Source organism: Olea europaea, chromosome 6, assembly GCF_002742605.1.
Source record: "Olea europaea var. sylvestris chromosome 6, O_europaea_v1, whole genome shotgun sequence".
Classification (NCBI taxonomy): domain Eukaryota; kingdom Viridiplantae; phylum Streptophyta; class Magnoliopsida; order Lamiales; family Oleaceae; genus Olea; species Olea europaea.
In genome coordinates this window covers 11,860,711-11,929,506 of record NC_036242.1, presented here as the reverse complement: position 1 = coordinate 11,929,506, position 68,796 = coordinate 11,860,711, and the positions used below count along the sequence as shown (strand labels likewise).

At 30.5% G+C, this 68,796-nt stretch overlaps 1 protein-coding gene and 2 pseudogenes across 5 annotated transcripts; 2 read left to right on the top strand and 1 right to left on the bottom strand.

Annotated features, from left to right (window-relative positions):
- The first annotated feature begins 8,301 nt into the window (after nucleotides 1–8,301).
- Nucleotides 8,302–16,228, top strand: LOC111395851 (cold-responsive protein kinase 1-like). 5 transcript variants are annotated; one of them, XM_023022047.1, is made up of 7 exons: nucleotides 8,302–8,541; nucleotides 12,757–12,903; nucleotides 13,084–13,199; nucleotides 13,318–13,528; nucleotides 14,068–14,305; nucleotides 14,746–14,896; nucleotides 15,687–16,228. In XM_023022047.1, the coding sequence occupies exons 2-7, from the start codon at nucleotides 12,831–12,833 to the stop codon at nucleotides 16,077–16,079; spliced, it is 1,182 nt and encodes a 393-aa protein (XP_022877815.1). In that variant the 5' UTR covers nucleotides 8,302–8,541; nucleotides 12,757–12,830; the 3' UTR covers nucleotides 16,080–16,228. The 5 variants fall into 5 exon arrangements, with proteins under 5 accessions (XP_022877815.1, XP_022877813.1, XP_022877812.1 ...); XM_023022045.1 differs by lacking the exon at nucleotides 8,302–8,541 and adding an exon at nucleotides 11,587–11,829; XM_023022044.1 differs by lacking the exon at nucleotides 8,302–8,541 and adding an exon at nucleotides 11,587–11,962.
- Nucleotides 16,229–24,216: 7,988 nt separating this feature from the next.
- Nucleotides 24,217–25,586, bottom strand: LOC111395161 (annotated as a pseudogene).
- A 14,936-nt stretch (nucleotides 25,587–40,522) lies between these two features.
- Nucleotides 40,523–63,895, top strand: LOC111395160 (annotated as a pseudogene).
- Nucleotides 63,896–68,796: the final 4,901 nt, after the last annotated feature.

Genomic DNA, 68,796 nt, shown 5'->3' with positions numbered 1-68,796 from the left:
AAAATCGACACCTAGAATCTGACCGTAGCCTTTTGCTACAAATTTAACCCTATTCTTTGCATCTTCAATCTCTTATCTCCCTTCCGTCCTTTTGAACACGCACTTGTAGTGAACAACTTTTTTATTATTAGGCAATTTTACCAAGTTCCAAGTACTATATGTATTCAATGACTCCATTTCCTCATGCATAACAATCAACCATATACTAGAATCACTTCAACTAACTGCCTCTAAATATGTAGCAGGTTCCTCAATGGAATCAATAATATTAGCCATACTTAATGCATAAGCTATAAAATATGCCTCGCTCATACTTCTGTGGAGATTTAATCTGTATACAAAGTTTATTCTTTGCAATCAAATATTGTGGTATTGCCAGTGGTGTAGGCAAAGTGTTACTGTCTATCAGCTTTGAACTACTTATTGTTATCGTGAAGCAATTTCCAACTCCGCATGAGTTAGATGATTCTGTTCCTCAATTTTACCTGAATCCCCATGAGGCGAACATTGAATTATAACAAGTTTATCAAATACTACATGTTTACTAATCACCACATTTTCTATCTCAAAACAGCACAATTTATACCGTTCGCACCTAATTTATACCAAGAAATATGCACTTTTTAGACCTATACTCCATCTTTCCATTATCCACATGAGCATAAATAGGACCTCTTATGGTTTCTTTTTCCTAATGACAACAAAGGGTGAGCGATTAATCAATAAAATTTGTAGCAGCAGTTTCAGTTCAAAAAGTCTTAGGCAACCCAAAGTTTGAGAGCGAACAACGACCATTTTTCATCAAAATTTTATTCATTCGTTTGCCACACCACTTTGTTGTGGAGTTTCAAGCACTATCAAGTATTTCAAAATATTTTCAGTCTTGCAGAAGCTATTGAATTCATTTGAAATAAACTCCAACCCATTATCTGTGCATAACCGTTTCACCTGTTTTCTTATATGCTTTTCTATTATTATTTTTCACTCCTTAAAAGTTCCAAAAACATCACTCTTATGTTTTAAGAAGATTATCTAAACTTTTCTGGAGAAATTATCAATTACTGTCAACAAATAATAAGCACTTCTTCAAGTAGGCACTCTTGTCGGTCCCCGAATATCTAAATGGATATATTCGTGTGTGTTTTTGTTTATATTGTGTCTTCTTGTAATGAATCTAACTCTTATCTATTTCACAAAAACACGATGCTTACAAAACTTCATCTTGTTGATCTTCTGGCCATCAAAAAGTCCCCTCGTACTCAATTTTGTCATACCATTTTCACTCATATGCCTAAGCTGTATATGCTAAAGTTTTGTAATTTCCTCATCTATTAAAGAAGAAGTAGAAACTACTGCATCCCCCATAACTATGGAACTGTACAAAATGTACAGCTATATAAAGCTTTTATGTTCCTTCATGACAACAAAACCATCTTCAAAACTCCACCTTTAATAGTGTATCTATAAACTTTTGCATCAAATGTGCTCAAAGATATGAGATTCTGTTTTAATTCTGGAACATGCCTTACATCTATAAGAGTTCTAATAACCTCATCGAACATTCTGATTCTAATTGTATCAACTTCAAAAATTTTGCAAAGTGCATTATTTCTCATAATCACTATAACTCGCAAAACTTCTTCATCTGCTATAAACCAGTCCTTGTTAGGGCATATTTGAAAATTATAAGTAGAGTAAAGAATCTATTCTTCACAAAAGTTTGGGACCCATGTCAGAAATTATGAGAAGCTCTTCTTTTACTATGCCCATCTTCCACCAATAGCCTAGTCTTTATTTTTTCTATGCATATCAATCAGCTCTAATTTGCCACTTCTTCGTACAAAAGTGACATTTTCTCTGCATGTCTGGATTTCGATATACTCCTCGTATTTCTACCAAGATTCGTATCTTGATTTCTTCCACAAAGAACTAGACCTTCAGCTTGACTCTCCAATTCACTTGCAAGATGTCTCATCTTCTCCTTAAATAGTAAAGCATCATAGATCTCATCCACAATTAGATTATCCCGACTATAGAGAATAGTATCTCTAAAAATCACATATGATGGAAACAATGAACACAACAATATCAACACCAATTTCTTCGAATATAGTTAAGTGCTAATCTGATGGCTTACTTTCTGACATTCGGTGAGAATACAAGCACTGCTTCAAGTGTAATTTACTGGTTAACCTCTTTGTCATACAAAGCTACTCAAATTTCAATCACAGCGCATCATCATTTTTCTCCTTTAGAACATGTTGGTGAATTTGATTTGCTAGATATAAATGAATTTTAGAATGGGCTTTCCAATCCTTGTGTTGCTTTTCATCATGTGTCTAAGTTGAAGGCATCTTATCAAAGAAAAGCAAAGCTTCCTCCAAATCCATCAGTGCGAGAACTACTCATATCTTCACTTGCCATAAAATAAATCTCGTGTTTCGATTCAATAACAAAATATCGTATTTCATCATTGTTAGGTGTAATAATCAATTTTGCTCTGATACCACTTGTTATGAACTAATCGCAAGATAATGAAAATAATGAAATAAACAAGAATAAAACAATAACACCAAGATTCATATGGAAACCCAAGATAGAAAAGAATCGCAAGACGAGAAGAAAAATTTTACTATAATCTATAGTGAATGTGTTTACAATAAAAAGATCTCAATATTTTTAATTGAAAATCTAAGTTTTCAAGCTCTTAAGATGTTGCTGAATGTAATGTAGAGATAAAATCATGTGAAATATATATAGGAGCCCTCTTTCGAAGTTCAATTTGAAAAAGAAATCACAAAATGAACAGAACCTAGAAAAATTCTGTCCAAGCGGAGCCTTGACACCTCTACCACACCTCCTCGGCGCCTCATCACGGGTCATCAAAAGGAGTGGCTTGCACCATGGCAACCCCTATTGTTATCTCTTCCACGGGTTCCTTGGCATCGTGACCATGGCGCCGCGGTGCCCACTCTTGGCTTTGATTCTTCCAATGATGTTATTACCATTCCAAAATCCTTTTCCAAGTCAAACTTCTAATTCTTGCTAAAATTTGATCTTTATCAATTAGGAATTCTTTAGATTTCCTTTATCCAACCAAACACCTAATTACAAGGAATTTGGGTCGCACCACAAAAATTCCCTTGACGGTGCAAGCTTTTTCTTTTCCTTCGACGGCGATTCTAGTTTTCTCTTCAAATTTATTTTTAATTATACACTCTCTTAATTAAATAAATTTACATGTAAACATATAAATTTTTCCTTATTTCATAATTATACTTTTTAAGAAATCTATTTTCTCAAAATTTATATCAAAAAGGGCCTAAAATTGTTGTTTTGCCTCCTCAATGAAAGGAGTGCAGATTTTAATTTTTCCCTTGGCTTTGTGGTGCAGATTCCTTGGTTATATGATTATTAATTCATTAAGTCGTGTCAAGAAGAATAAGAATTTTTTTGATGGAAATGATTATTATTTGTTGAATCCGGTCAATGAACCCCATCCTAATCCGTTATTCTCACATGTTTGGACTAAATCAGATAGTACAATTCATGCCTAACTTTATATTTGATTTAGATAAAAAAAATTGATAAAATTTAAGTCAAAATGTAAACAATTAATTTTAACAATGCATTTCACAAAATTCACAAATTTTCAACCATGCATTCTATCGACTTTTATTAAAATCTATTAAAATTTTGATTTTTATATAAACTCTAGCTTAGCTCTTGTTTGAGCCCCATTCTTCTAAAAATTCATTTTTTTCAAAATTTATTTTCAACCACACATTCTTTAATAAAATAATATTATATGCAAACCCAATTTTTTTTTATTAATTTGTAACAATACGTTATTGATCAATCACTATTTAAAAATACATCTTTTCCCTTCAAAATGGGGCTCAAACAAGGGCTAAGCTGTGAATATAGTCCGTTGATTNAATGAAGCATTCAATCATTTATTTTTGGAAAGAAGTTGTAATGATGTGGTTGTTGTAGTTTAGAATTTATTATAACCATTAATGTTTCCAACAAGATACCAAACACGTCTGAAACTTCTCGACAGTTTCAACAGTTGAACTGTCGAACTCGACATTTAGAAACGTCGAGATAAATAATTTAACTGTTTGGATTCAACATTCATTTAACCTTTTGTCATTGAATGGATTTAAATATTCAAAAGTGTCACTTTCATGCTATTAAATGTCGACATATTGATTGTGCAAAGTTCTTATCATTGCAATATCAACTTTTCAGGTATTAATAATCGTTTGAGATTTATCGTGCGCATGGACAAAAGTTTGTTTATGTGGATGATGAATGGAAGTGGAGAGTGGGCAAAACCACTTTCATTTTAGTTCCGACAAGTATTACCTATGCACTCGTTATGGTAGAGTTGACCATAACCGGACCAAGTGTTCCAACCCCATTCTAACACAACTAATGTAAATAGGCTTGATATCTAAAAGAAGTTAAAGTTGTATTTTGAATATTCCCCTGATAGCGTTGTACATTCTAAAATTATATTATCATTTTATTATTGTTTGCAGTTATTAGTCGTGTTTAAGTTCACAAGCAAAATAATAAAGACAAAAATTGCATATCATCCGACAGAAAGATTCTATCATTCTCGATAAATGGTTGCGAAGTAGAAAATTTGACTACACAAAAGTAAATAAGGGACATGTTGTTCTCAAACACATTCTCAACTTACATCATTATTAGCATTTTATTATCATTTGCAAACATTGCATAACATCCTGACAGTTAAACTATCGGTCCTGACAGGAGGTTTCTGTCATTCTCGATAGTTGGTTGTGAGCAGAAAATGTAACTACAAATAAGATGCACAAGGGTAAGATGTTGCATAACATTTGGTAAAGACGTTACTATATTTATTCCTGACAAAATTATAATATATAACTTAACAAATTTTCTCATGCTAATTGAACAATCCAACGAGTATGAGAAACGAGGAATGATAAAATGTGTCACCACATGTGGATGCAACCACTAAATCATGTTTATAACCACATTCTTGGAGGGAAGCAAAATGAGGTCATTGATTACACAAATCAATTCTAATGTAGTGATAACAAATTTCGTCACACTATTTCTTTATTTTTTTTCTCCTCCCCTTGGTGTGTGGAGTCCTACTAGATGCTAGAGGAAATTGAATGTGTGTTGATCATTGCTCTTTGTGTTAACAACATCGTTACTTTTGATGGGTATGGTGGCTGCCTCCGTCACACTACAAGTTGAGGGAACTTTCTCGTTGTTCGAGCATGACACTTTGAGCTCTATGGGCATTTCATCTATTTGAAAACAACATTTGCAACACTAACCGACATGAGTTCATTATTTCTAGTTGCAAATTACAAAATGAGATGAGAGTATTTAAAATTTTGAATTCCTCATAATTAACACACATACCGTTCGCCTTTTAGTTCTTACTAGGCAATAGACCTCATGATTATCGGAGCACAGGTTGACGCATCCTCCATCTAATTGAAAACAATAATTATGATACTAATGGACATGAATTCAATATTTCTAGTTTGCATATTACGAAATGAGATGAATGTATTTAAAATTTTGAAATTTTCAGATGTTAATGTTAAACACACGTATAAGAAATCAAAAAACAAATTATAATGTTTGAGAAATACTACCTTTAACTTCGAGAATGACAGTTTATATCGAAGGATAACTCATCTGTCGAGAATAACTTAAACGAATTGTCGGGAATGACAATTTATCGCGACAGATGGGTTACATAACTGATCTTTCGAGAAGTTCTTGTGTCGAGAATTCATAACTGTCCAAACTTTCATCATGACAAATTAAACATTTCACTTAGAAGATTCGATACCCATGCCTAACATAGAAAGATATAATAAATAAGGTAGGCTGGAATGACAAGTATAATACAATAATCAGCTTTCACAAACCAAATAAATTCAGAGAAATATAAAGTAAAAATTTGATAGAATGTGAAATGTTTTTTTTAGAAAAATATAAAAAAAAAAATTTATACATAATACCCAAAAAAATTAGAAAAAATCAAAATGCCCAAAAAAATATAAACCCCAAAAAAATGGAGAAATCCAAATTACCTGTAAATGTACACTTTGAACAAAGCCGAACTCAAAACAGAGAACAATCTAACTCGCAATCTAAATGTAGGAAACTCAAAATTGATTATGCAATCTAAGAGAAAGACAAAAAATAAAAATAAAAAATGAATATTAATAAAAATCTTGAAACAAAATCTTCAATCAATCTAAAGAAACTCATATATTCGAAACCTTACCTACGATATTCTTCTTCATTTTGTATTGATATAATAAACATGATTCTAATGCAAGAACTTGTACTCCATATGATTTTCAAAGAATCGAGGGAAGAAACATAAAAAAGAAGAAAGAAAAGAGAAATTTTGCAAAGAAACGACTAGAGAGATAAAAATGAATGTGAAAAGTTAATAAATTTTGCTTTTATATATATATATATATATACAACTTTTTATGTTGTCAATTCAAGAATGTGTAGGATATTTAAATTTTTAAGAGGGGCAAAAAAGTCCAAAATTGACAATCTTGATTTTTTTTTTTTTAAAGTGACATTTTTTGCAAATGCAAAGCCAAAAGTTGACTATTTTAGTAATTTCCTCTTTAATATATTTATGTTAGCTTTAGTACGGAATAAAATGAAGACACTAAAGCTCTATTTGTCTACTATTCTTCAAAAACTTTTCAAAAAAAAAAAACAATAATAATAAAATAAAATATTTTCAACTACATATTTTCAAAATAAAATATCTTATACTTAAATTCAAAACTTTTTCCCTACTTCTAAACCATACATTCTCCGAAAAAAATCACTATTTCAAAATTTATCTTCGTCAAAAATTCGTTTTAATGAGCATCAAACATGGTCTAGATTTTCTATAATTAATCAATTTTTTCAAACGTGACGTCATCCTTTTATTCTTTTTCTCTAATTTTTCCTTATCTTCAGTCAAACAAAAATAAATGTAAAATGTGCCAATTTCAAGATTAGAATTAGGAGGATGTCATTCTAATGGCCAGCAAGCTTGAGACACGTTAATTGTTGAGGATTGACCAAGGACTTTTCTAGTGGATATTTATTTTTATTTTTATTTTTATTTTTTGTTCCCACGTCTTATATACCAATATTTAATAATTTTTATTGGCCTTGTTTGAGTGTTATTTTATTTTGTTAAAATTTTACTTTTTTAGAAATGAATAATTAATAAGTGGATCATACTTATGAATCTTATAAAATGAGTGATTAAAATAAATATTTAAAATATTTAAAAAAAGTCATAAATAGAAACTCCTAAAAGAATTTTAGGAGTTAGGACAATGTTTTGCTTCATCAATGGATCAACTTGTTCCATGATTGATTATCAAACATTCTTTAAGGTCAACGCTTGTTTCATCAAATTATTCCACACGGTTTCTTTTCATTTAATTTGAAGATAAATTATAAGTTTTCACCATCATTATTTTAATTACATAATCTATGATTTTTAAGAGTATTTTATAAACTATAACATTTTCAATTTGTAAACTTGAAATCTACTATTTTAAACCCATTTATTCTAAAATTATAGCACAACGATGATTGATGACTAGTTTAGCCGAGCTCCAAAACTGCTTGTGTAATATTTATTTTTGCACTTTTCAAAATTTGTTTAGATAAATTATACTTATAAATTACACATAATAAAAAAATTTATTTACGTGTAAAATTATTTTATAGAACAATGTGTGATTGAAAATGAGTTTTTAATTCAATAAAATAATATTAAATGCAAATTCAAAAACTTTTTTTTATTTTTTTAATCACATATTTTACATCAATTTATTATTCCAAAATGTATTTTTATTATTAAAAAGGAAAACAATAAATTTAAAAATATAAATATATATAGAAATGTGGATTAAAATTAAAATTTTAATAGATTTTTATAAAAGTTGTTAATTTTTTTTCCCTTGAAAAGTTCGGAATCTGATGAAATATTTGATTAAAGTTAATTTTAATTTCTAACGGGTACATGTCCCCACTTAGGACAAGACGAACGAGGATACAGTATTCTGTCCGCCACAAATTTCTTAACGGTGTAATCATTCCTGCGTCAAACATTTATAATTGAGGAAAACTTTGAAAGGAGGAACAGAGACCCAGTGATGGATTTTCGACGCCGTGCTAGCAAACGCGCCATTGACTTTTCTCAACTTGCCCGAAGACGGGTCAAAACTCAAAGGCTTCTCATACAAATCTTCTTCAGGAGGAGTTGTTATTATTACCTACAAATTACTTAAGAAATAAAAACCCATGACTTGTATTTGTGAAATTTCCAAGAGTTTACATTTGGTTCCGCACTTTCGAAGACTCATCTGGTCAGGGATTCAAGGATCTACGATTTTTTCGTATCTGCCGTACCCTGATTTTTACTAACTCAACAGCTGCATCTATCTCTCTCTAGAATTTTCCTTGATTTCCTGATACTTTGATGTATTTTTCTCATCCGAGGTTATTTTGATACTGTTGGTTGTATAAATGTTTAATTTTTTGATGTTATTTCGATTAGATGATTCTGGGCTTTTCTTTTAGTTCTTACTAGGCAATAGACCTCATGATTATCGGAGCACAGGTTGACGCATCCTCCATCTAATTGAAAACAATAATTACGATACTAATGGACATGAATTCAATATTTCTAGTTTGCATATTACGAAATGAGATGAGTGTATTTAAAATTTTGAAATTTTCAGATGTTAATGTTAAACACACGTATAAGAAATCAAAAAACAAACTATAATGTTTGAGAAATACTACCTTTAACTTCGAGAATGACAGTTTATATCGAAGGATAACTCATCTGTCGAGAATAACTTAAACGAATTGTCGGGAATGACAGTTTATCGCGATAGATGGGTTACATAACTGATCTTTCGAGAAGTTCTTGTGTCGAGAATTCATAACTGTCCAAACTTTCATTATGACAAATTAAACATTTCGCTTAGAAGATTCGATACCCATGCCTAACATAGAAAGATATAATAAATAAGGTAGGCTGGAATGACAAGTATAATACAATAATCAGCTTTCACAAACCAAATAAATTCAGAGAAATATAAAGTAAAAAATTGATAGAATGTGAAATGTTTTTTTTAGAAAAATATAAAAAAAAATTTATACATAATACCCAAAAAAATTAGAAAAAATCAAAATGCCCAAAAAAATATAAACCCCAAAAAAATGGAGAAATCCAAATTACCTGTAAATGTACACTCTGAACAAAGCCGAACTCAAAACAGAGAACAATCTAACTCGCAGTCTAAATGTAGGAAACTCAAAATTGATTATGCAATCTAAGAGAAAGACAAAAAATAAAAATAAAATATGAATATTAATAAAAATCTTGAAACAAAATATTCAATCAATCTAAAGAAACTCATATATTCGAAACCTTACCTACGATATTCTTCTTCATTTTGTATTGATATAATAAACATGATTCTAATGCAAGAACTTGTACTTCATATAATTTTCAAAGAATCGAGGGAAGAAACATAAAAAAGAAGAAAGAAAAGAGAAATTTTGCAAAGAAACGACTAGAGAGATAAAAATGAATGTGAAAAGTTAATAAATTTTGCTTATATATATATATATATATATATATATATATACACACAACTTTTTATGTTGTCAATTCAAGAATGTGTAGGATATTTAAATTTTTAAGAGGGGCAAAAAAGTCCAAAATTGACAATCTTGATTTTTTTTTTTTTTAAAGTGACATTTTTTGCAAATGCAAAGTTGACTATTTTAGTAATTTCCTCTTTAATATATTTATGTTAGCTTTAGTACGGAATAAAATGAAGACACTAAAGCTCTATTTGTCTACTATTCTTCAAAAACTTTTCAAAAAAACTAATAATGATAAAATAAAATATTTTCAACTACATATTTTCAAAATAAAATATCTTACACTTAAATTCAAAATTTTTTCCCTACTTCTAAACCATACATTCTCCGAAAAAAATCACTATTTCAAAATTTATTTTCGTCCAAAATTCGTTTTAATGAGCATCAAACATGGTCTAGATTGTCTATAATTAATCAATTTTTTCAAAAGTGACGTCAACCTTTTATTCTTTTTCTCTAATTTTTCCTTATCTTCAGTCAAACAAAAATAAATGTAAAATGTGTCAATTTCAAGATTAGAATTAGGAGGATGTCATTCTAATGGCCAGCAAGCTTGAGACACGTTAATTGTTGAGGATTGACCTTAGACTTTTCTAGTGGATATTTATTTTTATTTTTTGTTCCCACGTCTTATATACCAATATTTAATAATTTTTATTGGCCTTGTTTGAGTGTTATTTTATTTTGTTAAAATTTAACTTTTTTAGAAATGAATAATTAATAAGTGGATCATATTTATGAATCTTATAAAATGAGTGATTAAAATAAATATTTAAAATATGTAAAAAAATAATCATAAATAGAAACTTCTAAAAGAATTTTAGGAGTTAGGACAATGTTTTGCTTCATCAATGGATCAACTTGTTCCATGATTGATTATCAAACATACTTTAAGGTCAACTCTTGTTTCATCAAATTATTCCACACGGTTTCTTTTCATTTAATTTGAAGATAAATTATAAGTTTTCACCATCAATATTTTAATTACATAATCTATGATTTTTAAGAGTATTTTATAAACTATAACATCTTCAATTTGTAAGCTTGAAATCTACTATTTTAAACCTACTTATTCTAAAATTATAGCACGACGATGATTGATGACTAATTTAGCCGAGCTCCAAAACTGCTTGTGTAATATTTATTTTTGCACTTTTCAAAATTTGTTTAGATAAATTATACTTATAAATTACATATAATAAAAAATTTTATTTACGTGTAAAATTATTTTATATGAAAATGTGTGGTTGAAAATGAGTTTTTAATTCAATAAAATAATATTAAATGCAAATTTAAAATTTTTTCTTATTTTTTTAATCACTTAATTTACATCAATTTATTATTTCAAAATACATTCTTATTATTAAAATGGAAAACAATACATTTAAAAATATAAACATATATAGAAATGTGGATTAAAATCAAAATTTTAGTAGATTTTTATAAAAGTTGTTAATTTTATTTCTCTTGAAAAGTTCGGAATCTGATGAAATATTTGATTAAAGTTAATTTTAATTTCTAACAGGTACATGTCCCCACTTAGGACAAGACTAACGAGGATACAGTATTCTGTCCGCCACAAATTTCTTAACGGTGTAATCATTCCTGCGTCAAACATTTATAAGCCCCCGTTTGGCCCCCGTTTAATTACATTATATTATATTACATTTTTCTCTCTCCTATTTTCAACCACATAATCTTCTATAAAATAATATTACACGTAAATCGAAAAATTTTCTTTTTCTTTCAACCACTAATTTTTCAAAAAAAAATACTATTCCATCCATTTTTATTTCCCAAAAATAGGGACCAAAGGGGGGCTAATTGAGGAAAACTTTGAAAGGAGGAACAGAGACCCAGTGATGGATTTTCGACGCCGTGCTAGCAAACGCGCCATTGACTTTTCTCGACTTGCCCGGAGACGGGTCAAAACTCAAAGGCCACTGCCATTTTTCTCATACAAATCTTCTTCAGGAGGAGGTGTTATTATTACCTACAAATTACTTAAGAAATAAAAACCCATGACTTGTATTTGTGAAATTTCCAAGAGCTTACACATTTGGTTCCGCACTTTCGAAGAAGACTCATCTGGTCAGGGATTCAAGGATCTACGATTTTTTCGTATCTGCCGTACCCTGATTTTTACTAACTCAACAGTTGCATCTATCTCTGTCTAGAATTTTCCTTGATTTCCTGATACTTTGATGTATTTTTCTCATCCGAGGTTATTTTGATACTGTTGGTTGTATAAATGTTTAATTTTTTGATGTTATTTCGATTAGATGATTCTGGGGTTTAATTTTTTATTTGTTATTTTTTGTCTTATGGATCTGCTGAAATGATTAAACGAAGCATATTGGATGATGGTTATGTTCTCTCGTTTTTAATTTTTCCCTGTTAATTCTAAAATTCTGTCTTGTCTCTTTACAATTATAGTTTCCCAGCTGCGATTGTTGTCGCACGAACCTTTGCCTTCTGATCTTTGTACAAGTAATTGAGGAACGGGAAGAACTGTTGGACTAGATTAATTAAACCACTTATATGTTGAAGCTGAAGTTTTTTGCCTTTTTTTTTTTTTGCCTTCGGGGAAAGATCTTTCAATGCTTGTTTTTGTCACCTGAAAATCAGTCCCTTCTCAGAAAAGATTTATGCTTTCGTGCATTTTCCCTTTGAAACTTTGTTCTACATCATAGGTGCTGAAACCCATTTCTAGGATGTTGGCATTTTAACTGCATATATCAATCAACAGACATATAGTCATAGAAGCCCTTTGAAGGGATGTGTATCTGATATCCAGCTGACCCGACTCTAACACCGTGTTAGCAAACATGGATCTTTACCAACCTAATTGTGGTGTGATTATCCATTTACTTATGTAAACTATTGCTGAGGTTGCTTTACTCAATGAGCACAAGGTTCAATTCACAATGTTATACTAACGCATTCTTCCACAATCTTTTCTTAAATGCAGACCAAATTAAATAGGGTTTTATTAAATAAAATGATCTGATTTGGCAGGTTGCGCATTCTTTCCCATTGAAGCATTCTGCGTGTAGTTTTAGTGGCGAGAACCAGTGGTAGATTTTACAGTTATGACTTGCTTGCCTTTCTTATGTGGTAGAAAATTGGAATCTGCTACGAGTCGTTCACCTGAGCTCAATAATGGTAAACCCTAAATTTTATATCTAGATGAAAGTGGCCAAACTTTTGAAATAGACAACATTATATCTGTATATTCTTCTTGAGCATCCTCTGCAAACGCTTGAACAAGCTATGCATGAATCCTATTTCTATCAACCTATTTGTTCTACATAGACAATCCTAACAAAGTTGAATTACAAACAGAGCTCTCTGGAATACACAATGTTACTCTGTACTCCTACAAGGAACTGAGAACTGCTACTAATGATTTTAGTCAAATCAATAAAATTGGGGAAGGAGGATTTGGTTCGGTTTATAAGGTAACCAGAGTTTCTCTTCACCTTTTTCTTTTTCCTTGTACATAATCGTAGTTAGTTATTATTTTTTAATTTGAAGACTGACTTCTGTTTCTTTAAAAAAAAATTCTTATGTAAGCAGGGAAAACTTAGGACTGGGCAGATAGCAGCAATAAAGGTTCTTTCTACGGAATCAAGTCAAGGAGTAAAAGAGTTTTTGACAGAGATTCAATTGATCTCGGATGTAGAGCATGAAAATTTAGTTAAGCTCTATGGTTGTTGTGTTGAAGACAATCAAAGAATTCTTGTTTACCCTTATCTCGAGAATAACAGCCTAGCACAAACGCTTCTTGGTATTGTTACTTTCCTATTTTTTATTGGCATTGTCTTTAGTAACTGGCTGTTCTAATTTTTGTTAATATATAAAAATGTTGTTCAAATATGAGATGAAGAAAAAATTGAGAACTACTGGCATGTTTGGTTAAAACACTGCTCTGTTCCCTGCAAAAAGGAGAGATTCGCTCTCCCAAATTCAGGATGTCGGGAAAAAAGTAACTAAAGGTTCCAACATGTTTGGATAGATTGCTTCTTTTTCTGCTTATAAGTAATATAGTTACTTGTTTCAACAGTATGATATTGTATAATTTCAAAATGACTTTTTTTTTTCCAACTTTGATTAACAAAAATAATATTTATTTTAAATTATAGTTATTTACTTGTATATATGCTTTCCAAGCTTAGTGAAACAGGCACCAAGATTAGTGTTTATGTGACTCCCTGATAATAGACACCAAACTTAGGACCTCGTGTGATATATAAACTTTTTCTCACCAAAAGAGTTTGTTATGATGATTGCTTCTCACTCTGACGGTCTTTTGACATCCTGATTCAGGCAAGGGTCACAGCCGAATCCAGTTTAGCTGGCGAACACGGGTTAAAATTTGCATTGGAGTTGCAAAGGGACTCGCCTATCTTCATGAGGAATTGCAGCCACACATTGTCCACCGAGATATCAAAGCGAGCAATATTCTGCTCGACAAAGATTTGACACCTAAAATTTCAGATTTCGGTCTTGCAAGGCTCATCCCTCCTGAAATGAGTCATGTCAGTACACGTGTGGCAGGAACCATGTAAGTTGCAAATTCTTCTCTAACTGTTCGAAGCATGCATTTGCCCCTTAAATCACAACCTTGAAGTTCATTAAGGATTTGATTTGAAAACATATTGCCTTCTAGATTCAGATTTCAATCACTTTTCCTCTGTTATTTCGTATGCTTTTGATAGATTATGATTTAATGGTTTCCGTGTTGATGATGAATATTATGGTCCAATAAATTACATTTAGCCTGTTTGATTCCCATTATTCTCAAAACTCTTTTTTTTTTCAAAACTTATTTTTAACCACACATTCTCCCGTAAAATAATTTCACATAAATTCAAAACTTTTGCCTATTTTCTATCCACTATTCTAAATACTTAAAATAGGGGTCAAACTGGGGCTTAATATTTTATTCAATTGATGACATCCCAAATATAACATATTGTGGAATATCTCTGTCTGTTGTTGCAGAGGTTATTTGGCACCAGAGTATGCAATTGTAGGCAAGTTGACACGTAAGGCTGATATTTACAGTTTCGGGGTTCTTCTTATTGAAATAGTCACTGGGAGATGCAACACAAACATGCAATTACCCGTTGATGAACAGTATATTCTTGAAAGGGTGTGTATTTTTTTGAAACCAGTTTCATGGTTTATGTATTACCATTTGCATAGTTACTAGTAGGTTCTGTTGGAAAGTATTTCTTGAGTTACGATCGGAGGCAAAAGATAGAATAAGAACGATAATACTGCGGCCAAGTTTCTTCATTAGCTTTTCTGACATCCCCTCACCTCCCCCAAAAAATTAAAAAAGAACATACGGAAGTGCACAAATATCTAAAGGAATAAATTAGTAACAAATTAAGTTAATAAAACTAATAATCTATATTTGAAGGTGGAAGATATTACGAAATTAAGTCAAGGTAATTTCAGTGCACAGTATTGAATTAGATGCACCTTTGTGGTTGTGGTAGTAATAAATTTTAATTTCATGACCAGTAAACTCATAAAATGTAGTATTCTAGTTTTGGTCAAGGGTTACAAACATCAGTCACGCCAAACTGTAGAGTATACTTGGATGTTTTAACTGCTGGTTTATTTCCATGAGGCATTTGGATGCTGTTCATTTCTTTCAAAGATTCCCCCAGGCTTGCTTTAGATTCTTTGTTATAGTTTTAATGGTACCTATTCAATTTAAGTTTAGATGTCATTGAGTTTGATTAATCTTGTTTGTTCTCCATACACAAGGCTTCAAGTTTCTCCATTGGCCTAATTGAACTTTAAAAATGATTGTATCTTGAAGATGGACGGAAATAACAAAAATGTCAATGATAGTTTACTGTGTCTATTTCATATCTCAAGATCTTTTTTGATTGCCAACCTCCTAAAAGGCTGTGAAAACTTTGCTGCAGACATGGCGACTCTACCAGAGAAGAGAGCTGGTAACTCTGGTAGACACATCATTAAATGGAGATTTTGATGCTGAACAAGCTTGCAGATTCTTAAAGATCGGTCTTCTTTGCACTCAAGATTCTCCGAATCTTCGACCATCTATGTCAACCATTGTCCAATTGCTGAGCGGTGAAAAGAATCTTGACAATATTAAGATAACAAGACCGGGATTAATCTCTGACATCATGGACATGAAAGTTAGACCGAACTCTAAGCCTATGCCTGATATCAATCACACCTCTTCCAGTTACACATCTTTCGGCTCTGAGCACTTGGATTCAACATTGTCCACTACAAGAAATTTTTCTCAGGCCACCATGACATTTAATTCAGTATATGATAGGAGTACTTGAATAAAAAATCTGCTATGGTGTCTTATTTGAATATCAATTTGATTGCCTTGTGTAAATTGTTCTTATGTATCTGATTCTTTTGTTTATTTGGAACTTGGAAGATTGGTTTATTCTGTTGGGTTTATGGATGGAATATATTGGTACGTGCACATGCTTGTCATATTATAAAAAAAATGGTAGTCTTGTTTTTTCATTTTTCAAGTTGCCGGAGGCCCGGAAGTACAAAAGAACATTGCCATATGCTGTGTGACAAAGAACCGTTGAAGCAATTCATTTTGCATTGGAGTAAAAATTGGAGTAATGCATTAAAATTATACTTGAGAAACACAAACATCCAGTCATAAATGAGGCATTACTGCATGCTATTGATCGGTTCTAAGGACTTTTTTCCTACTTTGTGGCTGCACAATTTTATGTATTAAAAAAAAAAAAAAATCAGTTTTCACAAATTTTATTTTCAAAAAATCTATATCAAACATGCCTGAGGAACTCATAGATAATTTCTCAAAGAAAACTATAATTATACATTGGGTAATTAAAGCTATGTTTGAACCACATTTTTTTCAAAAAAATACATTCTTAAATAGTGATTTGATATCATTTCAATCACATTTTCTATAAATATACTATTCAAAAATGCATTCGTAGGAATATAATGTGGCTCAAACAAGGGCTAATACAAAACGTCCCTAATTTTTATTATTACTGTGCAAAAAGTCCCCACCTTTCATTTATTAGCATTTCCACATTTTATTATAGAAATCATTATTTTCATCCACTTTCCCAATTAAAAGTTGTCAAATGACGAATATACCCTTTTATTTAAATAAAACAAAAAGAAAAAAAATAAAGAACTGTTATAAAAGTGAAGAAAAGAGAAGTCAGTAGACTTGTGTGTATTTTATTAAGAACCAAAACCCTGTATTTATAAAACAGAATTAGGGATACAATAATAATAATTTTTAGGGCCGCAGGGGTATAATTGTCATTCACTTCTAAACTCTAATAAACTTACCTTTTACAACACTCCCCTTTGAATGACACATTATAAAATATCTGCCTTATTAAAACATTGTTTAATAAAAACTCAATGGGAAAAAAATCAAAAAGAAGGAAAAAGAGCACAGTTATTTTGGAATATTAAAAATAAATGCTACCTTATTAAAACCTTGCTAGGAAAACTCAATAGGACAAACCTAAGCTAAAGAAAAAGTGTACAACTACTCACCCTAATGTTGGTTACTGAAAATTTTTGAATCGACGCATCTCAATCTCATGAACTAATTTCTTAAATGTAGATGTTGGCGGTGTTTTTATGAATAAATCGGTCACATTGTCACTTGAGCAAATTTGTTAGATATCAATGTCGCCATTTTTCTGAAACTCATTTGTATGATAGAATCTTGGAAAAATATGTTCCGTCCTGTCACCTTTGATATAGTCTCCTTTGAGTTGTGCAATATAATCTGTATTGTCTTCATACAAAATTATTAGCTAACATTTGTGGGGGATTTTTCTATTTGGCATATCACTATTCCTTTTCAAGAAAAAGTCTATATTGCCCTTAATGAAATGATTCTTTATATATTGCAACATATATCATAATCTTTTAAATATTTTATCTTATATTTACTCTATTTTGAATATTTGAATATAATTTCATTCTATAATCTAATAAATTGGAATAATCTGCAACATATGGTTCACATTTATTATTTAATATATTATATTCTTCAGAAGATGCATCCATATTTTCTAATTGATAATATATATTTTTTATTTTTTCAAACATTCTTTCTAATAAATTATCTAATCGTTTAATTGTATATTCTGGCATTTAATCATATAACTAATCATCAAATCATGCAATTAATCCCCTTTGATTCTCTAAGATCTAAAAAAATTCATTCTAATTTTAGAAAAAAATTAATAGCTTTACCTTAGATTTGATCTAGATTTTTATTCTTTGAACCGAGTGACCTTTGAGCTCTGAATATGTAAACTGCTTCCTTCAACGGCCTCCTGCCTTCACAGAATCTTTATTATTTCAGTTTCTTGCTCTCACTGTATTAATTCTAAAGAATAGAATTCTAGACTTCTGTTGAAAAAAAACTATTTTTTTGCTAAAATAAGAATGAAACTTTCTATTTGATCTTTCAAGAATCTATGAGAAAAAAGATTTAGAAACTCATATTGATATCAAAATATTGGAATTTTATTCCTATCAGAATTTATACAAGGCTTCTATTTGGCACAAAGGGATTTCCAAAAAAAATTGGTTTTAAAAATGTTGATTCTCCCCTACAAATCGAGCTTACAATTTGAGAGAAAATACTTTGATTTCAAGATGCTCCCTATCTATTACAATGCTTCTATTTATACAAGTCTATAAAATTCTATTACATCATTGAGTACATCAGCAAATGCACACTTGTCTCTCTATTATTTTTCTTCTTTCAAATGCATTACACAATACGACTTCATTTTTTCTTCTTTGTCAAAGGTGCTCTATTATTGTTTTCTTCTTTCACATGCAGTTGGAGCACTCTCTTAGTTGACAGAATTCTTTTATAGTAGTATGAAATCCTGAAAATTGATGTATTTCGAATTTTGTAATATAATTATTCAATATTTCTGATTTTCCATGTCCTTGATTTGATACCAACATCCAGTTTTCATATTGGCACAGGCATTAGAATTTTTTGTCTAACAAATTTTTGGCAATGTTATATATGACTTTAATTTCAAGTGCTCTTCTACGTCTGATCCATGATTTTGTCACTGTTGGAACTTTTCTATCATTTTCCACCACATCTATTTGAAAATTGGCTGCAACATATCCAATTGAGATTATGTGTTCAACTGGATAGTAAACAACTCCATCATATTCAGGACTTATTGAGTAAAATTTCAAATATATTTTTCGTCCTTTGGCAAATCTAGATACTTCTTTTATGAATATATCATCAAATTTCGAAATTTCTATCAAATCTTTCCTTGGATATATCAAATCTATAAATTCATAGTCTACCATAATTTTTATAAATGAATGGTCTCCTCCTTCCATAGCTGTCATTTTGGGATAAACATTATTTTTCGGAGAGATGAAATATGAATAACTCATTTTTATTTCATAAGCAATTCTGACTATTTCAGCATATTTTTCTTCTTTTAGATCTAAAGAGATTTTCTCTTCTTGATCTATGATGCTGATTGTTTTGAAATCTCTTTTATCTCCATGTATTATCACTTTTTTGGTTGATGATACTGAAATGAAATATGCTTTTTTATTAGTTGGTATATTGTCACGTCTGGGTCCACTACTGCTTCCAGCTATCCCTATTTGGTATTGATTTAGAAAACTCATATCTGATCTCTTGGTATATCTGTTTCAGATAGTATATCTTTTAGTTGTGCTGCAATAGTATCAACAGCATCAACTTGATTTTTGAGCTCTATGACCTCTTTATGATGCTCAGTACTAATATTCAACAATATTCTTATATTTGAGTTGAACATTTCTGATATCTGTGTTGCTCCAGTATTTATATCTTTAGATTATTCTTTAAGAAAATCTGTCCTTTTTTTGTATATGTAAGATAGATTGGTATAATTCCACGACTTTAGCTTTATCCATCAGCAAATTTTATGTATCTACTGAGAAAATTTGCAAGAAAATTATTAACTCCTTTAATATGAACTATATCAAAATTATAAAATACTAAATAAGCTTCCCATCTATGGAGCCTTCTATATTGAGGTTTTGATGGTAATTTATTCCTGACTAATCTTACAACTTGAAAATTATCAGTTTCAAAAATAAATTTTTTGAATAACAAAAATAATGAGAACTTTTTTATTTCTCTAATAATTGCTAATAATTCCTTCTCATGAGTGATATAATTTATTTCTGCTTGATTAAAAGTTTCATTTGAATATCTACAAATTTCATTTAAATCTGTTTTTAATATTACTGTCCAATATTTATCTGAGACATTAGTATTAACAATCAAATTATTTTTTTCATCTGATAATCTTAATTTTGCTAAAATTTTGCACACTTCTTTTAATGATTTAACTATTTTTGAATGTTCTTCATTACATCCTTTAATATTTGTTTTTTAAAGTAAAGTTTGTATTTTATGCATTTTCTTAGAAAGATTTTCAATAAAACCTTTTGCATAATTTAAATATCCTAAAAAAAAATTTATTTGTTATTTGGATTCTAATTTATCTGGAAAACTTTCATTTTTTTTAGATATATGTGTCTGTAATTTTATTCCTTTTTTATCTATTGATAATCCAAGAAAATCTATCTTTTATTTTTCTATTATAGATTTCTTTTTAGAAAGTACAATTCATTCTTTCTTGCATTCATTTATGAATTGTATTAAATGATTCCTATATTCCTCTTTACTGTTAGAACATATCAGTATATCATCAATATAAACAATTAAAAACTCATTAAATTTTTTAAATATATTATCCATTTTTCTTTGATATATTTGTGGTGCATTTTTTAATCCAAATGACATTACTAACCATTCATATTTTTTTTGAGGTATACTAAATACAGTATATTGTATACTATCTTATTCCATTTTTGTTTGCCAAAATCCTAATTTACAATCGAATTTAGAATAATATTGTTTTCCTTTTACAATGTTTATTCAAACTTCTTTATTTGGTAGAAAATATCCATCAAATTTAGTATATTTATTTAATTCTTTATAATTTGTAATCATCCTAACTTTTCTTATAACCTATTCAGAATATTTCATAACCATAAAGGCTGGACTACTATGAGATCTATTGCTAGGTCTAATAAATTTTTGTTCTAACAATTCTTTTATCTGATTTTTGAATTCTTGTGTATCTTCTGTAATATACATCATTGGTCTAATTCTTATTATAACATTTTCTGTCAATTCTATTTTGGCTTTAGGGTGATGTGGTTTCCAAAATAACAATGGATTTTCTTCATAAAATTTTTCTAATTGTTTAATAATTTTTTTATACTTATTTCTATTCCTGTTTTCAATACTTTTTTATACAATATTCTTTCATTTTTTATTTCATTAAATAATATTGGTTTTTTCTCCCATTTATCACCACGCCGAGCTGGCTGAACTCTATAATGTCTAAATTCTCTTGAAATTTTTAATAAATGTCCACAAGGTGTGTGTAACATTATCATATAATTATTTTACTTATAATATTAAAATTGTTGTATAAAATCATTTCCTAATAATATATCACACTCTAATTTATCATATTTATAAATTTTATTTATTGTAACTTGTTTGCTTCCAAGAATTATACTAACTTTATCAGCACTATTAATTATCTGGGTACTTTCTCGTGCGACTCCAGTTATTTTTATGTTACTATTATCATTCCATGATTTTATCAAAAAACTTAAAATATTGTTATATCATGTCATGTATCTATTAAAGCACAAGTTGTTATTTGATTTCTATAATAGAGATTTGTATATATACAGCTAATGGAAAAACTAATCTGATTATTCATTTAATTCTTTTTACATAATATAGTTTGTTCATTATGGACTATATATAATCCTTCTTTTTTTATACTATAATTTTCTAATTCATTTAAGAAACTCATTCCTAAAAGTATATGAGGGTTTATATCCATACTTTTATCTATATAAAACGGTACTAAAAGATCTATTCCTCATATTTTTATTGGTACTTTAACTTCCAAATCTGTAATATGTATCTGTCCATCAAAATTTACATATCTATATGGATCAGTTTTATGAGTTATTAATCATTTATTTCTGATTGAAGCTATATAGCATTCACCAGTTCCTGTATCTATTAATATATTTGGTCTATTTATATTCTCTTCCATTATAATATTCTCCTTCTATTTTCATATTTCCATCATTCCTATATAGTTTTACTTCTTTTATATTATTAAATTCTTCTAACTGATTTTTATTAGGTATTCTAAGACTTTTTGATATTTTGATTAATTTTTCATCCTTAAATGTTATATTATTAGAACATTCTCCTTCATTTAATTCTATTATTTCATTTTTATTTCTTATTATACTAAATTCATATTCTTCTGATATTAAATTTATTTGTTTATTTGGTTATATTATTTTGTTAATATCCTTACATTCTTTATGTATTTCAATATTAGGTTTATTGGAATAAATGTTTCCATAATTAGAATTGGTAAATATATATAAAGCTCTATACTCTATAGTCATAATTTGATCACCTGGTTGCATGATATCATCTCTATGCAATGTAAAATGCAATCCTAAAATTTCATTAAAGTTTTTATCTTTCAATGATACACAATATTTTAGGTAACATGTAAACATTATTTTTTGATATGCCAGATTTCCTTCTATTGTTCCTAAATAGCTATCTTTTAAATTTATTATTCTTTCATCATGTAAGGTTATAGTTAAGGATGAGTCTATTCCTTCTCTGAATAATGATTTAAACATTAATTGTATTTCTGCTAAATAAACATATTAAATTTTTTCACTTTTTTTTTTACTAACCTTTGTTAATAGCTCTTCAACCATATTTTTTTGTTAAAAGATTTAATTTATATTGTCCATTTATTGTTCTTACATTTATGATTTTTTCTATTTTGTGATATTCATTTATTGTCATCCTTTCTCTTTTCTAAATTCTATCTAAAACTTCACATTTCCCTATTTTTAAATCTAAAGACAATTTTTGTAATTTTCTAAATTTATTGTTATCAAATGTAACTTTTAATCCGTATCTTTCTATTTCTTCATAATCTTGTATATTTATTTTATCACTTTCCATTTCTTCTATTTCCTAATTCAGATTTTGATTTATCATCCTCTGTTTTACTTATATAAACTTCTTGATTATAACATTCTTCAATCACTGATATTTCACTCACTTCATCTTTTATTTCCAAATATTATTTTTGTAATATTTTAACTTTCTTTTTATCACAATTAGGGCTTATATGACATATTTCTCCACAATTCCAACATTTACATTGACTTTTATTTTTCTTATAACTTTTATTTTTTTTGTTGACCATATCTGATATTTTTTCTTTTATAATATATTCTTCTAGGTTATATATATATATATTTTTATTAAATTTCTAAATTTTTTAAATTTCTTATTTTTTTATTTTCTTTTATTAATCATTCTTTCAAGATTACATCCCCACTGTATAGGATTTTCCATATCTTCACAACATATTCTAGTTAATTTTTTTGATTTTTTCATTAATTGTCTTTGTTGACATATATATGCAAGTCTTTCAAATAAAAATTTTATTCTTGAACCTAAAGTCCTATGTATTCCAACATTATCTCTAACATATTTTTCAAATTCTATTTTAAAATATATTTCTCATGAACCTGGTAATTTATTATAATACATATCTTGGTATACTTCTTGGTTCTCATTATTACTAGTCGCTGTCACGTGCGTTGCATGAATTTTGTATTTATCATATTTTTATTAGCGTATGAATTTTAGTTTTTTGCAACATGTCATATTTACGCATACTGTATTTGCAGCTTACCGTATTTGCATCATACCGTATTTGCAACATACCGTATTTACAGCATACCGTATTTGCACATATTGTCTTTAGATACCGTATTTGACAGATATTGATTTTGGTAATTCAATATTGTTTTCTTTTTTATAATTGTATTTTCGAGAATTTTTAAAAAAAAAGGTAATTATGAAATCGCTAATTTTTAAATGTGTTTTTTTGTTGAAGATAAAAATGATTTTTTATACTATTTGTAAAAAAAAAAAAATTATTGTAATTTTATTAGCGTAATAAGTAGATTTATTACGATTATTTTAAAAAAAAATCACAACACAATAAATCTATACTTTTAACCTAGTTACTGCAAAAGTCTTTTGTGTATCAATAAAGCATTTCCCATTCGAACGATAATGTCAAATTTTTTTGGCATCATGCTTTCAATTTCTTCTTTTCATAAGTTTTACTTTTTTTCATTTTTGTCTTCTTCATTTTTTTAATTCTTTTGTTGTTAGCAATGATTATTTATTTGAGATTTTTTTTTTGGTATTATATTGAAGTTATACTTATTCTTGTAATTATATTTTTTTTATTAGATTTAATGCATATATTTGTGATCTCTATCACTCTTCCACAAGATACCCGTTTTGTTTATGGTCATTGGCTGGTTGTTGTGGGTGAAGTTGTAAGTATAATTGAACAGACTCCAGGCTATAATACCACAAGGCACAATTGGCATCTTGTGGGCAGTGTCTTCAGGCTCACAGGCACTTGTGTCACCTTCATCTCTTGGATTTCTTAGTTGCTGATCACTTCGGCTCTTCACATATCTTGGAAGGGCATAGATATCAGCCACATAGTTTGAAAATGAAAAGGAATAATAAATTAATATATTCATGAAGAATTCCTAGCAAAGTGCAAAAGATTTCAAATAGACAACTATTACAAGATACTAGAAAAGAGAATAAAATTAAATTTTCGGTGGAATCATTTCTCTTATAGAAGAGTTCTATATCTATAATAAAAATAAGGAATCACTAACACTCATCCACAGTGGTAGAAATCCAAAATATTGCATCAAAGAAACAGTTAAATACTTCATTTACCGAATTTAATGTCAGAATATAGAAACATTAAAAGGACCTCCGATGATTCTGGTAGAAATTGTCAAGCTGATAATATACATAAATGGACCGTTTCATGCGTTTTGGAACATGATGATTAATCAATAGTTATCAAATGTTAGATTTTATAATTATACTGAAATTTAAAATTCAATTGACATGGTAAAACTCATATACCATCGAATTGAAACTCACCATCAGATTTCTGTGGCAGGTTTTATCTTGAGGGCTTTGAATAAATCCAACCTGATCATTTCTTGAATCTAAAGGAATGCAATCAGTCTCATATCGATCAATAATCTCAACAACCTGATGAAAAGAAGCCACTTTAGTGAGGAAGCACAAAAAGCAAAAGAACGATAGGTTAAGAAATACTGAGCATACATCCTAGGAAACAAATAGCGAGACAAGGCCAATGGAAATAAAGATGATGCTAACAAGTAAGAAAGCTGAAATAACCTGCACAGAACTGAGTTTATGAGAGGAAGTAAATCCATAGGTAAAACAAATCCCCATAATGTGGTGAATTACAATAAGGCACCAGTAATGTGCAGAGACAGTTTATAATATTTACCCATTTAGGTGTTAGAATAGGCTTGCATGCTGGAAGTTCTTGTTGCGTAAACCTTGAATTTGAAGAGATAACAAAAACAGTAACGATGCTTTAATCAATCAAAATCCAAATTGCGATCAAAATACATATATTATTGCTTCACAATCAGTGCAGAGTGTTCGTACACCACACAGATTGTGCGGAGTCTCCGCACTCCGTCCGCACAATCTGTGCAGACTGTGTGGAGTGTCCGCACTTATTGTCCGGACAGAGTGCGGAGTGTACGCACATTACTCCCAACTTGTGTGGAGTCTTCGCACATATGAGGGAAAGTTTTTTTTTTTATTTTTTATTTAAAGACTTATTCTTGTAGTTATATTTTTTATTAGATTTAATGAATATTTTTAACTAATAAAATAACAAAGTAAACAAATATTAGCTGCATGATTCAGGAAAAAAAGGTAGTTCTCTCAAATTTGTGCGGAGTCTCCGCACAATGCGGAGACTCCATATAGCACATGTAATTTTTTTTCATTTAAATTATTAAATTAGTAAATTAGACGAAATTAAAAGTAGGTAAATGCTTTTTGTTTACTTTTTTGTTACTAATTTTTTGAGAAATTTGATTTGTATACTTTTTAGTGTATTTTTTATTAGCTTAATAATTATTATTTTTTAAAGTATTTTATATAAATAAATTAAATATAATTATATATAAAAAAATGGAAATGCACTTATTAAGTAATGATATCAATTAAAAAAATAAAAAAATCTCTCCACACAGTTCGGAGATATCAATTGATCTCTCTGAACAGTGCGGGGGTCTCTCTGCACATCTCTCCGAACAATTTAGAGAGGTTTTTTTTTTTTTCAATGACGACTAAATCTTAACTATAACATATTATTATAAAATATTGTTTACCAAAAGTGAGATCAAAAGTTAAAACAGAGAGTTGGCAAACTACAAACTCTTCGTACCAGGACAACTCTCTGCACAGTGCAGAGAGAGTTGATTTCTTTGCACAGTGCAAAGAGATCAATTAATCTCTCCGTACTGAGCGGAGAGATTTTCTTTTTTTTTAATCGAAAATTTCCTTTCTCTTTTTTTTCCTCTCTGCTTTTCCTACTTTTCTTTATTTGTTTACGCAGTATCTATTTTTTCCTACTTCTTTATGCCATTTATCTTTCTTCTCTCCTACAACCCTATTTAAGACACTAAGAGATGACAACGTGAAATTCTGTCATAAAGCCACAACTTAAAGTTCATTTCTAGTAATAGAAGGCTTTCTGAATTTCTTTGCAACTCATACTCCAATCAACAATTTATAACTACAATAACAAGGTGATATCCAAAACTTCTATCTCAATTAGCAATTTTTTTATAAAAGAAAACATGAAATAAATAAATGAATGGAGAACAGAATCTAACACTGGTGAATGCACAAGTCAAGCCACCATAAAAGCAACAGAAGTAGTGAACAATCCCAGCAAACAATAATTCAACTGATGCTTCTGGAAGCAGTAAATCGCAGAAGGAGTGCCGACCCAAATAGCAGAAGAATGAAGAAATGGCAGTGTAGTCGTTGTTTGATTTTCTTGATGGTTTTCTTTTGCCACCATCAAGTCAGAAGAAGATCAGAGGAATGGTCGTAGGAGTGAAAAAATGGAAACGGTATGGTATTAGCCGAAATCAATAAAAAAAGGTAAAAAAAATGATGCCATTTTTTCTCTTGTACAGTATTTTCGGATTAGTTTACTGTTCCATCCACAGTAACATCTCGTTCCCCTTTTTATTAGAAGTTAGATAAAATTGAACATAATAATAATTTCTAAATTCACAAGTATATTCTTTAATCCTACACATATCATATATTGTTAAATTTATTAGTTTAATTCTAGCATTGTCTTTTTCTCTTATTTCTTCTCTTTCAGTATTTCTTATCCAATTTTCTCCTAAAAATTCATCTACAATATATTCTACTAACTTTTCTATACCTTGTCTATCTAATTTTATTATTTCTATTTGTATATTTCTTTTTATTAATATTTTTGTATCATTTCTTATTCATTCCCACCAATTTCTAACATCTCCTTCGAAGGATGCTATTAAGAAATCTATTTTTCTTTCAGTATTTTCTCATATGTCATCTTTATTATATAAAAAGAATAATATCATTGAATCTACCCAAGTTAATAAGGCTTTTTTAGTATCTATTTTGCAATTTAAATTTAATTTTATTCCTCCATGGTTAATAGGTTTATCATAATTATCATTTAACTCAAATCTGTCTCTATATTTATTTCCTTTAGGTGGTCGTCTATCTCTTACTCTATCATAAAATTGTTTATATGATTTATTATATATAGGTGCATAACTTTCATCTAAATCTTGTAATTCTTGTTTAGAAGTTCCTATTGAATTAGGTCCTCATCTAGTATTCATTAAAATTTGGTATTCACTTATACTTAAACTTAATTGATCAAAATTTTCTATTAGTAGATCTAATTTCTCATTCATCTTTATCTTCTTTTTCTTCTACTTTTAATTTTCCTGATATTTTTTCCCTAGATTCTTATTCTTCTAATATTTTTGGTAATATATTTTTTCTAAATTCATCTCCATACTTCCCGTTTCTATTATTACACTCTCTTTCTCAATTATTTCTTTCTTATTCGAGTCATTTCTTTTTCTATTAATTTTTTTATCTATTTTCTTTTCTTTATTTTTATTATTTTCTTTTAATTCTTTAATTTCAAATTTTAATATATTTATATCATTTCTTGTTTCTTTTACTTCATTTCTTAAATCTTGTATATCATTTATTAACATTTTTATTAATGACTTTAATTCTTCCATATATTCACTTACTGATTTATTAAGATTATCTTTCTAACATATACGTTAATTTACATCTTTTATCTTTTTTTTTTATCTATTATTTTTCCAAATCTTCTGTTGGCTATATCTTGATCATTTATTAATTCTTCTTGTACTATACTAAAATATTTACTCTCAAACCTTAATCTTTCACATTTTAATTTTATTAATTGCATTTTATTTGATACTCTTTTTCCTTCTGGTATTAACATTATATTTCTTATTTCTTCTTGTATTTTTTTTTTCATTTTTATAAGTAATTTATTTAATTTTGAATTTGTATTATCACTTACACTCATACTTCTCTTTGTAATATAAATTAATTTCTTCATCTTCTAATATATTAATAATTTGTTTCTTTATTTCTATAGGTAATTCTTTAATTATTGTTAGTGTCATTATTTTTAATTTATTATGAATAGGTTTTAAAAATATATAACTTTCTCTTCCTTCTTCTAATTTATAATAATTATCTATTTTTCTTATTTTAATTTTCATGATCTCTATGCTTTTATCAAGAGGTATAATCTAAATATTCTTTTAGCTTTATAATAATTAATCTGTTATTTATTAAATTTATATAAAATCTAAGTGTTAGCTTGAATCTAAAGATTTTTATTTTTTCAGGTAATCGATTATTTATGGGTTTCCTCATGATCTCTATGGCTCTAATACCAATTAGGGAGTTACTTAGAGCGAACAAAAATCATATAAATAATAAAAAATCAAAAAACTATCAAAATCAAAGTAATATTTAATTTTAAGGACTAAATTAGAAAATTTTTATATTATAGTGACTTGTTATGTAATATCTAAATGAAGGGTATTTTCGGCATATAAATTGACAAAAGGTCATTTTTGAAAAATGGCCCTTTTCTATAGGCTATTTTCATGCATTTCCCAACCTTTGTTGGGGTTAATCCGCATAATGCTTGGATATGATAGGACATGTCCTCAACCATACACATTATTGGCTGACTTCATGGATTGCAATAATTTCAAAATGATTTTAAGATGTTGCTATCAATTATTGTTTCACCGATCTCCATGATATAACTATTCCTCCACGTGTAAATACATATCCTATTTGTAATTTAGTTTTATGTAGGTCAGAGAGATAACATGCATCTGAATATCCCACTAAAGCGGATCCTGACTTTTGAGAATAAAATAATCTCAAATCAATGGTACCCTTTAGGTAATGAAAAATATATTTAACACAATTCCAATATTTTTGAGTTGGCGTAGAACTCTATCTTGCAAAGAAACTTATAGGAAAAGTTATGTCAAGTCGAGTGCAATTTACAAGATAATTTAATGTTCCAATTGCAATAAGGTATAGTACTTCAGGATCAAGAACATTTTCTCCATCTTCAAGTGGACGAAATTGATCTTTTTTCACATCGAATGATCGAATAACTGTGGTGATGCAAGTGGATGTGCATTATCCATATAAAAGCATTTTAAAAAAAAATTTGTATACATAAATTAATGAACAAATAATCTTTCTGAGAAATGTTCAATTTGCAACCCAAGGCAACATTTGATTTTTCCCAAATCTTGCATCTCAAATTCATTTTTCAAATAACTAACAGCTTTGTTGAACTCTTCAGGAGTTCAAATTAAATTTAAATCATCAACCATAATTGTAAATCCAATAATTATTTTCTTTATGAAAACATATGAGCGGACATAGTCATTTTTATAGCATTCATTCAACAAATATTCACTAAGATGATTATACCACATGCGTCCAGATTGTTTTAATCAATATAATGATATAAGAACATAGTTCTGGGGCATGTATCATTTGAATTATACTTCAAGCATATTAAATCTTTCAAAGATAACATTAATAATCATGCTAGATCAGTTGACTATCACGTATTTCAAATTTCATGTATCGTCATGATAACATGATATAGACTCGTGACTTCATCCGTGATGATCTTTGCGAAATTCATTGTGTTGAGAGTCGTGCATTACACAATACGACTTTATTTTTCTCATTTTCTTTTCGGATAAACATATATCTTTAGATTTTTGGACTACAAATCCAAAAATTTTGTGTTTATTTAGTAAATTCAATTTAAAATTCCATCTCCTTTTATTTGGCCAAACATTACTTCGATCAATATATTTTGACGCATTTATTTCGATTTCTCATGATTCACATATGATATTGTATATCATGTACAAAATTGTTATCGACAACTTTTTCTTTTCTTGTTCAATTCTATTTCTTTTCTCATAGTGACATATCTTATTTATATATCTCAATTTTCAACATATCAGGTACCTGATCCTCTTCTGGAATTTTGTAATTTGTTATGTCTAAATACTCATTAAGAGTATATGTCTCAATGAAACCATCTTTGCTAATTGTTTTATTTTCATTTGAAAATTTTTGTATTAGAATCAAACACCATCACACTTTAGGCTTGCCATAGATATATCAAATATAATGCTAACAAATTGTCCACTAAGGCATCAATTCGTATTAGAGTAATAAAAATTGGTGCGTGAGATATTGTTGATCTCCTTGATCAATAAATGCATCTAAATAAATTATCTTTTGAACTTCTAGTTCGAATGATATTTAGCGAAGATTTAGATGATGATGCATTTATACATTATTTTCAACTTCTTAATTCCTCCCTTAATGCTGAGAGAATTGTGCAATCAAATTGACAATCATTTTTTCAGTGTTATAAAATATCGCCAACTTGAAATAATGGTTCAAACTACGTATTTATTCTCAGCATTCTTTGTTTTCCATCTCAGTGTATTGTGGTATTCAATTTTTATATATACTACACCATCAAAAATAATTAGATGGAAAAATTAGGATCTGACCATAAACTGATTATAATAGGGAGAACTGCGATTTTGACATGATGCATAATAAAATTTCCTAATAAAAATGGAAAATACTTTATTCTCAATTAAATTAATTAGAGGCATTTAATAAAAAATAGTGTTAAACCTATCGACATCTCAACTAACACTTATTAAAATGTTGAGATTTATGCCCACTAGCATTAATATGACATAATCTTAATTATATAATCTGAAAATTATGCTCATAATTTGAGCAATAATTTAGCAAAACTTCAGGTTGCAAACACCATGCAATCATCTAATAATTGCATCAAATCTATTAGATACAAATAATATTTAGATGGTTAACATGGTGAGTGATGTAGCCCCCATATATCACCCTAATTAATTTTCAAAAATATAGGGAATTCAATCCCTATTTTAGCTAGCAATATTTAATGATCAATTGTCGATAAAGAGAACAAATAATATATATGAATTCATTGGATTGAAAAATCTTCTAATTCTTCATTTAATATCCATTAAAAAAATTTAATTTTGCATCATTATTGATCCAATGATGGTCCAACTGGTTATGTCAAATAATAAAATCAAATTGAACTTCTGATTCAATATAATAGATAATTCAATTATTTAATCTCAAAGAATATGATTAAATATTATATAATCATATATCATTCAAGTAGTTAAACTAATCAATGTTCTAACGACATTAGTTATATGTGTTCCTTTAGGAATAAACATGAATACAAAATAATATATTTTTCGAAACATGTGCTCATTAAAAGCACGTTATATATTATTATTATTATTATTATTATTATTATTGCTCATTCAAAAACAATATATCAATATTCTTTTGGAATATGAAAAATTTTAATGTCATGCTCTTCAGAATTAATAACATATTATTGTTTACAGTAATAATTACGTAAGGATTTACTCTTCAGGAGTAAAAACATAATTTTATATTAGATCTTACATCATTATGTGCTTTAAGAGCAATAAAATTTGACCAGAACATCAATATCTAAATACGATGCAGAAAAATGGACACGTAAATAAATAGAATAATTTAATTCATGATTTATATATATATATATATATATATATAATGTGCTTTCTTTAGGAACACAACGAGATATATAATCTTCAAGAGTATAACTACAATATTCTTCTGAAATATTGATATTAACGATTCATTCTACTTTTCGAGTTAAATAATAAAATTTATGCCCTACATAAGTAACAGTGAAATATTTTTCTTGAATATTTATATAACGTGTGTCACGTTTCTTTGATAACATCAACATTATATTCATTTAAAATAACTATGATTTAAATTATACTTCTTCAGGAGCATTGACTAAATATTCTTTTGGAATATAGAACTTGTAATATCATGTTCTTTATGAACAAGTAATATTCTTCTAGAATATTAATAATGTTATGCTACTTCAGGAGCAACAACGAACTATTTATAATAGATAGATATATAATTAATATTCTTCTGAAATATTAATTATAATGTTGTGCTACATTTGGAACAACAAGATGATAAATTCTTAATTTGAAGTTCAAAGAATAATATCTAAAAATATTTAATTACCATATAGACATGATATGAATTTATATAGAAAAATTAACTACCAAACATGTATTAAGAAAAAAAAATCTCCATACATAGAAGTTAACAAAATTGGCTGAATCATTTATTGACTAAATCTTTTACCAACATGTAAAAGATACTAAACATGCATATGAATTTCACATATATAGAAATTAAAGATAGAACTAATATGTAACAAATTCAAAAGACAGAATTAATACAGAATAATATGTGGAAAAAAATGATCGTGTATGAATAAAAAAACGTGAATTAATATGTGTTCAGATTACACATACAAACGTGAATTAGAATTAATATGCATGTCGATGAAAAGTAGAGAAAAAGAAGCAACCTCTTTATGATGCATATGTATATTGAAATATTTCACATGTTAACAAATTAATTTTGGTACACGTGATAAATATTTATGTCTATAAAAATTATTACCTTCACTAAATTTAGAAAAATTAAGCTATCGTGCTGATAACGTGTTATAAAATGAAGAAAAGAGAAATCAATAGACTTTGTGTGTTTTATTAAGAACCAAAAATCCTGTATTTATGAAGTAGAATTAAGGATATAATAGTAATAATTTTTAGGGTTGTAGGGGTATAATTGTTATTCACCTCTAAACTATAATAAACTTACCTTTTACAACAAGAACTAAATTGTAAGTTGCAACTATAGTCCCAAAAATTTTCAAAAAATTACAAATGGACAAATATATATAAAAAACCAAAAAATCACTCCATCTTCTCCTTTCTCCACCATTATCCACCTCCAAAAATCTAAACTTACTCTGTCTTGCAAAATATATGGATTACGGTGGTTACTTACTCCATTGTTCATCATAAAACATGCGGCCCTATTCAATGAACCGACTTTAGATGAAAATGACTTCTTCCATGAAATAAGAATAATGTTAGGTGAATTACAGTTTCACTCAATTGAATAATAAATAATAAATTATTTTCAAACAAAAAGGTATGCACTTGCACTTCACTGAACGGCACGTGGGCTATTTCTAGTGACTCATTGTATTAAAAATAAAATGGGGAAAGGGGAGGGTGGTTCAGTTCTCACTCAACCAAACATGGATGATGAAAGAGCACCTGCATCGCCTCCTCATGTGCTCATATTCCCCTTACCACTTCAAGGACATGTCAATTGTATACTCAAATTGGCAGAAATTTTTTATCTTCATTGCCTGCAAGTAACTTTTCTAAACACACAATACATTCAACACTGTTTCTGGAGTTACACTATTACTGAATCTTAAAGTGAGGAGGTGGATAATGGTGGAGAAAGGAGGAAGAAGATGAAGTTATTTTTAATTTTTTAGTTTTAATTACTAATTAAATATTGGGGAATCTGGCCAAATGACCCAGTTGGAGAATGAGTTTGGACAAATAGCCCTGGACTAACATTGAAACAGAATTAAAAAAATTTAAAATGTTTTAATTGGTAAAATGACAAAGTTGTCCTTCAATTTATATCAAATCATTCACCCCAACTTCTTTCATTTCACCTTCTTCACTTTCACTGTGAAACCCTATTCCTCAAATTTGAATTCCAAACCCGTTTTCTTCACCTTAATTTTCACTATATTTCAATATTACAAATAATTTTTTCTTTGATTTAAGTTTATTTCACATTACTTTATCCTCTCTTTGGTACAAGCTAGTACAATAAAAAAGGTAAATTTTTCTCCATTTTTTTTTTTATTTTGAAATGTGATTTTGTGCTTCCATTGCTGTAGTTTTATAGTGAAAATGTGTAAAAAATTGCATTTTTTTTTTATGATTTCATGATTTATTTGTATATTTTTGTTTAGTTTTAGTTGAGTTTTTTTTTAATGTGGATGGATTTTTGATACATTTGGGGTTTTGAAGATGATGGGTTTAAGAAGATTCATTAATTAGCATTGCTATAAACCGAAATTGTGATATGTAAATGTACTTGTTCTTTGATATGCCTTGAAACTTAGAGAGTTGCATTATCAGTAATTTGATTTAAGTATTTCGGCATTTTTAGTAAAATTCTTTATATTATGCTTTATTGTAATTCCTATTTTATGTGAGTCCCATTATTAAACTTTACACTTGTTGATTTCAGAATTTTTTCATGTTATCTTTTGCTATTTTTACCATAGTACCCTTATTTGTAGATTGGAACTTGACCTACTTACTAATGTATATAAGTTGGCAATTTAAAAGGTTGTGTAACCCCTTGACTTTACTGAATCATTTTATTCTTTAGTTGCGTAAACGTTGTATCATTATGCCTACATTGATTATTACTTGAGTTGACTTTGATTTACCTGTTGTCCCAGGAAAGAGAACTAGCATTGAAATCGTTTAAAATGAAAACACACTAATTTTGGTTGTGACAGATATGGCAGCTCGTGGCCTTGATATTCCCTACGTTACTAACGTTATCAACAAAGCCAACATCTGATTTGATAAGCCAACACTCTTATACTTGGAGTGGGGGAAGCACATATTAGTATAGTGGTAGTGGTTGAAATAATTGCAATTATAGTGGTGGGGGGTATGATTCTAGTGTAACTAGAGTTTAGGATTAGCGTTTTACAGTACCCCTCAAAATTATTTTGTTTCAAGGTATGTATATTTGTCACTCGAATTTGAGGATCTTGATGTTTTGGAGAATGTAAAAATGCTGTAGACTACATTTGAACATGTGCATATCAATAGGATGACTTTATTCCAAGAGATGGATTTTTTTCTGTAGGATATGTTTGTCTTTTGTTGAAGATTGATGTGTATCTTTATTGTGTTACGTCTCAAGAAAAAGGCATGAGTTCGTTTTTGGACTTATAAGCGTACATGAGAATGGCACAAGTGACATTGCATGAATTATAAAACTTTCATTAAGACAATACAAGTGTCATTGTTAGACTTATATAAGTATCTATGAGAATAGAACAAATGTCATTACAATCAAATGGGTTAACTTAGTTCAATACTCCATATTTTAGCACCAGCATGTTCCCCTTGTTTCCACTAGCATGTTCCTTGAGAACGACACTTGTGTTGTTACTGAAATGAAAAGTTCTAAGAGAATAACACAAGTGATTTTACCAAAATATAAACTTCTATTATTGCTATGAAAATGACACAAGTTAGGGTGTTCAATTCTAAAGGTCGTTGCGTTGGAAACAAACAAAAATAAAGGAGAAATAAACAAAACAGCTCAAGTGCCATTACTGATAATAAAATGACACTTGTACCGTTTTTTCAATGAATAAGAGTTTAAGCAGTTGCAACCCTTTTGTGCCTTGAGAAATAATAAGTTGAACTCATTTAAATTGTAAGGTGGTTATGACATTTAAAAAAATTGAGAGATATGCTTGTTACTCGTATTTTGTTGAAAATAATAGAATTAGTCATGCCCTCATCAGCTTTATATCAGATAATCTATGTCATTTCAATCGTTCTATGTCACATGATCTACTTTTCTTGCATACTTTAGAGATCCATTGCTTGAAGATGAAAGGCCATTGAGAATGACACTTATGTTGTTACTGAGATGAACAGTTCTAAAAGAACGGCACAAGTGTCGTTTAGAGGATGAAAAGGCTATTAAGAACGGCACTTGTTCTATTGAGAACGGTACTTGTGTTGTTATTGAGTGAAAAGTTCTAAAAGAACGACACAAGTGCCGTTACTGTAAAGAAAATGACACTTGTATTGTTTTGTCTATAAACATTAGTATATGAAGTCATGACTCATTTATCGGAACGACACAAGTGTCGTTAAATATCGCTTGTGTCATTCTATCTTTAAACACTAGTATGAGCCACCACGACCCGTCCAATCCTTGATAATCAATGATTTGAACTAATTTATGTTGCAAGATAGACATGTCGTGTACAAAGTTTGAGAGATATGTTCATTAATTATATTTTCTAACTAATGTAGATAATGATTTGTGATTTATCCACTCCATATAATATAATCTATGTTAAATCTACATTTGTCACATGTTCAACATTTTTGACTTTCTTAAGTTATGGGGTCCAATGCTTGAGGTTGTTGTAATGGAAAACATGCAAAATATTGGAAAAATCATCAGAACGGCACAAGTGCCGTTAAACGTGACTTTTGTCGTTCTAGGTTTAAACACTAATATGAGCCGCCATGACTCGTCCTATCTTCAATAATCAATGATTTGAACTCATTTTAGTTACGAGATGGACATGACGTGTACAAAATTTGAGAGATGTGCTCATTAATTATATTTTTCTAACGAATATAGATAACGACTTGTGATTTCTCCAAATCTATCTCGTATAATCTATGTGAATTCTACCGTTATTTGTCACATGGTCAACATTTCTGACTTTTTTAAGTTATGGGGTCCAATACTTGAGGTCGTTGTAGTGGAAAAGATGCAAAATATCGAAAAAATCATCGAAATGGTACAAGTGCCATTAAACATGACTTGTGTCGTTCTGTCTTTAAACACTGATATGAGCCGCCATGACTTGTCCTATCCTCAATATACGTCGTGTACAAAGTTTGAGAGATATGCTCATTAATTATATTTTCTAATGAATGTCGATAACGATTTGTGATTTCTTCAACTCTATATCGTATAATCTATAAAAATTCTACTGTTGTTTGTCATATGGTCAACATTTCTGACTTTCTCAAGTTAGAGGATCCAATATTTGAGATTGTTGTAGTGAAAAAGATGCAAAATATCGAAAAAATTATCGAAATAGCACAAGTGCCATTAAACGTCACTTGTGTCATTCTGTCTTTAAACACTAATATGAGCAGCCACGATCCGTCCTATCCTTGATAATCGATGATTTGAACTCATTTTAGTTGCGAGATGGACACGCCGTGTACAAAGTTTGAGAGATGTGCTCATTGATTATATTTTCTAACGAATATAAATAACGATTTGTGATTTCTCCACTCTATGTTGTATAATCTATGTGAATTCTACTGTTATTTGTTACATGATCAACATTTCTGAATTTTGTAAGTTAGAGGGTTTAATGCTTGAGGTTGTTGCGGTGGAAAAGATGCAAAATATCAGAGAAATCATCATAACGGCACAAGTGCTATTAAATGTCACTTATATCTTTCTGTCTATAAACATGAGTATATGCAGCCACGACCCATACATGCCCAAAAAACCAATAAGTTGAACTAATTTCAGTTGAAAGATGGGCATGCCGTTTACAAAAGTTGAGAGATGTGTTCATTAATTATATTTTCTAACGAATCAATACAGTGACTTATGATTTCACCAACTCGATATCGTATAACCTATGTCAATTTGACCTTTTTTGTCACATGATCAACCTTCTCACTTTCTTAAGTTAGGGGATCCAAAGTTTGAAGTCGTTGCATTAGAAAATAAGCAAAATATTTGAGAAATCAACAGAACGGCACAAGAGTCATTAAACGCACTTCTGTCGTTTTGTTTATAAACATAAGTATACACTTCCACGACCCATCCATGCCTCGAGAACCAATAAATTGAACTCATTTAAGTTAAAATATGGGCATTCCATTTACAAAAGTTGTGAGATCTACTAATTAATTATATTTTCTAACGAATCAATACGATGACTTGTGATTTCACTAACTCGATATTGTATAACTTATGCCAATTCAATCATTCTTTTGTCATGTGATCAACCTTTCTAACTTTTCTAAGTTAGAGGATCTAAGATTTGAGGTCATTGCATTGGAAAATAATCAAAATATTTGAGGAATCAACAGAACGACACAAGAGCCGTTAAACGATACTTGAGTCGTTCTATCTATAAACACAAGTATACATAACCATGACTCATCCATGTCTTGAGAACCAATAAATTGAACTCATTTAAGTTGAAAGATGGACATTCCGTTTTCAAAAGTTGTGAGATGTACTTATTAATTATATTTTCTAACGAATTAATACAATGACTTATGATTTCACCTACTCGATATCATATAATCTATGTCAAATTAACTATTCTTGTAATGTGGTCAACCTTTCTATCTTTCTTAAGTTAGGGAATCCAGTGTTTGAGGTCATTACATTGGAAAATAAGCAAAATATTAGAGAAATCAACAGAACGACACAAGGACTGTTAAACTACACTTGTTTGTTCTGTCTATAAACACTAGTATATGCAGTCATGACACATTTATGCCCTGAGAATCAATAAGTTGAACTCATTTTAGTTGTAAAATAGACATGCCGTTTACAAAAGTTGAAAGATATGTTAATTAATTATATTTTTTAATGAATCATTACAATGACTGGTAATTTCACCAACTCGATATCTTATAATCTATGTCAATTCAACGTTTTTTTTGTCACGTGATCAACCTTTCTGACTTTTTTAAGTTATATGATCCAATGTTTGAGGTTGTTGCATTAGAAAATAAACAAAATATTGAAGAATTCAACAGAACAGCACAAGTGTTGTTATTGATAATGAAACGACACTAGTGCCATTTTGTCTATATATGTGAGTATAAACAATCATAGCTCGTCTGTGCCCTTGATAATCGATAAGTTAAACTTATTTAAGTTGTAGGATAGACATGCCTCTTACAAAATTTAAGAGATATATTGCCTATTTATTACTTTAATCGCCTATTTATTATTATGTATATATTGTACTTGTACTTTCACCAATTTGATAACAATTAGGCATATCGTTTCAACCGTTCTTTGTGATGTGATCAACATTTATATGTTAAATACATTAGATAGTCCATTATTAGAGATCTTTTAATTGAAAAATCAAACTAAAGTAGATAACAACTGTAGTGTCAAAAGTGTCTTTCTTTTTTCTTCAAATGTAATGAAATATTTCAATGTAAATAGTATGCTTATCAAACTCTTGTTCAAATGTTCAAAAGATACTCAAAATAGATAAAGAATATAATAGATAAGAGAATTTTAGTATAGCAAGTATGGTAGTTGAAGATGAGAAAACAGGTAATTATGATTTGAAAACCTAAACTTGAATTTGGGAATTAATTGTATTGATATGGATGTTAGAGTCTTTTCCATGGTGGGGATATTTATGACATTTGACATTATTTTTTTATATTATATTTCATAATTGGAGGCCATTTGATCAAGAAACATTGAAAGAGGGATAATTAATCATATACATTGCTTGACTAGGCTCTTTAATCAACTCCCCCTTAAATATTTGTAACCCATTTATATTTTTTTGAAAGCTTGGGATTATGGTTGCAATTAGGTCTTTATTTTTTTTTCTTTTCTTTTTGTTTTATGTAAATAGGAGGCTATATTCGTCATTACACAATTTTTAATTTGAAAAAGAGATGAAAATAATGATTTCCGCAATGAATGGTGGAAATAAAGGTGAAAATGCCAAAAGAAAATGAAATATAAGGACGTTTTGCACAATAATATTAAAAGGTAAGGGCATTTTGTGCTAATTATCCTTGTATACTTCCATTTGGTATTGAATCTTTACTTGATGTTGATGGTGATTGTTGATTGGCCTCTAGTTTTGGTCGACTACGTAATGAAAATTTAATAATAAAGACCTTTCTTAAAGTTTATGTTATGTTTGAAAAATTAAATAAATCTAGGGCTGTACATGCTCAAAAGAACCATACCGTAGACTCGAATTTTGGGTATTTAGTAAGTGAAATTATTAGGTCCAAATTTAATTATGAAACTGTTCGGATTCGTTTTCATTCGGTTCTCGAGATTCATACTATAATTATATTTTTTAATATTTACAAATCTATTCTAATTCAACTAATGACACACTCAATCATAGCTTTTACAAGATAACGTAGTCCAATCTTATGTATCTTTTTCATAACTTTGTTGAGTTCTTCATAAATTTAATTATTAAATCACAGGAAGAGGAAGACAATGAGGTCAGAATAATTAACAGGAGCGTAGTTGAGCTTCAATTCAATTTCTCCAAAACTGTAGAAATGAATAGTAGAATAACAGATTTTGATAAAATTTAGGTCAATTTGATTAAATTATGCTTGAACTTAAAATTAAAAATAGGAAAATCATATTTTTAGATTTGAGCTAAATTAATAAGTTAGCAAATTTATTTAGATAAAATAAAATAATTGGTTCATTTAAAATAAATAAATTAAAATTTTTCTGGAGATTTGGTTTTTTGGTTCTTGATTGCTAATCAAGAATTGAATCGAGCCTAACCCGTTGATTACAAATTCAGATATCCATTCGGATATTTAACTTCTAAAGAATTGCTCAGTTCGGTTCAATTAGAATCCGATCCAGGTCGATTCGAAAGTCTTGTCAAGCTCTACATAAATCAATTCTAAATTATGACTTTAGGAAGTACAATATTTAAATTAGTTTCTATGATTTTTTATAACAAAATAAAATATATTTATTAAACTAAAAGTAAAATCTTTATAATTTACTCGAAATTATTTCACGAATAAGAAAATTAATGTAGATAAATAATAATTAGAACGACAATGACAATTTTTTACTGATTACTAATTAGAACTAAGTTTGTATTATTGCATAGGAAGAATAATGCTGTTTTACGAGATGAATTTTACACCTTGGTTGACAGATTGATTAAGTGTGTGGAAAAAATGATTAGATGATAGTTTAACTATTTTTTAAACAATCCAATGACAGAATAACATATCCAGGATGTTAAAGAATATGGCAACATCACAAGACTAGCATAGGAAATGAAACTGCAAAATAGCACTAAAAGTCAACCAAAAATAATAAATAAAAAAGACACAATGCATAGTATATCCTTCTTGTTTTCATTCAAACAGCATCCTAAGCGAAATAAATTACAAGATTTTTTTCCAAAAGCCAAATCAAATGCGCAATTCGCTCTTCTGATTCATGCCTTTTCGGCATCATCTATTTTCTTGAATTTTAGCAGCTCTTCTCTGTTCTAGTTATATCAATTTGATCAGTTTTGTTTCTTTTTTGGTTATAAAGTAAGATAAAAATTGAAGAAATTATGATTTAAATGTTTTTATGTTATTCCTCGATTAATGCTACGACAGAGCGAGATACTGATGAAAACCTGCATTTGAAAGAAGAGAAGCTCCCACGTCTTTAGTAAGTTAAGTTGCAACGGTGGTGCTGTTGTAGCTATGGTGGCAGTGGATGGGAAGAATCCATTGTATCAAATTTCAAGGAGGCTATTTGCCAAGGGGACGAGAAAGAAGATGCTGAGGGAATAAGTCATTTCGACAATTCTGTGGACAATGATGTGGGTAAGTCAATTGAAGTTTCGGAGAAAGACAAATTTTTCGAGATGCATATGCTACTCAAGGAACCAATATTAAAGGCATTCAAGTTAATGGATAAAGAATCGAAGTTGCACTCTACTATTGATAGTTTTTGTGTGGTACAACAGTTGTTACTTTGATACTGCGGGTAGGTTTTCTGTACAGTTGACAGTGGACTTTAAACCTAATCTTCGAAGTATCTTTCTTATCTTTTCTTCCCTATCATCTTTAAAACACAGAGTGACACACACATGCTTTAATGTTTAAAGCATGTGTATGCTCATGCAAAGTTGCAAACGCTGAAACTGTTGATAAAATGGCGTAAATTATGACTTCACCATTGGAAGTGAAATGAATCCCATTCTGGCTTCTTCATCGATAAAAAAGGAAGAGGTGCATCCTTTTTTATCGATTTAGGACTGAAAATTTCCTCCTTTTTTGTTTTTATTTTTTCCAGGAAAAGCTGCCAGGATCCAGAAATTTAAGGGAAGAGTTTTTGCACTGAAAGATGAACAAGAAGTTACACGTGTATGATTGCTTAATAGAAATTCACCTGGTTTGGCAATGGCCGGAGCTTTCGGGGACTTTGTTTGAAGGATTTTAGTTTGATCTCTATCCCAGATGTCTATTACCACCTTATCACTGAGAGAGATGAGTTTGTCATTCTTACCTCTAATGTGGTAATAATCCCATCTCTTATATTTAATTATAAAAGTGTACCTCTCATATTCAATCATCTCATCTAAAAGTTTAAGTTATTAGAACAATGATACATTTATTTATTTAGAAAGTTTAGTATTCAACATGCTAATATGGGCCATATTTATCTATTTATGAACGGCTTAACACGTGCACAATTCTCATAAATAAATGACACGATACACTAATACAAGACGTTTGCCTCTTATGATATCATGTTGAACTCTCTAATCTAAAACCTTAAGCTAATAGAGAGGGGGCACATTTTATTGTTAAAATTTGGTGTTCAGCATATGTTTGCACGTGTGGTTTAAATGCCATAAGCCTATAGCAAGTCACGGTGTAATCGATGTCTTCTCCTATCCAATAAGGAAGTTGTTGACATTGTGGCTTCGCCTCCTGGCTATGGAACAGTCCCTCTCGAGCTCTTGTTAATTGTGATACTAAAGCATGGAGGCTCAAGTACTAGGCATCTGAGACTGATGAATTTGTCGCTGTATGTCTTTTCCTCAAAACATTTATCCGCAAATGTGTTAGAAACACAAAATGGTGTCACCAAGGTGCACAAAGAAGATCCCTATCCCTAGACAATACATTCAGATACTACCAAGGAGTCAAATGCAATCGTACCTCCAATTGAGGTGATTAAAGCTCAAAATAATATCGCTAATGCCCACATAGAGGATATGAAGAAAGTCCATTTCCCTAGACATGGGGACACAAAAATCTTAAATGAAACTCGTGTTGATGTTGTCGTACATTCAGGTACTACCAAGGAGTTGAGTACGATAGTGTTTGTGATTGATGTGGCTCAAGCACGAAATGATATCACCGAAGCCCACAAAGAGAAAAGGAAGAAGGATTTTGCTACTTGTATATAAAAGATATATAAAATGGATTATATAATGTGGCTGAAACATGAAATGATATGGAAGAAAAAATTGGATGAAAAAGTTGATTATATTCCATGTGGCATTATGTAATCCACTGTGTAAATCTTGACGTATGTATAGCAAGATCTCTATATATATTTCATTACTAAACTTAATTTTTGGGGGTTCAATAATTGATTTTCTTCTTCTCCTCTTAATTCTCCTTCTCCTTTAGTTGGTTTATCAAATTAATTTATATTATTTTCATAGTATCAAAGCCCAAATTTGTATGTTGAAGTCGATGCTTTCGTCTCATTCATTCTCTTACAATCCATGAAATTGAAAATGACCAAAAACTCTAACATCATGTGAAGTTACCACTGAAAATGGACAATATCTCTCAAACCCAATTTTCATTTGAAGATTGGAGACCATATTTGGTTTACGATGATGAGACGACCATTCCTAATCGGCTCTTATATTACCACGCACTTTATTCTGAGCGCGTGAACAGAGTTTATGGAGATTATGGTAGTGTGTGACATGTTTTTTAAGGCAAATTCAAAGAGACAATTTGTTCTTTGGTGAGTTTCTGATTGTTTGGGGGTATTAGTTTGGTTAAACATGTATTGTGCTGTATATTTTAGTGGTAGTTTGTGGTGATGCGTTGCTTGTTGTTATTTTTATCAGAATTTGGTGATTTCTTTTGATTGGTGGTAGTTTATTTGTTGATTTCATAATGGCAACTGAAAGGATAATTCACTTGAATCCATTAGCATTAGATTAAATGGTAAAAGTTACTTATATTGGAGTACTGCAATGAAAAAAATTTTATAAGGAAAAAGATTGTGGGGTTATGTTAGTGACGCTATTGTAAAACATGAAAACACTACTGAGTATTATGTGACATAGTTAGATAATTGGAAGTCAAACAACGAGAAAATTCTTACTTGGATTCATAACTCTGTTGAACAATCTATTGGTACACAGTTTGCGAAATTTGAAATAGCAAAGGATTTGGGATCACTTTCGTAAGCTATACACTAAGTCTAACTTTGCAAAGTGATATCAGTTAAAGATTGATATATGAGCTTTACAACAAAAGAATATGAGTATTGTCGAGTTTCACACTTCTATGGATTCAATTTGGGATGAGTTGGCTCTTACAAAATTAGTAAGATTGAAAGTATGTGAGGAATATATTTCTTTTAGAGAGGAGCAACGACTAGTTTTGTATTATATAGCACTCCGTAGTGATTTTGAGAGACTTAGAGGCATTAGCTTGCATCTTACTCTACTTCTCTCAATTAATTTAGTGGTTAGTGAGCTTGTAGTTGAGGAAACACGTTTGAAATCTCTTGAAGCATCTCTTCTTCCATCTATCACCTCAATATTGGCTGTATCCTCTCGCCTTGGAAATGTTTGCGCTAGTTATTTAAAATTTTTGGTTTCTAAGAGTCAATTAGGAGATTTTCAAATTCATGATATCTGTAATTGTAGTGGTTGCAAATTAGTTAAATTTTCTACTTTAACTTTTTCTCAAAGTATCTTTCATTTTGTTGCACCATTTGATCTTGTTCATTCTAATATATGAGGACCTATTCTTATTGCTACAAAAAGAGGGTCTAGATATTATGTATGTTTTATTATTTATTATAGTCATTATTGTTAGATTTATCTGATAAAACAACGTTCTGACTTTCTTTCCATTTGTCATTTTTTAGAGCACTAATTAAAACTCAACATTCTATTATAATTAAGTGATTTAGATGTGACTTGGGTGGAGAGTCTACTATACTAATTTTTTTGAATTGCTTTCTCTTGATGGCACAATTTATTACACCTCATGTACAACATCCCCACAACAAAATGGTGTTGTGGAACGAAAGTATAAACGTATTGTAGAAACTACTCGCTCCTTTCTTTTGTTTGTTAAGGTTCCTAATGAATTATGGGGAGAAGTAGTTGTCATTGCTGTTTTTTTAATTAATAAGATTTCATTTTCCCACACTACAGGCATATCACCCTTTGAGACGTTGTTTGGACATCCTCTTGATTACTCTTTATTGAGAATCTTTGAATATAGTTACTTTGTTCTTCACCATAAAGTAGAACATTTTATGTTAACATATCGCACCGCTATTTGTGTTTTATAAAGTTATGGACAGTGCCAAAATGGTTATCGTTGTTTTGATCTCATTAATCAAAAATTATATATTTTTCGTCATGTCGTATTTTTTGAGCACATTCCATTCTTTTCTATTTCTGATAATACTCATGACTTAATTAAAATAGCCTCATTCATATTGATTCATTCTCTGATGATATTGATAGACTACCTTTCCATACCTCATATACTGTTGATTCTTCACGTACTACTGATACACATACGTCGGTTCATGATACTACTACTTCTATGGCCTCCCAAGCATCGCTTGAGATTGTTGATCCAATTCATGCTTTCTGTCATCCTCGATATTTTCAACGTATTCGTAAGTCCACTCAATTATTTGATCTTACTTATTCTTATTATTCTAAGTCCTTTTGCTATTTTTAACCTTCATTCACAAGCTATCCGAACCCTCTTCCTATAAAGAAATTATTTTGGATCTTATTTGGCAAAAAGCTATGTCTGATGAACTCTCTATCCTACATAAGACGAAAACTTAGGAGTTGGATGCATTACCTCCATGTAAACATGCTATTGATTCTCATTGGGTTTTTAAAATTAAAATCAAATTAGACGATTCAGTTGAGCATTACAAAACTAGATTGGTTGCTAAGGGCTTTAATTAACAATATGGTTTGGATTATGAGGAGACTTTTGCTTCTATTGCTAAGATGATCACTGTTCATACACTTATTAAAGTTGAATCTGTTCGTTAATAGAGTCTCTCTCAGTTGGATGTCAAAAATGCCTTTTTGATTGGATATTTTCAAGATTTATATGGTTCCTCCTCCTGATCTTTCTCACACTCCTGGATACGTTTGCAAGTTCAAGAAGGCACTTTATGGCTTCAAATGAGCACTTCGTGTTTGGTTTGAGAAATTTTCCACTATTGTAGCATCTCTTGGTTTTACATCCAGTCATCATGACTCTGCCTTATTTTTTAGATGCACTTCAAAAGGTCACATTCTACTTTTACTGTATGTTAACGATATGATTATTATTAGCGATGATATTAATGGAATTGCTGATTTGAAATCAAAAATAGCTTGTCCTTTTGAAATGAAGGAATTAGGTGTATTATCTTATTTTTTGGGAATCAAAGTTGCTTCTTCTCCTAGAGGTTATCTTTTCTCTCAGTCCAAGTATTATGAATTTTATTGAGCTTGCTCATCTTACCGATACTAAAAAACTGTTGATACTGTTCTTGAGTCGTTCATTATTCATCCTCTGATGGTATATTCTTGACTGATCTCACATTGTATCATACTATTGTTGGATGTCTAGTTTATCTCACCATCATATGTCCCAATATTGCTTATTTGTTCACATTTTTAGTTAGTTTGTTTATGCTCCTACTACGGTTCATTGGGTAGCTATTGTTCGTATTTTGCACTATCTTTGTCGTACTTACTTTCAAAGTCTTTTATTATCATTGACCTCCTCTTTAGTACTCTGTGCTTACTCTGATACTGATTAGGCTAGTAATTCCACTGATCACACGTCCACTACTAGCTTTTGTAAATTTTTGGATGACTCTCTATCTCTTGGAAGAGTAAGAAATAGATTGTTGTTCCGTGTTTCTCCATTGAGGCAGAGTATCGAGCTATGACATCCACCACCACTGAGATTGTGTGGTTGTGTTGGTTACTTGTAAACATGGGTGTTCCTTTGTCCTCTCCAACTCTTAGGTATTATTATAATCAAAGTGCTATCCAAATATCTCGCAACTCCATATTTCATAGATGCACGAAGCATATTGAGATTGGCATAATTTCCTTACCTCTTGTTTATTCATTTTTGGAGTTTGCTAACTTCTTCATGAAGTCTCATCTAGCTCATCATTCTCATTTCTTATTTGACAAACTCTCGCTAATTCTTGCTATAGCATCGTGAGTTTAAGGGAAGATATTAGCAATAATATATCAATAGTTGGTTTTTTTCTTCGTCTTCTCCTTCGGTTGGGTTATCAAATTAATTTGTATTGTTTTCTAGTATCTCAGATGACACAAATACTGCAGCTATTTTTCATTCAATTAATAATAATGAGTCCAACGAGATAGTGCCTATAGTCGAGGAAGTAGAGGAGAAGCTACTGGACTAATATCTTGGTCAGTTCAAGAGAAGCCTAGCAGAGTGCGTTGCGACTGTAGACTATGAATGGTCAGCGCTAGAAGGTATTGCCCGAGCTATTTAGTCTTCCAAGATAAAAATGGCCATAAAGTTTAAATTGGATTAAAATGCATTGTATATCAAATATTTTTGCTGTAAGACAAAGCCTTTCTTCTTGAAAATGGCCAGTTTGAAAACACTAGTTCTTTGTGGACAAATTGCGTAAAGCTTATGACTGCACATGTACAGGGCCCCGAAATTTTTGATTTTTTGGCAACTTTGTGAAGCTTAGGAAAAGAGGTAGTATGTATCAAATAGCTACTCGCAACAATTTACTTTCGTAGTTTTGGTAATATGTTGTTTGTTTCATGTTAATTGTACAAACAAATACAATGTAAGAAATACAATAGGTGGTTGTTTTCTCCAATGAACAATCAAACATAAATAGCACAAGTCGATTTTAGTGGTAGAGAACTAAACAAAGAATGCTAAACACGTTAAGATATAAAATAGAATTACAATCCCTCAAGTTAAGCACAACATCAGGACTGAGCATAATTAGCAATCAACTGGATCAATTTTGTTCCAACAAATCAACTAGCCGGATTTTCATCTTATAGTAAATCACTAAAGTAATTTTTCTTTAACAGCCCCTCAAATTTGAGTTGTAATAAAGATGAACACCCAACTTATCAAAAACATCTTGCTGGTGGTGGCAATACTTATTAGTAGTTTGTCTCTTACATCAGTGTTTCTTCTTCACTCGATGATAGCTATATGGTAGCTGCATTTTCTTGTCTTGATGAAAAAATGTCAAAGAATGGCACTCGTTCCATTAGCTCATTACTTGGTCAATCGATAGCAATTCTATTTTTTGGTCAAGCTATAACAAATGGACTATTAATAAACTCAAGCACATGGCTTGGTAGAATGACAACAAGCACATTGCTTGGTCAAGCAACAACTACAATGACTTAGATGTGCTGAGTCCAACTTTAATGCAATATCAACCTGTTGTTGTCAGAATATATCCAGCTCCTTAATCTCTGTTTGATTTTCGTTGCTAAAATTTAAGAGTTCATCGCCTGTCTTCCCAGGGACTTCTTGATTTTATATGGGATGAGTTCCTTATCCATCTCATTGTTCGAATCAACTAAGGCAACATTCAAAATAATCCCGCAAAGAGAGAGCGCGGAAAACTGGAACTGGAAGAGTTATGAGTCCCTCGGATTATGTCTAAATGTAGTAACTACTGCATGATGATCATGTAGGGAGTTTTTAAATCGATCATGTGGGCTGATATGTAAAAACTATTATTTATTAAATTAAAAGCTATCAAATTCTATTAAGCCCGGTTAAAAGTGATCTAATAAGATTTTGATATTTTGGGTTTTAATGTATCCAATTAAAGTGTGGATTTATATGTGTAGAGACGGGGCTCAAGTTTCTAATTCTATGATGCGCCGAATTAGCTTAAAGGCATCACTATATAAATATGGTAATGGCCTCCAAATCACACGTGTATTACTCATTCTATTCTGCCTCCCATCACCATAAAAAATTACGGGCTACGTGTTGATTTGGAAGACTAAATCGTGAGATTCAATTGTTGCATTAACTATGTCTGATTCAGGTATACTTCTGCTATAGTTCTTGAATTTCTTAATGATCCAACATGAAAAATCCAGGGATTTTACGATAAAAATGTCTCCTACAAGTAGTGTCAGAGTCTTTTCATGTTGAATAATTGAGAATCAAATAATTTATTTGGTTCTTCAATATTTTCGAAGTTTTCAAATTTAATAATTCTGGATCTATATTTTGTTAAATTTGAAAACTTTTGCGTTATGTTTTTCGTTATTGTCTTTCGTTATTCGAATTAATAGTTTAAGAAATTTTTGGATTATGAATTTTTTTAAAAGGATTACAGATTTGGAGGTTTAATAAATAAATAAATAAGGGATTTTTTTTCCGACGATGGGACAACTGACCGACAGAGTGGCTGCACTCTACAAACACAGCAGCACAGGTGTGGGATGGCACCCCCGATTCTATACCAGGCGACGCCGATCCATGCCACTAAGGAGAAGAGAAGAAAAAATTTCTTTGGGTTTTAGTTTCAGTTTTTGGGTGATTTGGGTCATTTGTAAATTAGATAACTTGAGACCCCTGATTGCAATTAGGGTTAGGGTTATATATTTAAGGTTTTAATCCCTAACGTTTAAAGTACATCCAAATTGGGCCTTTAACTTTTGGGTTTAATAATTCAGTCTCTAAGTTTTAAAAATTAATTAATTTGGGTCAATAAAGTGCTGAATTTTATAATTAAAGCTCTTAAAGTTTAATAATTTATTCTAATTGGCCCCCTAAAGTTTTGAATTGGCTAATTTTGGTCCCTAAAGTTTTAAATTTATTAATATTGGCCCCTAAAGTTTTGAATTAGTTAATTTTACCTCCCTTAACATTTTGAATTATTAACTAAGGCCCCTAAAATTTGAAACTAAACCAAATATGTAAAATTAGTGGTTTTCTTTCTCAAATTTTGGTATTAAGGAATCTTTTAAAAGATAGGAGGATTTGATAAAAAAAAAACCTAGTCAAACAATGACATTGGTAAAATAACATTTCTTCAATGTTTTTTTGGTCAAATAGCCTTCACTTCCAAAAAATAATAAACAAATAATGACAAATATCTAAAATGCCCTCACCATGGAAAATACCCTAATACCCCTTTCAATCCAATTAAATCCCTCAATTCATCTACAAAAACACATCGACGTGTTTTCCCGGTGGTTGCTTCCCTAAAATCTTGTTATTCAATGTATTTTTTATCTATCTTCTTCAATACTTTAAGTATTTGAACAAGAATTTTGGTATCTATTTTTTCTACATTGAAATCTTTACTATATCTAAAGAAAGAAGAAAGGTATTTTTAGAAATCTCTTTTTACATTGGTACTTTTATTGTTGAATATAGTATAAAATGATATTTTAGTTTATTTTATTTTCGCTTTTGGTTTATATTTGTACCGTCCGCAACTATTGGACGATAACGACACTCCAGTCGTTATCTGTAGTGTAGAAAGACACTACAGTGGTTATCCTCCTTGTAAAACAACAGTACGATCATTATCCATTATGATCTGTCCATTATTGATAATATATTGTGGTTACTTTTATAATTTAAATATGATAACTATTTTCATATTACTTTGATATATACTTGAGTAAATTATTTAACTTTTTAATTTATTTACAGCTATGGATTCTGTAGAAGTGATATGGGTACAAATATGCTATTTTGTCGAGTTTAGAGAGACTGGAGAAGGCAAATGGACATGGGATTATGTAGGAAACAGTGAAGAAAATATGGATATTCTTTATGTTCCAACTAGCATTTCGTATATAGAGTTGTACAACAAAGTGCAAGAACTTGTTTATGTGGATTCAAAGTTATATAAAATTGAGATGTTGTCTATTAATCCCGGAATGTTTAAGTTTTCAGTTTCACCACAAAGTATTAATAGTGACATGAAAGTGAATTGATTTCTTTCTATTTGTAAAAAACATCCTCTTTGCGTGACTATTTCGACAAAAGTCGTAGGTGAATGTGATAGTGTAAAGGAGTTTGAAAGAGATTGTGTAGTAGAAACTAATGGTGAAGTAAAAAAGGGAAATGATAACGTAGAAGGAAACTCTGTGTATTTTGACCTTTATGATATGCTTCTTTTGTAGTATTGAAAAGGATTGTGGTGTTATGATGTACTTCTTTCGTCATTCCTAAATGTAAACTATTTAAAATGTTTGGAATAATTCATTTTGTCATTGTCTTAAAATCGATGAAGTCATAACGACAAATATTTTTTTTGTTATAACAAAACAGCACTTGCGCCATTTTTAGTATTTTACCTAGAAAATATAGAAATGATGTTCAGAAATTAAATATTATTGACTTAATAATAATTTATTTCTAAATATACAACTTATCAATTATTCTTATCGTGTTTATATAAGTAACGACACTTATGCTGTTTCCATAATAGTAATAGCACTAGCGTTGTTCTCATTTTTCATTTTGTCCAAGTAATGAGAGTATCTTTCAAATTTTGTGAGCGGTATGTCCATCTCACGACTTAAATGAATTCAGTTATGGAATATCAGGGCCCGAAAGGCTCCTGGATGCTCACACTCGTGTTTATCAACAGAACAGCACAAGTGATGTTTAACGACACCTGTTTCGTTCTGTTGCTTTTTCCTATATTTCGATTCATTTCCATTACGTCAACCTCAATGATCGAACCTCTTAACTTAAGAAAGTTGGAATCATTGATTACGTGATGAATAATAGTAGAATTGGTATAGATTGTAGATGTCGAGTTGGTGAAATCACAAGTCACCATCCACATTCGTAAGAAAACAAAAGTAATGAGAGTATCTCCCAAATTATGTGAGCAGCATGTCCATCTCACGACTAAAATGAGTTTAACTAATTGAATATCGAGGCCAGAAGGCTCATGACTGCTCATACACGTGTTTACCGACAAAACGACACAAGTGATGTTTAACGACACCTGTGTCGTTCTTTGGTTCCTCCTACATTTCGTTTCATTTCTATTAAGTTGACCTCAAAGATCGGACCTTCTAACTTAAGAATGTCAGAATCATTGATTACGTGACGAACAACGGTTCAATTGGCATAGATTGTAGATGCCGAGTTGGTGAAATCACAAGTCACTATTCGCATTCATAAGAAAACAAAAGTAATGAGAGTACCTCCCAAATTTTGTGAGTGACATGTCCATCTCGCGACTTAAATGAGTTTTACTTATCGAATATCGGGGTCGGAAGGTTCGTGGCTGCTTAAACACGTTTTTATCGACAGAACGGCACAAGTGACGTTTAATGGCACTTGTGTCGTTTTGTTAGTTTCTCCTATATTTCGCTTCATTTCCACTGCGTCGACCTCAAGGATCGAACCTCCTAACTTAAAAAAGTCAGAATCATTGATTATGTGACGAATAACGATCGAATTGACATATATTGTAAATGTTGAGTTGGTCAAATCACAAGTCACTATCCACATTCGTAAGAAAATAAAAGTAATGAAGGTACCTCCCAAATTATGTGAGCGACATGTCCGTCTCGTGACTTATATGAGTTCAACTTATCGAATATTGGGGCCCGGAAGGCTCGTTACTGTTCATACACGTGTTTTATCGATAGAACGGTACAAGTGACGTTTACCGGCACCTGTGTCGTTTTGTTGGTTTCTCCTATTTCACTTCATTTTCATAGCGTCGACCTCAAGGATTGGACCTCCTAACATAAAAAAGTCAGAATCATTGATTATGTGAAGAATAACGATTGGATTGATATAGATTGTAGATGTCGAGTTAATGAAATAACAAGTCACCACCATCCACATTCGTAAGAAAACAAAAATAATGAGAGTACCTCCCAAATTATGTGAGCGGCATGTTCATCTCGCTACTTAAATGAGTTCAATTTATTGAATATCGGGGTCCGGAAGGCTCGTGGCTGCTCATACACGTGTTTATCGATAGAACGACACAAGTGACGTTTAACGGCACCTGTGTCGTTCTATTGGTTTCTTCTATATTTCGGTTCATTTTCACTACGTCGACATCAAGGATCGGATGTCCTAGCTTAAGAAAGTCAGAATCATTGATTACGTGACGAATAACGATAGAACTGACATAGATTGTAGATGTCGAGTTGGTGAAAATTACAAGTCACCATCCATATTCATAAGAAACAAAAGTAATCAGAGTATCTTACAAATTCTGTGAGTGACATGTCCATCTCACGACTTAAATGAGTTCAACTTATAGAATATCGGGGCCCGAAAGGCTCGTGGCTGCTCATATACATGTTTATCGACAGAACGACAAAAGTGACGTTTAACGGCACTTGTGTTGTTTTGTTGGTTTTTCCTATATTTCGCTTTATTTCCATCGCGTCGACCTCAAGGATCGAACCTTCTAATTTAAGAAAGTCAAAATTATTGATTACATAAAGAATAATGGTAGAAGTTTGTGCCGTTCTATACACAGTAATGACAATTGTGCCATTTTTATGAACAAGTTTGTGTCTTTATAACATCATTTGTGTCGTTCTCCCTATCTTTTCAATATCAATAACGACACAAGTGAAGTTCTCGTAGACAATGTACAAACTAACATAACGACAGTTATGTCGTTCTAATGGATGTTATCATATCATTAACGACACAAGTGTTGTTCTCATGAACAAAACTTGACCAAAATAATGATCGAATTACTCTTATCATAGAAATCCATACGCACATTTAAATGAAAAACATAAAAACTGTAACTACAATTAACATTCAACTTGAAGCAAACATGTGCTTATCACGTGACCTCAAACATGGATCCCTTAACTTAAGAAAGTTAGAAAGGTTGATCACGTGACAAAGAACGGTTGAATTGACATAAGTTATTCTACTATTTTCAATAAAATATAAGTAATGAGCATATCTCATAATTTTTTTAAATGCCATAATCAACGTGCAAGTTAAATGAGTTCAACTTATTATTTCGCGAGGCAGGGACGAGTCTCAGTTGCTTAAACTTTTAGTGATAGACAGAATGACGCAAGTGCCATTTTATTTTCAATAACTGCACTTAAGCTGTTATGTTGATTTCTACTTTATTTTTATTTGTTTTCAACTCAACGACCTTTAAAATTGGACACCCTAAGTTGTGTAGTTCTCATAGTAATAATAGAAGTTTATATTTATGTACGTCACTTATGTTGTTCTTTTAAATCTTTTCATCTCAGTAACAACACTGGTACCATTCTCGGGGACTTTAAATATACTGTAAACAACACTTGTGCATTCTCATGGACACTTAAAAATCAAATATCATGGTAGTTTGCAATTCTCATAAACGTTTTCATCTCAGTAACAATACAAATATTAGAGAAATGACATTCTCATCTTAGTAACAGCACAAGTTCGTTCTCATAAACAAGTAAATTTACAATTATAAAGGCAGTTTTGCCATCATTGGGATGCTAGATTGACAATTAATGAGCATATTTCTTAACTCACATTGGGATGCTACAGTGACAATTAATTAGCACATTTAACTTAAAAGATATTAGCAAAAACGTAGGAAAAATCAACAGAATGGCACAAGTGTCGTTATTAATATGAAAATGACCATTGTGCCATTATGGGGCTATTTGAGCCCTTTTTTTTTCAAAAAATGAATTTCGTAATAGTGTCATGATGAAGAATGTGTGATTAAAAATTAAGAAAAAATTTTGAGTTTGCGTATAATATTATTTTATTAAAAAACATGTGGTTAAGATGTGATCAAATTACTGTTCACGAATACATTTTGATAAAAAAAAAAGAAAAGAAAAAAAAAGAGAGGCTCAAACAAAGGCTATTCGTGTAAAAATGAGTAAAAGCAGCTACTTCTTATCTTATGTCCCGAGAACCAATAGTGAAACTCATTTACGTTATTTATGACATTGTCAAACTTTTCATGTTACGTATGTCAGAGAATCCATTATTAAATATTGTTTTGTTGAAAAAAAATCGTATATAGGTGAAAATTTCAAAGCGACACAAGTCTTGTTATTGGATATGGAAACGACACTTTTACTGTTACGTGTGTAAATATGAGTATAAGTAGTGAATGTCCATTCGTTCCTTGAAAAATAATAAGTGAAACATATTTATATTGTAATATGTACATAACACATACAAAAGTTGATAGATATGTTTATTAATTTAATCGACACATATAAGCGTGACAACTTTTATTTTCACCATCTCAATACTATAAATGTCATGCCATTTTAATTGTTCTTTCTGACTAGTCAATCTTTTTATGTTATATACGTTAGTGAGTCCATTGTTAGAGTCATTTTGTTGAAAAAATCAAACTATAGTAGATAACGACTGTAGGGTCGTTTTATTTTACAAACAATGACTGGAGTAATGTTCTATATTTCAGATAGCAGTTGGAGTGTTATTAGATCCAATAGTTGCAGGTAACACAAAAAATACACTAAATACGAAAATAATACCAACTAAATATTATTTAATACTATATTTAATAATAAAAATACAATATAGATGGAATTTCTAAGAACATCTTTCCCTTTTTCTTTAAATGTAAATGCATTCAATATAAATAATATGCTAACCAAACCCTTGTTCAAATACTCAAAAGATACCAAAAATAAGTGAAGAATATAATAAAAAAAATATAATTCTAGAATAGCAAGAATGATTATTGAAGAGAAGAAAATAGGTGATTGTAATTTTGAGAATTTAAAATTGAAGAAGATGAACAGAAGAAGAAGATGAATTTTCACAAATTTGTAGTCGATTTCGTGAGATTTGCACAAAGAGGAAGAAGAAGAGAGAAGCTGATTCTTAAATTTGGGAAAATAGAGTTTACCTGAGAAGAAAACGAGTGAATGAGGGATTTTGGAAGAATTTTTGTGTTAAAATGTGAAGGATAGTTTGGTCATTTTATTAATTAAACTATTATGATTTTTTTTTCTCTTTTTTGTATTGGTCGAAGGCCATTTATTCAAAATTATTGGGCAACCTGGCTATCTCACCAAATTCCCCTAAAAGATATAATATTCGAAAGTGAATTACTTGAAGCAACATGTTGTCAAAACAACCTCTTTTGTGGAAATTATTTAACTTAGAATATTAAAAGGTGTTTGTGCATGCGTTATTCATGTGAACATTGATCGGCCCAAAGAAGAAGAACTGCGGGTACAGCATCACAAAAAAAAAGGCATAAGGATCCAACTGAAGGTGGTTGTTTCTTCTGTTGAGCTACAGGTCATAAGAAGAAGAACTGCACCAATTCCCTCGCATAGCGTGTAAAGAAATGTATTCTTTTTCATTTGGTTTGTTCATAGGTTAATTTAATTTCGATACTTAGACATACATTATGGATAGATTTTGGTGCAACAATTCACATTAGTTTGTCTATGCAGTGTTGCTCGAGTTGCCGAAAACCAAGTGATGGTGAAAGATACAGATGGCAAGGCGGTGGAAGTATAGGCAATAGGAAATTTTAGATTATTGTTAAATACTGAATTTTATTTGGATCTTAATGAGACATTTATTGTACCGTCTTTTAGACGAAATTTGATTTCTATTTCTGTTTTTGACAAATTTGGTTATTCTTGTTCATTGGAGAATGGAAGATTTTGTTTGTTTCATGATTCAAAATTGGTTAGTTCCGGTTCTTTATCAAGTTACGCTAATCTTTATTTAATTGATACAATTGCTTCTTTTAATGAATCCTTGCATGTAAGTACTCGAGGTGTAAAACGAAAATTAACCGGCGAGAACTTTGCCTCGTTGTTGCACAAGAGATTAGGTCACATCTCCAAGAGGAGAATTGAGATACTTGTGTCTGACGAGATTCTCGACCCTCCTAACGTCACAGATTATGATTTGTGCGTCAACCGTATAAAAGAAAAACAAACCAATAAAATGAGATTTCAAGCTAACAGGACTTCGGACGTCTTAGAACTTATACATACGGATATTTGTAAATCATTCCTATGGATTCTTGGAATGGTCGACAATATTTTATAACGTTCATAGATGACTTTTCAAGATATGGCTATAGATATCTCATTCATGAAAAATCACAGTCCCTGGATGTGTTCAAAAACTATAAAGCTGAAGTTGAGAACTAACTCAGGAAAAGGATTAAAGCATAGAGGAATGCGGTATCATCCCACAGTACACTATGTCGGGTTCGCCCACTATGAGTGGTATTGCTGAGAGACGAAACAGAACATTTACGGATATGGTGAGGAGTATAATTAGTCATTCTACTTGACCAGAATCTCTCTCGAGTGAAGCATTAAAGACCTCAACGTATATACTCAACAAAGTTCCAACTAAAGCCATGAATAAAACTCCTTATAAGCTTTGGACGAGCAAGAAGTCTAGTGATGGTAGCGCTTGGGCGCTATGATTGCAGCACCTAGGCGCTACCTCTCGAGTTCAAATTTTAGTTTTTCTTCAGTTTTGTAGCGTTTAGGTGCTGTCTTTCTGCTCCAATTTCCTTATTTTTTTTTATCTCTTTATCCGCTTTAGTTCCTCTTTTTGCATTGCATTTCCTAATCTTCAAAACAATACTAACAAACACATTAAAAACATTCTATACTCACAAGATCTAGCAAATAATCAAGTTAAAATCGTGCAAAATTCATGAGCGAAACAAACTCATCAAATAGCCCCGAACTTAACCGTTTGCTAGTCCTCGAGCAAACAAACACATCAAACAATAAAATTATCCAAGGATGATACACACAAGCATGCAAAAGATAATTGGTTGGACAATCAAACTTTTTACTTCAGGATTCGGGATTTGATGGTTATTCCACAAACATGCTTCAAGTCACAATACCAAATCAATATTTACTCTTCCAATGCAAAATTGATATATATGTGTGTGTGAAGAATTAAGAAATCAACCATGACTGCATAAGTTGTTTCAATTCTCGACCCTCTGTGGTCAAATATATCTTACATTTCTCCTAAGATTCACTCACCCCACAAACTTACACTTTTTCACTCATTCCTAGTGTGTAACCTAAGATTGAATATTTCATACTATCCTCACCCTCTTAAGTTCAGGTGGACATTATTAATTGCAAGTCAACACTTCAGTGAATAGGGATTCTCAAATTATTTGATTACTTTGACCGCCACGACTCGACCAGCTAATTATCTTGTATCGAAAGTCAAATTCCCTCAAATAAGTGTTAAGGCTTGACCAAGATATTTAATGCTTTTGCTCTTTTTATGCACATTTTTTTTTTTTTTGGTTTTTCACAAGTTATTTTATTTATTTATTATTATTATTTTAAATTCTCTCCATTAAGCTTATGACCCCTATAGCAGGCTTTAGGCTAATAACTCCCAAATTAGATGATTTTAGGGTACCAGGTTTTAAACACCCTTATAGGCTTACTAACCCGAGTAAAAAAGGCTTCGAAGAAAAAAAAATATTTTAAGTGCAACTTCATCTCTGATTGCTTTCTAAATGACTCATGTAGCGAGCTTTAGGTCGATAACTCCCAAGTCAGATGACTTTAGGGCACCAGATTTTAAGATACCCTTGCAGACTTAATCATTTGAGTCATAAACATTAAAGAAAAGATTAAAATTTTCAAATGCATATGCCTTGATTAGTGCAATACCCCTTATCACACACTCATTCAAACAAATCGACCTCCAACTTAAGACTCTCACCTAGTTTTATCATGTTAGTCTAAGATAATCCATACATAAGTTTTTATACATGGAATCCAAATTCACATCCGCATCTTCCTACAACTGTAAAATCACCCCCAAACTATGCTAACTTTGATCTAAGAATAAATAACTTACTATGGTTTAGATAAAGCATCTATGTCCAATTAAATTAACCTATCTAACAAATGAATCAACTTGTTTCATCAAAGTGTCAGACTCAATTCTGGTGCACGTATAATATTGAGTTTTGCAAGGTTAAGCTTCAGTCAATCTAGCATGCATCATATCTACAGTTCATAAATCAACACTAAATCTCAAAGTAAAACGTAATTGTAAGCCAAAATGTCCAACTTAAAAAAATTTTAGGTAGACAATTAATAATAATACACTCACTCCCCCAAATTTAAACTAAACATTGTCCTCAATGTTAAATTTAAAAGAAAAGGAGGAGGACTTTTTTGAAATGTCAGTATTGCCTATGATGTTGTGGTGTCTTGGTGTTGCATTGGATCGAATCTTCTTCCACATTCTTCGCCCTGGGCGCTATGATTGCAGCGCCTAGCCGCTGTCATTCTGCTCCAATTTCCTTATTTTTTATCTCTTCATCCGTTTTAGATCCTCTTTTTGCATCGCATTTCCTAATTTTCAAAACAGTACTAACAAACACATCAAAAATGTTCTATACTCACAAGATCTAGCAAATAATCAAGCTAAAATTGTGCAAATTTCATGAGTGAAACAAACTTATCATCTAGTTTGAAGCATACACATTTTTGGGAATGTCCAGTTGAGACAAGGCCCTATAAGCGAAATGAAAAGAAACTGGACATAAAAACCATCAGTTGCTAATCCCTGACATTGTTCAAGAAGCAATTTCGACTTAAGACAATGTCGTATTTCCCTCTCAAGGTCAACAAATTATTTCAGAAGAACAAACTCTACAGCTTTAAGAATCAATGCCATTAAAACGATCCACTAGAGAGAGGAGAAATGTGATTTTGGATGATTACATCGTATTTCTCCAAGAATATGAAGTTGACATTGGAATGGTGGAAGATGATTTGATTACCTTCCGTTAAGCCATGGAAAGTTCTAACTCTCAAAAGTGATTCGATACCATGAATGAAGATATAAAATCCATGAAAGACAATGACGTGTGGGACCTCATTCCATTGCCTTAATGTACGAAACTCATTGGTTGCAAATGAATATTTAAGACCAAGAGGGATTCGAAGGGTGATGTAGAGAGGTATAAGGCTCGTCTTATCGCAAAGGGCTTTACACAGAAAGAAGGCATCGATTATAAAGAGACTTTCGCTCCGATTCTTCGAAAGACTCTTTCAGGACTATAATTGCATTGGTAGCACATTTCAATCTCAAGTTACATCAGATGGATATTAAGACAACATTTCTCAATGATGACATTGATGAACCAATTTATAGGGTACAACTAGAAAACTTTGTGTCAGATGATGCTAAGCATATGGTTTGTAAATTAAATAAATCCATCTATGGACTCAAACAGGCGTCTCGTCAATGGTATTATAAGTTTCATCAAGTGATCATCTTATTTGGTTTTGAGATGAATTTGGTCGATGATTGCATATATCACAAGTTCAGTAGGAACAAGTATATTTTTCTGGTTTTATATGTCGATGACATATTACTTGCCAACAACGATATAGGCTAATTGTATGAAATCAAGATATTTCTAGCAAAAAATTTTGAGATGAAATATCTTGGTGACGTCTCTTTTGTATTAGGAATTCAGATACACCGAAATTATTTTTGGGGTATTCTTGGATTATCACAAAAGAGCTAAATCCAAAAGGTACTTAAAAGATATAGTATGCAAGATTGTAAATCAAGTGACACCCTTGTGGCTAAAGGAGATAAGTTTAGTTTAAATCAGTGCCCTAAAAATGACTTGAGAATTAAAGAAATGCAGAAGATTCCTTATTCATTAGCTGTAGGGAGTTTAATGTATACTCATGTTTGTACGCGTTCGGATATAGAGTATATTGTTAGGATGCAAGGGAGATATTTAAGTAATCCGGGAATGGATCATTAGAAAGCAGCCAAACAAATCATGTGGTATTTACAGAGAACAAAAGACTACATGCTCACATACAAAATATCAGATTAGTTGGAGATCATCAGTTATTCTAATTCCGATTTCACGAAATGTCAAGGTAGTATGAGATCCATTTCAGTGCCTACTTGCTGGAGGTGCTATTTCCTGAAAGAGTATTAAGCAGACACTCATAGCTTATTTTCACCATGGCATCAGAGTTTATAGCGTGTTATAAGGCATTAATTCATGGAATATGGTTGCGAAATTTTGTCACTAGACTGTGCATTATGGACAATATAGAAAGGCCACTCAAGTTATTTTGAGACAATAAATTAACAGTGTTGTATTTCAATAACAACAGAAGCTCGACGAAGTCAAAACATATAAAGATCAAGTTCTTCGCATTTAAAGAAAGAGTTCAGAGTGGATAGATGTCAATAGAGCATATTGGAACAAACTCCATGGTTGCGAATCCGCTTACTAAATGATTGATACCCAAAGTCTTTCATGAGTACACTGCTCATATGGGTGTAATGTCTCTTGAAGATGTCTAGTTTCAGTGGAAGTTTGTATTTGTGCTTTTCACATTGGACACATGTACTGTTATTTTGAATATGGTTTATGGTTAAAGTTATTTTCAATTATGAGGTTTATTTGATTTATTATCTTTGAACTTATTTAAAATGATATCACTAAGGTATTAAGGTGGACCAGTTGGAAATAGGCATGTTACAAGTTACATCACATGTAATTTTCATGCTACACATCCATGTTTGATCCATATCATTTAGTTATATTGATATAGGTGACCATTGATTGGTTTAGTTACAATGAAAGTAGCGAAAGCTGCTTTGATCCTATGTTGATATGATTGATGGACGGGATTGTTTGGGAATGTATTCGGTAATAATAGCAAAATTTTGAGTACTCATAAGGTTATGTTTAATGCACAATTATAAGGTAACACATATAGCCCAAGTGGGAGATTATAAGAAATTTTTAAATCGATCATGTGGGTTTATATGTGAAAATTATTGTACATTAAATTAAAAGTTATCAAATTCAGTTAAGCCCGGTTAAAAGTGATCTAATAAGATTTCGATATTTTGGGCTTTAATGTATCCAATTAAAGTGTGGGTCTTTTATGTGTCGAGACCGGGTCCAAATTTCTAATTCTATGATGGGCCAAATTAGGTTAAAGAGCAGCACCATATAAATACGGTTATGATCCCCAAATCACACGTGTATTGCTCATTCTATTTTGCCTCCCATCACCATCGAGAATTACAGGCTACGTGTTGATTTGGAGACTAAACCGTGAGATTCAACTATTGCATTAACCATGTCTGATTTAGGTTTGCTTCCACTATAGTTCTTGAATTTCTTGATGATTCAACATAAAAGATCTGGTGATTTTACGATAAAAATTTCTCCTACAGATCAAAGGTGTTAATTTTTGTGACTTTGAGATAAAATCAACTAGATTTCATCTACCAAACTTGATGGGCAATATAGATAAGTCCATTGATTTTGGTAGTGGTAGAGAGGGCTTATGTTGCTGATTCGACTTGGTGATGAATAAAGGGACATTTTGTGCAGTATGATGATGATCTCGAATTGTTGGACGATTTGTAGTTTTTCACATGTTTGAAAAGATAAACATACTTCAGAAGTTGGAACATCATGAAAAAATGATCTGACGAGCATATTTAAAAGAAACTAGAAAAACAGGTGAAAAAAGAACCAGTGGGACGAGGTCCCCGCCGAAAAATAAAAGCTTTCAAATTTACCCTAAAATTGGATTAACATTCTCTGATGCCATGATAATTTCTATACAAAAGTAATGGTAGGAAGTGTTCCATTCTCCATTGAACAATCATACATATACATACCACACGTCAATTTTAGAGGAAGACAACCACACAAAGAAAGATAATACAATAGAATCACAATCTCTCAAGTTAACCACAAGATTAGGAGTGAATATTAATCAGCAATCAAATGGGTCAATTTTGTTCCCACAAATCAGCCAACAGGATCTTCATCTTTTGGAAAATTGACTGTATTATATTTCTTTAACAGTAATCACTTTTTTGATTTCTTAGCAAAATATAGCCCTTGTTTGAGCCCCATTTTGATGGGGAAAATGAATTTTTGAATAGTGTATTGATGTAAAATGTGTGGTTAAAAGATAAGGAAAAATTTTAAATTTGTGTGTAATATTATTTTATTGAAAAATGTGTAGTTAAAATTATATCAAAACACTGTTGAAGAATTCATTTTCTTCAAAAAATGGGGATCAAACATTATGATAATTAGAGAAATAGTAAATATGAGAAAGAAAAATTATTTATGATTCAATTTACTATGTTTCTTTCATCGAAATGAGTTTTGGATTATTATCTTGTTTATCATATCATTCAATAAGTCAAGTTTATTTTGTTGAACTCAAAATAAATAAATAAATCACGTTGGAAATAAACCATATCATTTTTAATGAGGTTAAATCTGACATTTAGCTACTAAGAATACATTTTAGAAAATAAAAATATTGTACTCTTTCATTTGAATCATTAAAAAAGGTATTATTTATCTGACTTGATGATATTGGGCTTGTTATTAGCTTACACTTGGCCTGATAGACCCTCTCCTGGAATTCTGCAGCAACACAACAAGAAATTTGCATATGATTATGGTAGCACCCCAGAAGTATCCCGTCAGGCCGCAGCTTATGAATTTTCAGCAGATTCTCTGCTTTCAATTAATGACTGATTGTAATTTTTCTATTCCTATATTCAGTAATAAATAGTTACAAAAAAGAACATTAATATATATAAATGCTGACCACATTACTAATTTATTATAAATATCAGGATTGCTGCCTCCAGATAGTCGATCTCATCCATATGCCTGGTGCATATTCTTATCCAATCAATATTGCAATATTCGAGTTATTTTGTAGACATCTTAGTTTGTGTGATTTGACACAATGTATTGAACAACAATCAATGAAACAATTAATAGATAATATCACGTTTCATATTTATTTCCCTTTATTTCCTATTAGATTTTATCAAATTTTGCAGTACCGATGACATGTTTGACTAATTTTAAATCTCACAAGTGAAAACGCCAACAATTCTTTGAATTTGAGATCTCACAAAAAGGAGGGGACACAAGAATATCCAACCTCAAATGGATAAAGAGGATCTCTTTTTTTGCATTGCGAACATTCCAAGTTGCTTTCTTGTGATTTGTATACATCAAAAACCATATATATGCCCTTTTATTTCCAGGCAGATCAAATGAAATCAGACGAATCTACTCTTTTGACGCCACACTATGCAACTAGAATTTATTAGTTCATATAACGTTTATTTGGTAAAGTTTTGAAAAATCAAGCTATTTTTAGATTTAAAACGTTATTTTTGGCATCGTTTGAATTTTTTTTTTTTTGAAAATATTTATTTAATTAGAAGAGTTCGACTCAAGATGGCTTCTTCATAAAGTAATTGTATTAGAAGAAACAAAAACAAAAGTAGAAACCTGTCACACAGTATAAAGTTGCAAGCAAAGTTTCATGTGTAAGAAATTAATAATCATCGAGCATGGAGTTGGAGTGTAAAGGTCTGTTTGGCAGAAAAGTAGGTAATTGAGGCTGAGCCCACGTGGCTAGGGCAATAAATTTCCAATACATCTATCAAGTGGACAAATAAGGAAAAAAGTGGTTTCTTTGACAACGTTAAGAGAAGGTCGGAGGCACATGTAAATTATATTTACATAGTTGCATCTAACTTTCGACACATTTAAGGCTTTGCGTGTCCTTACTTGTAGCTCTCGTGTGTGTCGATAACCCCTCAATCCCACCCCCATCTCATGTCGGTTAATGAAGAATTATGTGTATATATAATAAAAAAATATATAAAAAAATAAGTAAATTTTATCATTTTTTAACAATTAAAATCGTTATATAGGCCGTCTATTTGCATTTCGTCGTCAATTACTTATAAAAGTGAATGTTAGAAATTGATGAAACCAATAATCCAAATATCTATGCATTTTCTAAAAGATTAAACTTGAGCGCGAGGAAAGGTAATTAGAGAGACCAAAAATGCAAATCAAAAGAATAATTGAACAATATGTAAGTGGCTTTATGACACACGGAATTGATCTTCTAAGTACCGAGTGATATGGCACGCTATAATATGTGGTATAAATAATTTTGTAACCAAAGTGGACTTATTTTTCTCCTAATTAATTTGCCACATTATTTTTCTTAAAAAGGAAATAGTTAATGTGCAACTTGTTAGGTGATAAAAAAAATATAATAAATAATAAAATAAAAGTGTGATCTTTTTATTGCTAAGATATAATATGTCAAGCTATCAAAAGGGTCTAGAAAACCGCTAAGGGGATATTAAGTTTGAGCTCTATTTTTTTCAAAAATCCATTTTTTTTTTCAAAACTCATTTTCAACCTCATATTTTTCAATAAAATAATTTACATGTAATTCGAAATTATTATTTTTTTAACTTTTTAATCACACAGTTTTCGAAAAATCACAATTTAAAAATTTATTTTTCCTACAAAATAGAGCTCAAACAAGGGCTAAATATGAACAAATTATATAGTAGTCACTTTTTGTGAATGACAAAAGTGTAATTATTACTTGGTGCCCATAATATGTTGTTACGACCTTGATTCCATGTGGGATTTTGGGCTCTCGATCCTGTCTTATAAGTAATGAAATCGGGTAGACCTACATGGATAAAGAACAAGGATTTTTCTGGAAAATCATAAATATGAAAATACTACTTCAGTTACAGTATAAACGAAATTTCATTAAAGATTTTGCTCGTACATACATGACGTGTATGCATGCATACTTAGTCATTGTTTGGTTCTTAAAAATTTTAAATTAAAATATAAATCAAAGTCCATAATTAATTTTAACAACACATTTCATCATTAGACACAACTTTTCAACTACTCATATCGTCAATTTATATCAATATATACTTAAAATTTGATTTTTATAATACCAAACAGACTTTGGTAGGAGTCATACTGGACACTGAGCATGTTTTTCCTTGAAAATTTTATTTAAAAAAAATAACTCTTGTTCAGAAAAATATTAAGTAAATTTGTGACATAGATATCTTAAATTAGATTAGATTTACTTGTAAGCATGCATAAATATACTTTCACGAAATTACTTCATTATTTCGGGGAAAAAAACAAACAAACAAACATTTAAAAATAAAAAAATAAATAATAATAATAAATAAATAAAAGAGGAAGAAGATGAAGAAGAAATTACATCATTCTTCATCACTATAACACTCTAAGCACCTCATTATATACAATGTTGTTTGTGCCCAATTGTGTGTATATTATATGACAATTAGCTTGTTTGATGTTGTACTTGCTACTTGCTAGAATAAAATAAAATCTTATTTATATCAGTTTTCTTTCTAAACCATGCCTTTTTAAACTTACTCAATATAAGTAACTTTAAAATAAAATTCACATTAAAGCTCGACCAAAGAATGCCATTTTGACGCAGGAAGGAAGCCTAGATAAAATAAAAGTGTCTAGTAAGTAAGACAAGAATGGCTATTTGCTCAAATTTCACTCAAACGGACGTGATAATTATGTAGAATCCACCAATAAACGAGAAAACTAAAATATTTAATTAATCAAGAATCGAATAATGAAATTGAATTCTTAAGAGTGTACAAAGCATCTATATTTATAGGCAAGATTATTCCTATTTCTACTAATACTAGGAAATTGAAATAAAGAAACTAATAGAATCTAATCTAATTAAAACTCTTTATCTAATCAATAAAGAAAGTATAGTCAATTAAAAAACATAGAGTTAAACACAAGTTTCCTAGTAGGAAATAATATTTATCTTATTTCTTTTTTTTCCTAATTGATTTTGGATTTCCTCTTGATATTGTCCTTCATTATTCACTTCCACTTCAAAACAATTCGACCCTGGGTTGCGATCAGGATACAAAGACTTATCGAAAGAAAACTCGTTGTTTGAATTTGCAATGGTTGAAAAATATTTCCATTCCACTTTAGAAGCTTTATGTGCCTTGTTGGTACAATCGTAATCTTTTTATCCTTCCGCTTAAACTTATAAATATTCTCTCTACGCTAATGTATGGCATCCACATCAAACTATCATGGACGGCCCAATAGGATATAGCATACATTTATATGTATAACACCACATATAATCTCATCCTTACAATGCTTAACAATGGAAACAGGTACTTTGCAAGTCTCAACAACTTGAACAGAATGACCTCTTTTAACATAACCAAGTGAATAAGGTTTAGGATGGTTCTCAGTTAGTACAACAAATTTACCAACCTGTTTGACACAAAGTTTTGACAATTTTTGTTGTCCACAATCACTTTACACACTTTATTCTTGATAGAACAAAATGAACGAAAGATGCAATGATGCTACCCCTTCTCATTACGCGATAAAGGATTCAACAAGACCAAAGTGAGCCTTTTTACACATTTCTCAACAACAAACTCTACTCCTACATACTCATCTTTCACCTCGGTATCTTCCTCCTCGTCTATGGCCTTCGGTTCCACCAAATTGACCTGCTCCCTTTCAGGACAGTAATTGCATTCTGATGTGCGCCTCGAGTCTGACATCTATCCCCAAACTAACCACTATTGTCAACATTGCTCCTATTAGAATTGGCTAGGGTTTGTTGTGGGGCATTTCCTTTATCTGAAGGAACGAGTGATGATGTTTTGGCGGATGGGGACCTCCTATATAAAATCTCCTTCTTATAAGATTTCATCATCTCCATTTTCATCGCGATGTTAATGGCTTCCTAACAATGTCCAAAGGACCATGCAAGTTGTACACCGGGATTGTACCAATCCCCTCACAATAGGGGGGCCCACGGGCAGAAACAGTTGATGAAGTTCTTCGATCCAAGTAGTAAGATCGTCAAGTCGTTGATCCATCTCTACTCTAGTAACTGGGATGTCACCCATATTTATGAATCAAAGATATAGTGATGGAAAAAGCCTGCTATGATACCACTTGGCATGGAAGCGTGGATAAAAATAAAAGTGGATAGTCTGTAATATACGAATGGTGTTCGCTTGAATTTCGATCGAACGAACGTAATAATTATTTGGAATCCACCAAATAAATATTAGAATATACCAATAAATGCGAAAATTAAAATATTTTATTAATCAATAATCGAATAATGAAATTGAATTCTAAAAAGTGTACAAAGCATCTAAATTTATAGACAAGATTATTACCTATTTCTACTAATACCATGAAATTGAAATGAGGAAACTAATAAAATCTAATCTTGTTAGAACTCTTATCTAATCATTAAAGAAATTATAGTCCTAATCAAATAAAAGATAAAAGTCCTATCACTATTATACCTAGAAAAAATAAAGACAACTAGAAAACATAAAGCTAAACATAAGTTTCCTAGTAGAAAATAATGTTTATCTTATTTCTTTTCCTTCCTAATTGATTTTGGATTTTCTATTGATATTGTCCCACATTACATTTTTTTTCAATAAACTTGCTCTATAATAGTGGTTTATGTATACTATGGCCGTTATTTCAATCTCAAATATTCTATACTCTAATTTCTTGCTTTT

Bases quoted from the DNA above. Each gene is read 5' to 3' on its own strand.
- LOC111395851 (XM_023022047.1), top strand. From the start codon at position 12,831: ATGACTTGCTTGCCTTTCTTATGTGGTAGAAAATTGGAATCTGCTACG. The intron at 13,200-13,317 runs GTAACCAGAGTT...TTATGTAAGCAG, and splicing joins GATTTGGTTCGGTTTATAAG to GGAAAACTTAGGACTGGGCA. The intron at 13,529-14,067 runs GTATTGTTACTT...ATCCTGATTCAG, and splicing joins CCTAGCACAAACGCTTCTTG to GCAAGGGTCACAGCCGAATC.